The sequence below is a fragment of the Natrix helvetica genome (genome assembly GCF_964273705.1).
Source record: "Natrix helvetica genome assembly, chromosome: 3".
NCBI classification, from domain to species: Eukaryota; Metazoa; Chordata; class Lepidosauria; order Squamata; family Natricidae; genus Natrix; species Natrix helvetica.
The window spans coordinates 62412020-62470320 of NC_138549.1; the positions used below are offsets into that span (position 1 = coordinate 62412020).

Below are 58301 nucleotides of genomic sequence, written 5' to 3' on the forward strand. Positions count from 1 at the left end.
TACTTTTCTCAAGTCTATATTACTTATTTTGAAATGGCATGATTAGATTTAGATTCATGAGGCCATTTACTATACTGTACATTTTGATAAGGTTATTACGGCCTTGGAAGTTTTATCATGGGCAACTTGATATAGGGATCTGGCCCCAGGTTCCCCTGCTAATATCTTTATTGAGCTATCAAAATAACTTTTGTCCAGTTCACTTGCCAAAAATTCACGACAAAATTTCTCTTTTGTGATTTGAGAGCCTGGAGCTCTGGAGGCTGGGTGGAGGAGAGCTGATTCCCATTAGCTGGTACACCACCCGTTGCAGTTTCTCTCTGTTAGGTCCTCCTTTCTCCACAGAGCCCTTGTTTTAGGGGACAGGGTCAGGTAGCAAGTCTTGGGGCCTACCTATATAAGAAAACTCAAATCTCCCCTTAGCTGAGGTAAGGGATGCAGTTCTTTGGATCTTGATCTTTGTCTTGAATATGCAGAACATCAGTCTTACTGAGACAATTTTGTAGTCAAATCCCGAGAAATCGGCCCCATTGATTTAAATGAGAATATCATGTAAATATTATTTATTTGATGACATTTTATTATTTACTTAATCACATTTGCCCATCTCTCTCTGTCTCATACACACACACACACACACACACACACACACACACTCTGCAGGCTCCACTCTATCATGGGATCCCCAAACTAGTTGACAAAACCACATTTTAAAAGTCTTTAGGAACAAGAGGTGTGGTGCCAACCTCAGCTCAAAGGTAATTATTTTCTACAGGGTGGAAGCTACGGAAGATATACTATATATACAATTATGTATAATCTCTTCATTTCTAGGAAGTACAGGTATCATGTTTAATCTAGGCTGATAATACACATTTATCATCAATTTAAAAACAGTATTTTTAAAAAAATATGACTAATCATAATTGTATAGATTTTTTCTTTTATTCTCTGGAAAGTTCTATTTAATGGTTTTGCTATCAAATCATTGAATTGTGAACAAAACTGTTCCTTCTGTCCTGAATTCCATTTTGTTGTTGTTGTTCTTCTTCTGTTGATTAAAGAGAAGCTTTTTAAAAAGTTGTGTCTGACTTTTCTCCTCCATTGGAATAGGAGGAAGAGATTGCCCTTGAATGATAATCGCTAAGAGAAACCGCAGAGTTCAGGAGAACCAAGGCTGTGACTGGGGGAGTTAAAATAAAGAATTGCCTGCCATTCAAGGAATGCTGAGGGGAGCAGAATGGGTGAGATAGTGGCCACATGCTTCCCAAATGTCCTATAGCATTAACTAGATTGGAACCGAGAGATTTTTTTTCCTTTTAAAATGATATCACCCTGATATCTTAATGGAAAAAATAGTTCCTATTTCCTTCATATTTTGAAGCAGTAGGACAAAGTTTCTCTGGCAATGAGCATGCCCTTGCCTTCACGAATGTTGCAAAATAAATGCAGCACATGAACAAAATAAAGTAGTTATGACTGCTGCTTTTCCATTGCCATTCTCAAGCCACCTATTGAAATTATCAGTAGTCTCGAATGCCCGTGCATTTTATAAATATTTCGATTTTGTGAACTTATTCAACATTGATTTATTGAGCTTCTTAAGTTTGTTAATAGAATGGTAAAGTCAGGCATAATAAATCAATATTTGAGGTATATTTTTTGTGTAAGTCAAGTCAGTCTTGACTCAGAAGGCCAAAGACTTGCCACAAATTGGACAGAGATGCCTTATTCTACAGAGTGAACCAGGAAGGGCTTCTTCTTATTGATACCGGAGGAAGGGAGACCTATGTCCCAAAATAGCCAGCCTAACAGGTCAGAGGAGTGATCTTTTATTGTGTTTTATTGTAAACTGCACAGAGAATTTGGCAACTGGGCAGTCTAAAATGTTTAACAATCTTTGCAATTAGCTTTATTGCTGTCTGTGAAAAACTTCTACCTTTACTTTTATTTGCGCATCTTGTAAGTGGTATTTGGAGACAAGGCTATCTTTAACTGAGTGGTCTGCCTCGATGCATGAATTCCTTCGCCCCTTTTAAAGCTATCATCCAATTCCGTGAATTTCATTGAATTAAACGGTATTAATTTCTGAGTAGATATGTCTACTCGGGTCTGTATTTGAAGCCTTCTAAATTGATTGTCAAGATCTTATCAGCTCTTTCAATGGATCTGGGAAAAGCCGAAGTCTAGGAACAAGCAGGTAAGTTTCGACTTATTCTGCTCATTAATAGCTGCTACGCCTCAGCTTCATCCTTTACCTGAGCTGCCTTCGGTGCCTTCTTAGAGCAGAGCCATCGCTATTTGCACATTCCTTTTCATTGCCTCCAACCAATGACAAGCTCACAACGACGCCGTCCCAATGCCTCTGACTAACCTAAGTGGCTGAGTTTCCCCAGATCCCGCCTTTCCGTCGTCAGTCTACTGTCACGCCACCGCCCCGTTTGCTTCATGGGATGGAGAGGGGACGGGCCAGCGAGGAGTTAATGAGGGGCGGGGCCATGCTAGCTGGGATCGCCCGGAAAGAAGCCTCGCAGATTCTTGGAGGCGGCGCACAGCCCGATTTAAATAGCTGGTCCCGGCGTCTCCCCTTCATTTTCGATCGACCCGTTGCCGCTTGATTCTTCGTGCAGCTATGCAAAGAGTAGCTATAGTCACCGGCGCCACCAGGTGAGAGCGGATCGCTGGGAGAAAGCCTGGGAAAGGGGAGATGTAATCTGTTTATGCAGTTAATTTGAAAAGATGTGCCGGTTCCATAAGAAAACGGTCCAGCAGGAGTAGCATGCTTAGATCCGGTGGCATAATGAACCCTGTGGGTAAGAGCATAGGATCGGTGGGAACTTGAAAATATTTTACTCTGTTGAATTGTGCCCAGGCTACGTTTTTTACATTCTTTTAATATTTAAATTTTTGTTGACTGACTTTTAAGAACAAGCTGCTTTATGCTCAACATCCTCTTGAAAGCTCGGTAAAGTGAAGGGGCTCTGCAGGACAGGGATAAATGAGGTGAAACAGAATTACATTGTATATGCCAGTATAATAAATTAAAGGATGCCTTGCTAGTTCAACTTAAGACTCGACTTTCGTTCTTGTCAACTAGCCTAATGTCTTTGCATCCCTTAACGAAAAGCCCTTTCATTTGTGGGAAGGCAAGGAAGAGGAATATCCTGTTCTAGCTGTCAGTTATGAAAAATAAGTGAAGCTTGATAAATAACTGGATCTTAAAAGAAGGGATCAGATAGTTGCAATTTTGTGAAGAAATATTAAAGTATCTGGGTGTTTTTCTACATGATAACTTTTTTAAAGTGGGTAAAAAGAAACTTAATATTGTAACTTGGAGTCCTCAAATTAAATAGAGTAACAAAAGATTTAAGGCCAGTAAAATGAAATATTTTTTCAAAGTGCATAACTCAATTATCATATTTGCCACCACCTAGACAACTAGTAAAACTAAGCGTTCAGAGGAAGGCTTCTCTTTCCCAGGATGCACTTAAAAGTCTCACTGAGATATCTTGGGGGGGGGGTACAGTACATTACCTGTAAAAGAAATCTATTCCTGCTTTAGAGGGCAATATTTTGGAGCCTTTGCAATTTTAGTTTTGAAATTAGGCAAGGCAGAATGATCGCAAGTTATTCTATAAATGCAGGCTACTTTGGAGAAGGGAAAAATTTCTGAGTGCAGGTATGAGTCAGAGTGAAGAAGGTCGCTTATCTTGGACTATTTGGATTTTAGCATCCTCCTTACCAAACTTTTTTTTTTTGCTTCTGGAATGACATAGCTATGTTTCTTGAATATTACTGGTGCTAATTGTCAGTGTAGATTCTCAATCATCCAGGTTATTAGGTTCACTTCTAAAGTTAAAACTGAAGAAGCTAATTGGGTAAGAAGGAAATGTTTTCAAAGAAAAAGCCAAGAAAGACCAATTGCCTTTTGGAAAAAGCTATTTTGGGACTATTGATGATAATATGCCCCACAACTAGTTCCTTTCTAACCCTAACAACTATGCTTGTTACACTATTGCATCTATCTATATTTCTAATAATATCCAGTTGTTTGGATAATGAACCAATAGTCTTCTATCAAATATATAATGGCAGATTAATCTTTTGTGCAAGTCTGGTGGATCTGTACTCAAAGAATCAGGTGATTCCTTATCAATAATTCACTGGTAGACAGACACTTTCTGTCCACCAGTGAAGACATGTTTCAGGGTCTGCTGGATCACTGTTTTTATTCTAGTGCAGTGATAGCGAACCTATGGCATGTGGGCCAGAGGTGGCACGCAGAGCCCTCTCTGTGGGTACACATGCCATCGCCAGCTGCTCTTCCGGGTTCTGTCATGCACATGCACACTGGACAGCTGGTCCGGTTTGCATACACACCAGTCAGCTGCTCTCTTCTGTCTGCACTGGCCAGCTAGTCTTTGCATAAAGACCAGCTGGCCGGCGCACATGCACACGCCTGAACCCAGAAAAGAGCAGCTTCACATGCGCACCAGAACCCAGAAGTGCAGCTGGACACCCCGTGCATGTGCACCGGCCAGCTGCTCTCTTCTGGGTTCCAGTGCTCTGGCACATGCTCCAGTTTTGGCACCCAGTGCCAAAAAGGTTAACCATCACTTTTCTAGTGTATCTCAGAACAATTAATTTATGAAACCTCTTTTAACATCTATAGGAAAATCACTAGTATTTATGGAATGCATACATTTACAGAGAGATACTAGGGAATATATTTTCTCAACTGTTGAATAATGAACTTCATGGAGCGTTGACAGTGATACTCTATGGCAGACTTTAACTGTATGTTGTTACTCTTGCAGTGGGATTGGTTCTGCGCTGTGTGAACGTCTGCTCCAGGAAGATGAAAACATCCATATTTGTTTAGCCTGCAGAAACATGGACAAAGCCAATGCCACCCGTGACAACCTATTATCTTCCTTCCCCCGTGCACATATCAGCATTGTTAAAATAGATGTTGGCAAGCTGGAATCTGTCCTACATGCAGCTCAAGAAATAAAGATGAGGTATGGGGAAGAGAAGGGCAATTAGTTGAGTAGCTAGAAGCAGTCTATTGGAAATAATTGTTCCTATGTGTAGCTCAGGAAGTTCTGTTCAATCAGTTCTCCAGGAAGGATTTCTAAGTTATACCCCTATTGCATATTTCTACAATAAGTTAATCTTGAATAATTTTTCAAGAAGTAGCACTAATCTTTTTTTTCAAAGCAGACCAAAACATTTGATAGCCGAAACAAGCCAGAGGAGCAGCCACAGAACAACAGTGAAAGGAGGCAATGGAACCTTGTACTATTTCTTCTGCAAACAACTGAGAACCTTTGTCTGGCAAAAAAGCAATAGAAAGATGGGAGAAAGGCATTGTGAGGGGGGGCATAGCTACAAAGCATGCTTTTTGCTAGTCTCTGCAGTGGCAATTACTTCTAAATGTACTTTTATGGTCTAGGCCTGTGGTGGCGAACCTATGGCATGCGTGTCTGAAGTGGCACATGGAGCCATGTCACCTGGCACATGTGTCGTCACCCGTTCCTCTTCTGGGTTTCTGGCGTGCATTTGCGCACGATGATCAGCTGGTCTTCGTGCGTGCAGCAGTGACCGAAACTGGAAGAGCTGGTCTTCCATTTTCTGGTGTGAGGATGCCCACCAGCCAGCTGATCGTCATGCGTGCATGCGCGCTAGTAACTGGAAGACTACCTGGCTGGCGCGCATGTGTGCACTGGAAACCAGAAGATCATTTTCCAGTGCGCACATGCCCCCTGGGCAGCTCCTCTTCCAAGTTGCAGCACAGATGAGCATGCGCTCACACACGCACATGCACGCTCCCTTTTCAGCACTCAGTGATGGAAAGGTTCGCCATCACTGGTCTAGGCTTTAGCTGTAGTTTGTTCTAATGTAAAATGACTGGTGTTGATTTTTCTCCTCTACACTGACCTAGAATGTTTTTCTTGTGCGGTATGAATGATGGAATATTGACAAATTGGTGCCATAAAATAACTGCAGAGTTATTAATCCAAGCTTTTCTTAATTGTATTGGACCAATAACAAAGATCATTGTTTTTATGTAGTATGTGAGTAAATCGATCATTTCGGTATCTTTCATAAATGTTGAAGTTCATACCCATCAATGTCAATAAGAACATCTAATGGTAAGGTATTATAAGAATCGTAGTCCCACTGCTTAATGACTAAATGTGGCATTGTACAGTTGGTAGAATCAAGTAGTAAAACTTTTCCTGGAGTCTTCCTCTTCAGATAGACAGACACACAGACACACAGACAGACACACACACACACACTGTTAAGAGAAGAAAAGTAATTTTCCTAAATGTGAATACACGGCAATTTTTGGGGGGGTCTTCCTGCTCACTGAGAGGTCATTGTAAGACTTCTGGTTTCTCCATGAAACAATTCACTTAGGCATAAACATGAACATTTAGCCCAGAACTACCTCTTGGAGGAAGATAGAGTGTTATTAATTATTACATATTGATATATTACATTTTTAGATTAATTGTGCATTTAAAGCCTTTCAAGTTAAATTACCTGGCTAAGTGGGTTTTTGTTTTTGGCAAGGCATTTTGTATCTGTTTCTTCTTGCAATAACCAGATGTTACCTTCATTGTATAGATTTCAGAGATTGGATTATCTCTTCTTGAATGCTGGGATCATGGTCAATCCACGTGTCAGTTTCTGGGCATTTTTACGTGGCCTCTTCTCCAGGTATGTTATATAAGCTGGGGTAATTGTTCTTTTTCTGCATAACTCTGAAAAATGCCTTGCCACCATTTCAAAGATATTTCCTTACCTAAACAGAGAAACAGAATGATCATAGATGTTTTAAAAAAATCAGTGGGAGTGACTTCCAAATTCCCATTACATTTCCTTGTGGGAAATGGACAGTGAGTGTCAAAAATGTTCCTTCCTCCCTCCCTCCCTCCCTCCCTCCCTCCCTCCCTCCCTCCCTCCCTCCCTCCCTCCCTCCCTCGCTCCCTTCCTTCCTTCCTTCCTTTTCTATAGCCACCCATCTCAGCTTACAATTTAAAATATGTAAGTATTGTAAAATAACCCTAACCCTAACCAAGCATCGCACAATGGGGTGAGCTCATGTCTTCGCCCTAGCTCCTGCCAACATAAGAGATAAATAGGTATCACTTTGGTGGGAAAGTAACAGCACTCTCTGACATCAAGCTGGCTACATAACTGCAGAAAAGTCTTTGGACAGCGTTGGCTCAATGTCCTTTAAAATGGAGGTGAGTACCACCTCCTAAAACTATGATTAGCAAAGTAAAATCCTCAGGGACTCCTTTATCTAATCCCCACCAGCCAACACTGGCTGATGGGACCTGCAGCATGCCCATTCTGCTAGATTGAGTTGGAGGGCAGAGGCTCTTAGAAAAAAAACAATCCCTTAGGTACCCCAAGACATGTAGGGCTTTAAAGGTGACAACCAGCCCCTTGAATTGCAGCCAGAAGCATATCAGTAACCAATGCAGTTATGTGTGCCATATAAAATGGAGGAATGGATACAATGGATATTCCAGTAAAGCAGGGGTGTCCAAACTTGGGAACTTTAAGACTTCTGGCTGGGGAAGTCTGGGAGTTGAAGTCCACAAGTCTTAAAGTTCCCAAGTTTGGACACCCCTGAAGTAAAGGGTAGCAAATAGATAAGTTAACCAAGGTCGGAGCCTGGCTTTACTCTTCACCCCTCTTTCCAAGATTTAAAATTACTTGCTACCTTTCACACCTTAGACATAAAGTTTGCTTACATGCTGGTGGCAGAAATTTAAAAGCCTTGGCTTTATAAAAGCCCAAGACTGCAATCTGTTTTGTTCTTCACATCACACACCCTGTGGCTTCCTTCTAATTTCATTTGTCAGGTTGACCATTGTTGCGGGATAAATCTGGCTGAAGTTTGTCACATTCAGTCCAAACTAGGGTTTGGACAAAGAGGCTTCAAAAAGAAAACAAACACTGCATCTATGTGCCAGTGCCAAATATTTTCAACCAAATTAGCCGTGCTTCAGGAAAAAGAACTGGGAGGCTTGGATCACATTAAAGTTGAAAAATATATAGAAGCACTGCTTTTTACATAAGTTTAAGAGAAAGTGGCCAGGATCAACCATTTATATTGTCAAACAGAACATAATAAAGTGCTCCTTTTCAACAACAATTTCAATAGAGGACGCTAGCCAATTGTATGCTACAGAAAAATGCTAGAACTCGTGGCTTGCTTTTTGTTATTTTCACTGAGGTCTTAGAGAACATCTAAAACTTTACTGGAGATTGCTGATGGTCAAATTTAAGAATTCTAGAGTTCTATGGTTTCAAGCTAAGGATTCTGTCAATTCTCACAGTAACAGAAAAATCGGACGTCTATACAAATGCTTAATGGCAAGGAAATGATATTTTTGATAATAATTAAAGGTTCCAGTCCTTCCCTTGGTAAAATTAAATGTAATGTCTTATCTTCTTTTCAGAAAAGTATTTCGAATGCTCACCACAGCAGAGGGACTGATGACCCAGCAGGACAGGGTCAATGCAGAGGGCCTGCAGGAAGTCTTTGCAACCAACTTCTTTGGACATTTTGTATTGGTAGGGAAATTTTGAGCAAATGCATGTATGCCTTGTAGTTTTGACTTCTGAAAATAGGCATGTCATCATAGCATTGATATTGTAAAGCTGCTATGTTTCCCAGTTCAATAGGCTTGAAATCTTACAAAACCTTTTTACTTTACTGTTTACTTTCAGATCCGGCAGCTGGAGCCTCTGCTCTGCTGCCTTGAAAATCCTTCCCAGCTCATCTGGACTTCTTCAATCAGCGCCCATAAGTCCAACTTTAGCCTTGATGACATCCAACACAAGCAGGGCAAAGAGTCCTACAGTTCCTCTAAGTACTGCACTGACCTTACAAGTGTGGCTTTAAACAACCATTTCAACAAGCAGGTGAGGCTCAGCTCTTTTGGTTTTCAGGGGACTGCAGCAGAAACATCAAAGAACAAGTATGCTGTCCAGGTGGCTGGAAAGATACACTTCAAAGTTTGTAAATAATGCATAGCTGAGATTTCTAAAGCTTCAGAGACAGAGAAAGGGCAGCTTTATAGATTTCAATATCTTCTAAATTGACCTTCATAGCAAGTAATGGAATCAAGTAAGGCAGGGGTGTCAAACTTGCGTCGTCATGGCAGCGTCACGTGACGTATCAGGACTTTTTTCCCCCTTCACTAAATCAGATGCAAGGGGGGGCAGCATGTGAAGCATCCAGGCTGTGGGTTTGACAACCCTGATGTAAGGTATTGTAAATAAATTACCAAATGTGCTTATTTCAGATAAAGATACATTTCAGATAAAAATATATATTGATGCAGATTTAGAAGTTGCCATTGTTCTGACTGATTATTCAAGAAATAATTTACCTATATATTACATTGTCACTATCAAAGTGGAACATAGCCTTAACCTCTCCCATCCTGTCGTTTCTTCTACCTTTTGTCCTTCTGACTGCCATTTTTCCCTATATGGCCCAGGTGCCTGATTTAGAGAGAAGACAAACGAAAGGGCTGAGATTCAAGATTTGGGAGGCAACTGGCACGTTAAAGCCAGGCTACCATGTAGAAAAACAGCAAACATTCTCCTGACTACTTTGAACTCCATCATGTGATCTCTGGTTGCTGTAGATGCCCTAATCTTAAGAGATGGGGTTTGCTTTTGAGATAAAAGTTGCACCCAGTTTATTCTCTGCTTGTGCCATTATGCAGTTTAGGTTGTAATATTTAAATGACTTGTCTCTTAAATTTCAAAGATATAATTTTGAAAGACCCACTAGGACATGGGGAGAATTGTCTCATTTGGCCAACAACAACCAACTTCATTGCCAAAAGATCCCTAAGCCTGGAGAACAATTTCACTCTACAGAGGCCCCTTTCTATTGGCCTCAAGGCCAAATACCACAGTTTTAGTCCTCTGCTGTTTATATTCATAGAACGCAGAAGAGACCATTTTGGAAAAAGAAGCTTAGAAAAAACATTTATTTTCTTTTTTGAGTATGTATCAGTCAAGAGACATAGCTGAGCATGACTCTATGTGTAGTGTGATTATATGTTATATGATGAACTTTTCTCCACCTCCCATCACTCCCCTCTCTCCTTTTTCCTCAACTAGGGTTTATTTTCAAGTGTCATGTGTCCAGGTGTTGTAATGACCAATATGACATATGAAATGTTGTCCCCTCTTTTCTGGAAGCTGCTTTTCCCTTTATTGTGGCTGGTAAGTGCCTTTTGAAGCATTATTGTACCACAGATGTAAACTTGAGGGAGAAAAGGGTTGATTCCGTTTCATAAAGAATCGTAGGAAAAACTGAATTTGTACCTCAGGATTCAGCATAATGTGAAAAATACAAAATTGTCCTGAAAGTATCTCTTACTTTGTTACACAGGGATAAACCACTTCATACCTGTAGGTGCCAGTGTGTTCCTAAACACCAGTGCCCAACAGATTCTCTGCCCATTTGACTTTATAAAGGAATTCTTTGCAAAGCTATTAAATAGAAGCTGGCATATTTCCAAAGGAGCCACTTGTCCTTAGAATCATATTTATTAGCACGTCTACCTTTCTGCTTACCTTCCGATAAACTGTTGTTTTGCTATGGCTGTGTCCATTGTAGCAAGGTTCCTATGGTGACTATTTTGTGAATACATCCACTGTATGATGTTAAAGTTCAAGGTTCTTACCTCAGTAAGGTTGCCCATCCATTGTATCCTGTAGTACCCACAGTGCAAATCCTATTTGAGAATTTTCTGACAGGAATATTGCAATGGCTAATATTCAGTGAAATTGTAAAACTGATTCATTTGAAACAGATTTTTTTTAGTTCAATGTGTTTTCATGGGGGAAGCGAAAGCTAACTTTTTGCTTGTTTTGCTCTACCAGCTACGCCTGTGCACCCCTACATACACCCTGACACCGTACAACGGAGCAGAAGCACAGGTATAATACTCTTAGATATATCACATGGCTCAGAGCGGCCACACATCCATTTGGTTCTATCCTATCCTATATAGATCGCATGACTCAAGGCTGATAGCTATTTTATTGTGGTATAAGGCAAAACTCTTGTGGGCTTGATCTTCTATCCATGCTTGCCTAGCACATTCCTTTTAATGAAAAAAAATAGGCAGTAAAAATAGGCAAGTAGTCTATAGAAACAGTGTATGACAGGTACAAGATTTCTTTCCCTCACAGATGAGGGCGGCAGACTGATCTTGTAGAGTTAGAAATTGGAAGCAGAACTCAGCAGTGACCAGGAGAGATGGCTTTGCTTCTATGCACTCTGAAATCAGCCAGGTTCTCTTAAAACCTGAGCAATGTTTCCATCTCTTTTAACATATCGGTATTACTTGTGCTCTGGGCTGACCTGCTTATTATCTCCTTTAGGTGTTTCTCTCCTCCTGCCATCCCTTAGATAGATCCCCCTGTTCCTTGTTTTCTGTGAAGAGGCTCCCAGTGCTTGAGATGTTAAGTGTTCTCAGCACTGTCATGGAGTGTCTTGGAATAAGAAATGTTTGGGTTCCCTTCTAGATTTGGTTGTTTAAGCAGAAGCCAGAGTTGCTGGATCCCCTGGTGAAATATCACAGCTGTACTAACATTTTGGGGAAAAATTATAGTGACAGCCGCAAGGTAAGTCAATTCTTTTGAGGAAGTGATACAATAAGCACTCGTTATGTAGGGTGCTGTGCAATACATTTCTAGACAGTTCTGCAACCAGGCAGTGTAAATTAGGGTTCCCATCGAGGATTGCCAGAAAATCCTTTCCAGCACATCTTATAAACAGTCACATAGGCAACTGTTAATGAATCAGGAATTTTAGAAATTGGAGAGAGATTTCTGCCTAAGCCATACTCATTGCAATAATCCCATCTATCCCAATTTTCTTATGTTAGAGCCTAGGCACATACAGATAGTCCTCGAGTTATGATAGGACACTTAGCAGCAGTTCAAACATGACAGATACCCAAAAAGTACTTATCACCCAGTCCCGAAGTTACGTATGTTGCAGCACCTTTGTGGTCATTTGCCTTTATGACTGGATCGGGACTGACTGCAGAGATGCTGCAACATATCTCCCCCCCCCTCACCTATTTCCCCGCATCCTGTCCCAGTTCATCATAGGCACTGAGCCTGCAAGTTATATATACTACTGCCCATCCTCCCATCACTGATTGCTCACTTATCTTTCCAGAGCTCAGGATGTTGGGGTAGGAAAAGAGGAGAAACCACTCCATTATGGAGCCAAGCAGTAGAAAAGCAGAGTCTTTCTGAGATTTGGGTGTTATTAGCAAAACTATTCCCTTGCTACATGCTTCCTGCAAATGCACATTACCATATATTGCCTCTTTTTCCCAGTGAATGCAATCTCTTCCCGTGCATTCTCCCTTTCCTCCCTGCAAATGCATTCTACCCACCCTGCCTGCAGAAAAAGGGAGGGTCATAGCAAGAGAAGAGGTTGCACTTGCTGGGAGAAAGAGGCAGCATGTGGATGTGTGAGGGAGAGTGATAGCAAGGGGAGGGGGCTTGCTGCTGTTTTGCTGGGAGAAAGAGGCAGCATGGGACCATGGGACCATGTGTGTTTGCTGGAAGAGAGAGGCAGCATGTAGCAAGGAAAAAGTTTTGACAAAAACAAAGAGCTTTGGCAGCGTCTCAGAAAAAGCTGCTTTTCTGCCATGTGGCCCAGTAATGGAACAGCTTGTCCTCCTTTCCTACCCCGACATCCTGAGCTCTGGAGATCTTCGAAAGGTTTGTGAGTGATTGATCAGTGGTGGGTGCAAGGGCTGGGTACAGAGGAGGCCGAAGTGAAGCGGGACATGAGATATCTCAGTGGGAGAAGGCATTGGGAGGCCAGAGGCAGGTGGTCTTGTTCCTGCACTCCCCCCCCCCCCAATCATCTTCCCCACCCTTGATTCACCCCATGCTCACTTAACAACCCATGCATTTGACCCATGCACTTGTTTAACAAATGCACTGAGGAGAGCTGGAGTGGAGGCTCATTCACTTAACATGAATCACTTAATGTCCTCCTGACTTCTGACTTTAATGTGCAATTACAGTCGTAACTCAAGGACCACTTGTACACATTTTGTCATTCTAAATATTATATGTGAGTTGATTTTACTAATAACCACTTTGTCGAGACGTGCCAGACAGATGTGGGAGCAGGATTCTTTAGGCATATCCCAAACTGGATCTTAGCATTTTGAGTTTGTCTCTCCTCGTTCCAGTCTAGTTTCTGGGATTTTTCTATTCACACCTCTTTGGGAGAGGTTCAACTACTATAGCATGCAGGATCTCATTTAATCTTCTTGCCCTTCAGCTTTTCTGACATTGGATTTGCATTGCACATACTTTCAGCTTTAATTTGGCAACTACGTGGAGAGAAAGATCTTGCATAAGAGACAGAAACTGAGCTAACACTTTAACTCTCCCCACCCTTTATTTATTTATTTTATTTATTAAATGTATATGCATATTTAATTATTACCACTTTCTTTGATTTCCAGATGGATATTAATGAAGACATAGCAGAAAAACTGTACAAGAAGCTGTTGGAATTAGAAAAGCAAGTTTTAGGGAGCAACAATCACCCAGATAAAAAATAGCAAGACAGCTCTTCACAGGAAAATGTTTCTTCCACTTGGAACACTCTTTGTTATTATTGTTTGCCTTTGCAAACCAGATTTTCCTAGTGGACTGCTGTGGAGGATTGTATGACTAGAGTATGGACAGCCACTTGTCTGAAATGGTATAGGGTGTCCTGCTTGAACAGGAGGTTGGACCAACTCCATTTGTCAACTCTCAAAGCAATTTTAGCTGAAGCCATATTCTCTTTTTCTTACTTGCCATACATATGGGGGGAGGGGGACCAATGTACTTTGAAATGTTTTCTAGTGTGCCAACGGTGATAGGCTCATGGGAACCAAGGTCATCTCAGTGAGCGCTCATAACAGCCAGAGGGAGCAACTGAGAAGCCTGCCGCCTACCTGGTTGATCAAAATGATCTATGACACAGTGGGGTGGGGAATAGCTATTTTTAATTCTACCAAACCACAGGAAATATTAGAGTTGGATTTATACCTGAAGGTGCTGATATGTACCTAATAAAGGAAATCTTTGAAAAAAGCTACAGTTCTGAATTGATTGGGATCATTATTCGGAAGCATGACACCAATCTGATTGATTGATCGACATTGCTTCTCCTCCCAAAGGTATTTTCTAATGAATATTTTTGGCCAACACTCTAATGGTGATGCTTTTTCATTCAACATATGGCACCCCTAGTTGGGATCTCAAATAACCCTGCCTTGGGGCTCCAAGTACTTTGGCTAGGCCCCCCAAACACTGTCCTGGTATTAAATTGTATGAGAGAAAATCCAAGCCTCCCTTTCGGGGAGGCCAAATCTGTGGTGGGGGTGGGGGTGTTGATCCCATAGCTGAACTTCTCATCTTGACTTTGTTTTAACTTTTCCCCTCACTCTATGTATACCCTCACACTATGGCATCCTTTCTGTTTTTCAAAAGATTGTATAATCAAGGTAGTGGTGTTGAACATTTCTGTATCTAAAAATGCTCACATGATTATTTTTACATTAAAATTGTTCTTTTCTCTAACAAGATAGTGTTCCTTTCAACAAGTCATTCTATCTGCCCCCAATGGCAGAGCTAGATTTCTCACCACATAACTCAAGGTCCAAGGAAACACTAGCTTCAGCTTTTGTTTTAATTTCTACTATGAAAAAAACTAAGAATATTTACCGAGTATGTGGCTGGAATGAAGATCTTTGTCTTTTTGTTGGCAGACCTCTTGGAGTATGTTCCAATTTTGCAAATGGAATTTATTTCTGAATAACCATGTATGTGGTTGACATTATTTTGCTGTTGAGATACAACTTATTTTGGAATAAGTTGTATCTCAACAGCAAAATGATCTTAAAGTCTGACATCCTAGTTTTTTTACATCACTGTTTTTATTTGAAATACATTTTTCTTCTAATGATTGCAGGCAAGTTACAGTACAATCTTATTTATGTCTATACAGAAGTCATTGTAGCTTGAGCGAGTCTCTGATAAATATTAAGGATTTATTGAGGAAGATCCGAGCAACTTGGTACTTTCTATGGATCCTGGATACCAATACTCCTCAATTCCAGTCAAGAAAGCCAGTGGCAAGAGAATTAGGTCAAAGCACTGTAAAGAGTACCAGATTATCATACCTGTTTAAAAATGCCCCCTGCCAAAACAATCTACCAAATGTGTAATAACTGCAATGCATCAGCAAAGATAATCTTGCCAAGGTTTGCAAAGGCCCAAAAGTTCTCTTCTTTAGATTTCTGAAAACTTAAGGCACAAAAGATCCTTGGGAAGCCTAAAGTGTCTTTAGGATATATTTATTTAAATAGAGTTTGCAAATCAAATATGTTATTGGAGTATTTCTAAGTGGTTCCCCACCCAATCTTTGACCAGGTACAGAGTTTCTTGGTTTCAGAAAAGAGGATGTATCACATTGCTCAAACCCATAACCACATACATAGCTATATTCAATAAATAAAGTATAGCATACTGAATGAATCAATTAGTACCATCCATTTCCCAGAACATTTTAATAACAAATGCTAAATTTATATTTCCTAGATTATTAATATTTGGAAGCCCACACATACTAACACAAGTTTCCAAATGCTGATGAAAAGTAATTGTTGTATTACATAAAATTGAACTGGTAACCAGATTTAATTTAAGTAGCTCCAATTTTATCATTCCCAGTATGAGTTTGCACTAAATGAGCTGATGATTCTCCTAACCAAACATCATTAAATAAGGGGAATGGAAGTCTTAATTTCTGGGAAATAAGGTCATGTTGGCCGGATTGGTCAGAATTGTATCAAGGTAGAGGAGTGTATTTTCTCTTTTTAAAAAGAATTATATGGGAATCCAAATACATATATAGCTATAATTCAGACTAAAAGAGAGAGTTTTAGAAACTAGCACAAAATTCTAACCAAGGTTGGGGAAGATGTGGATTGTGCTACTTGATTAATGTCATGGTACTGATACCAAATAGTTATAACCATCATTCACAGGATTCTGTATTTCTAGTCCCAGAATGGAAGGGCTTTCCCTGCTGCTGGGATAGTGGGGTCTTGCCTCGTAGCTGGTCCTGCCATCACACTCAGGCATGCAGGAAACTAGAAGAGACTGTGCAGTTAGAGCCCATCAGAGTCCTGCCAGTTGAGCAGTCTATCACCAGTGGACAATTCTGATAAACCCCTTGTAGAGCTTTACTGTGTCCTCTGGATTGAAGCCCCATTTGAAAGAGACCTCTCAAAACAGGGAGCCATCTTCTGGTTTCTTCAAAACCTGAAAGCTTAATTACTAATTTATGACCTTGTAGGTGATAAAAGCACATTGGTATTTTGTTGGGGGGGGGGGTTAATGAAGCAATGCAATAAGTGCCTTTAATCTTTTTGAGACATGTTTTAAAGATAGGTTTTGAATTCTGAATTGGTTCTAGGGTGGGTTGCTGCCAGCATTACTGCCGGTTTGGCGCACAAAAAAAGTGTGCATTTGCATATAAAAAGGTCTGTGCATGTGCAAAATGTTAAAAAATGGGGGGGGGGGGGAAATCTGCAAAGAAAGTTGTTTTGCACGTGCACAGAGCCAAAAATCAAGATGGCGCTACCGTAGGACAACCGGTTCAGGGGCGTGGCAGGCCTAGGTCACAGCCTGTTCCAGCAACCCAGGCTGCCAAGTTACTACCGGTTCTCCCGAACCAGTCCAAACCGGTAGGAACCCACTTCTGCATTGGCTGCTATGAAGAACTGGACTGTCAATCATCTATAACCAGAAAGCAAACTTGTCAGGGAAAGAGACAAATTTATAGACTATTATATTGTTTACAAAAATGAGGAACTCATAATTTCTTTATCCTAGAATGTTAAATTTAACCTGATACCTGCAGATTTCATTGTCAGGCCTTTAATCTGATATCTGCAATCTGCATCTTATGTATTCAAATGAGGAACTCATAATTTCTTTATCCTAGAATGTTAAATTTAACCTGATACCTGCAGATTACAGTGTACAGGAATAAATGTAAAAACCATATAAACAGTCATATATATAGCTAAAAATCAAATTAAACAACCCCTGTACGAATTTATAAAAATTAAAAACAGACCCTAAAACCAATCCTAAAAATTTAGAGATAAAACTGAGGTGGGAAAGGTGGAATTAGGCCAAGCCAGCTAGCTGGAATAGGTGGGTTTTAAGTTTCTGACAGAAGGAGCGGAGATCCATAGTCATTCTAATGTCGGGGGGAAGGTCATTCCAGAGGGTCGGGCCCATCACAGAGAAGGCCCTTCCCCTAGGCGTCGCCCGCTGGCCCAGCCTAGTGGATGGCACCCGGAGGAGTCCCTCTCTGTGTGAGCGAATCGGCCGAAGGGATGTATGGGACAGGATACGATCCCGCAAATAACTAGGTCCTGTGCCATGGAGCGCCTTAAAGATGGGCACATATATGTCCTAATGTTTGGACTTTCTTGCTTTTTTTATTGTTCACTTTTTAGAAACAATTTTAGCCTAATAGGTTGCTCTGAAGGAAATGTATACATGTTTTTGTGCCATTCTGGCTGGAGGTATTACATAATGTTACTGGAAGAAGGCAATGCCAAATCACTTATGAAAACTTGCTAGGAAAATTGCAGGGGCTCATCTAGATAGACGCCAGGAGCTAAACTGAATTGAAGATTCACTCTAGCTATTTTCTCCCCCTCCCTCATTTAAAACTAAAAGGCAAGCTGGGGGGGGGGGATTTGCATACCAAAATGCTAAAATGGTTATCAGTTCAAATGATGTCAAAATATGCTAACCAAGACCTGAAAGACCCAGCTTTAAAAAAACATCCTGCTGTGTTACCTATTTTGATTTACTTTGAATTTCTAGTACAGTATTGGAATCTAATGCACCAATTGAAATCTAATGCACAAAATGTACTTAGAATTACCAATTTCTTCTGGGGGAAAAAATTGGAATAGGAACTGTCACAGTCCATTCATCATGAGCCTTTCCCTCCCCTCCTTCCCCACCTTGTCCTTGTGCACAGCAGCCCACCAGAGCTCAATAAAAGATCTGTTTTTGCTACCTGCTTTTGAGACCTGGCTGCATTTAGCTTGCCTGTTGCAAGTAGTGAAATGATCTTGTCTCTGCAGCCTTTTTCAACAGAAGCCTCTTGGGGCTTTACTTTGCTAGATCTGCCCATTCTGCCTGCTTAGGGCTTAGCTTTGGCAGCAACCATTTTCTGGGAGGAATGTCCCATGGTTTTTTTGTGCCCAAATATATCTTGAAGGTTGAGCTCCTTTTCCCAGGCTGGAATACCCTTGTGCCGAATATAGCGGGCTTTCCTAACTTCACCATAAGACTTGAGGAAATCAGGCCTGTTGTACATAGTTCTGAGGCGTCCATCAGCAGCATATGCCTCAGGATCCATGATCAGCCTCTCATGATCAAGAGAAGATCTTCGATTCTCAGGGAGACTCATGGGTTTGGTGATGGTCATGGTACCTTTGGCTTGAGAATCCCTTGGCTCTTCTTTCATTGAGTCTTTTCCTTGTTCTTCTATGATATCAGTCTGGTCCACAGACTCTGCTGAAATATTTAACTGTTTAGCCATGGAGTCTTTAAGGCTGCTCATATCTCTGTCATCAGCAACATTTGGGTCTTTGGCCTCCAAGGGTGGCAAATGTCCCTTTCTCTTTCCTTCACAACCGGAGACATCTCCACTGAACTTCCATGGATGGATGGGAGAATGCTTTGTCCATTCAACATCTCCAGTCTTAGGCAATGTTTTTCTTTGAGATCTAGAAAAGGAGAAGAGAAATGCTATTCTTCTTTCATTAGGATTCTTTTCACAAGTAATCAATGGATTGTAGTCTCTAATGTAAGCATGGAAAACTCACATATCTAATCCATCCTACTGGAGATCATTATCTTGCCTTGCACTGTTTCTCTTCAGGAGAGAAAAGAGAATTAATAGGAAACAAATCCTTTTCTCACCTGCATGTCTTTAAAATAGTTCCTGTTAATATCACTGGTGATAAAGGAATGTAGCCCACTGCTTCTCACCTCCAACTTTCTTCTCGTCACAGGTAGTCCTTGGCTTACAACCACTATTTATTTATTTGCAAAATTTATTCCCCATCCATCTTACCATAGGGTAATTCTGGGTAGATTACAAACATAATTACAATTGGGAGTAGAATTTCCATTGTAAGGCAATGCAATTGCACAATTAGGTTAGCTCATTCATGACAATTGTAAGAGGCTTTTCTCTCTGTAACCTCTCCCTCCACCATGTTTTCTGGTGGCTTATTCCAATTTTTTCTTCTCTTAGTAGAAATACTGTTAGATATTCACTCTAGCTACCAGAGTTTCCACTCTGGTCCTCTGTTCCGGCGGGAACAGAGGTTTAATCCTATTGGCTAAGAGGTCTAACAGCTCCCTATAAAAGGGCTGCTGTCAGACCAAGCAATTGCTGGATTGTACATACTTGTCATGCTATAATAAAGAGCTGTTGTTACGTTAAGCCTGTGTCTGTCCTCTCATTACCCAATCTAACACTGGCAACGAAGGTGGGATTGAGAGGCAGATAGGTGAAGAAATGAACAGCGAGACATACAGCAAGTAGATCCAGCCCGGAGCTTCGGCGCGGCATCAAGCTACCATTTTGAGTGGCAAAATCGAATCGCCTCAAAACAAGAATGGCCATGCATGCCCCGCCAACTCCATATGACCCGGTGGCCGAACACTGGGAATTGTACATGTTACGGTTCGAATGCTTCCTCGAGGCAAACAACGTCATGGACGTCCCAGACACCTGACAAAAGAACCTCTTTTGGGGTACTGTGGCAGAGAGGTCTTTGAAACCGCAAAAGACTTATCGGAGCCAACTCTGCTCCAAGCGGTTCCCTGGGCGGCGTTGCAGCAGACCCTGAAGACCCACTATGCCCCCAAACCATTGAGGCACGTTCGCCGCCACAAATTCAACATTAGAAATCAGAGGGAAGGCGAATCCATCAACCAGTACGTGGTGGCACTGAGAAAGGCGGCGATGTATTGCGAATTCCATGACCTGGACGACTTAATACTAGACCGCATAATCTGTGTCGTGCGGGACATTAATCTCCAGAGACGTCTGCTTGCCAGATCAAACATGTCTCTGCAGATCGCACTTGATGAGGCCAGAGTGTCCAAATCCACAGACAAGTCCACGGAAGCCTTGCAGCGTCAACATAACATGCCACAAACCGCGCAGAAGCAAACACGCATCCATCACGAGGCCACAGAACAAGAACCCTCCGACAGCGAAGATGACAGCTACTGCATGCGCAGTAGCCACACAAAGCCGGCGTGAAAATTCAATTCGCGTTTGCCGCCTTGCACTAGCTGAGGAGGAGACCATGCCTGGTCTACCTGTCGTTTCCGAGACGCAACGTGCCAGTGTTGCGATAAGAAGGGGCACATTGCCAAGGTGTGCTGGAGCGAATTCCCTGCCACAGCTTGGCAGCCAAAAACCACTCCAAACCGCCAACAGAGGGCCAACCCAGGGGCCTGGCAAAAACCACAAGGGCACCCAGAGAGAGAACCAAAAGTTACCTATCAAACCACGATAGGGCAAGTCTGCACTAGGCGGCCAAAAAAGCTAAAGGTCACGGTCCTCATTGAGGGCGCTCCCTGTGAGCTTGAAATTGACACAGGATCGTCTTTATCATCTCCTGGTCGACCCTGAAGCAAGCCATCCCGAGCCTGAAAAAACAGCACCTTCACACCCCAGACATCAGCCTGCGCGACTACCAGGGGAACTAAGTCCCCATCGTGGGCCAAGGCACTTTCCAAGTACGCTTCAAGGAGTTCTGCGCCAAGCTTCCTGTGACTGTGGCCAAAGCACCCCTGCAGAGCCTCCTGGGGCTCGATTGGTTTGAAGCCCTAGGGTTAGAGGTGACCGGAGTCAACTCCGTGAAAGACGACGGTGCCGAGGCCATCTTTAAGGAGTTTGAGGACGTTTTCAGTCCCGGCCTTGGTAAGTATGTGGGGACGCCAATCTCTTTTAACTTGGACTCCAACATAGCGCCTATCAGGCTTAAACCCAGGAAAGTACCTTTCGCTCTCCGCCCTAAAATCGATAGGGAAATTGACAAACTCGTGAGCCAGGGAATCCTAGAGCCAGTCGATCATGCACGCTGGGAGACCCCTATAGTGACCCCGGTCAAGCCCGATGGGTCAGTGCGCATCTATAAATGCACAATTAACAACGGACTACAACAAAGCGCATGCCCTGTACCCATTGTACAGCACTTACTACATTCACTAGGCCCAGGAATTCTTTTTGCCAAATTGGACATGGAGCAGGCATACCAGCAGTTGCCTGTAGATAGTGCCACAGCAGAGGCTCAAACTATCATGACGCACAGGGGTGTATTCAAATGCCACCGGCTGCAATTTGGAGTTAGTATCGCCCCTGGATTGTTCCAAAGCGTCATGGAATGGCTTTTGTAGGGGATACCAGGAGTCGTCCCCTATTTTGACGACATCTTGGTATCGGTTGCAAACGAGGCGCAACTTTTGAAACAGGTAAGAATGGTTTTGACCAGAATTCGCAAAAAAGGCCTCCAGCTCAAAAAAGAAAAATGCAAAATTAATGTACCAAGGGTTGAATTCCTAGGGTACATGATAGATGGCTCTGGGATTCACCCAACATCACAAAAATAAAAGCCATTCAGGAAGCCCCCACACCCTGCACTCAAGCCAAGCTGCAGGCGTTCCTCGGGCTCCTTAATTTCTACAGCGCCTTTCTCAAACAGAAAGCAACCATCGCTGAACCGTTACATTGCCTCCTGGCCAAGAACGCCAAGTGGTCCTGGAGCCGAGCCGAGGCCTCCGCATTCACCGCGGTCAAACGCCTTCTGACTGCTGACTCCCTGCTGTTCCAGTACAGCCAGACCCTGCCGTTGGTGCTAACCTGCGACGCATCCCCTTTCGGTGTTGGCGCTGTTGTTAGCCACCGCATGCCAAATGGCACAGAAGCCCCCATTGCCTTTTACTCAAGAACCTTATCTTCCGTGGAAAGAAACTACAGCCAAATGGACCGAGAGGTTTTGGCTGCAGTAGTGGGGGTTAAAAGGTTCCACGAGTACCTTTATGGTCGGGATTTCAAGCTTGTGATGGACCACAAGCCTTTGTTGGGGCTACTGGCTGGGACTGCCCTACCCCGGTGTCGCTGTCACCTTGCATGACACAACAAGACTGTGTTCCTGGCTGCTTACTCCTACAAACTGATCCACCACCCTGGTTCCACATTGGGACATGCAGACGCGTTGAGTCGCTGTCCCCTACCTCAGCTGCTCACTGACCCCACTCCCGAGACACCGGTGCTACTTATTGACTGCCTGGACACTGGACCTGTCTTGTCCAATGACGTTGCCCGTCATTCTGCGAAGGACTCCATCATCAAGCAAAACTTGAACTGGGTGTGGAGGGGGTGGCCCAAGGGGCCTGTTGGGGCCGATTTTAAAATGTTTTTTACGAAACGTGATGAGTTGTCGGTAATCAAAGGCTGTTTACTGTGGGGGGACCGGGTGGTTGTTCCAAACAAACTGCGCAAGGCAGTATTGGAAGCGTTACATGTGGGGCATCCTGAAATTGTCAGGATGAAGTCTTTGGCTAGGAGCTATGTATGGTGGCCTAACATGGACAGGGAGATAGAAGAATGGCTGGCTACCTGCACTCCGTGCCAGGAATCCAGACCAGCTCCCCCAGAGGCGCCCGCTAAGGAGTGGGAGCACCCTCAAGCACCCTGGTCTAGGGTGCACATTGACTTTGCTGGCCCCGTTCATGGCCAAATGTTCCTTGTAGTTGTGGACGCATACTCGAAGTGGTTAGAGGTAGCCCTGATGACCTCCACCACGGCAGAGGCGGTTATCAAGGTGCTACGGAGACTTTTCTCCATCCACAGCCTGCCCGACATCCTGGTCTCTGACAATGGGCCCCAATTCACGGCCATGCAATTCGAGACTTACTTAGCAAATCAGGGAATCAGGCATGCCCTGGTCGCGCCATTCCATCCGGCTTCCAATGGTCAGGCAGAGAGAATGGTGCAATCCGCAAAAGAGGCCCTTGCTAGGATGGGCCCGGGTGATTGGCAAACACGGGTTGATCACTATTTGTTAATCCAACATATCATGCCAAGTGCAACTACCAGGAGAAGCCCCTCAGAGCTTCTCATGGGTCGCCGGCTTAGATCCCACTTAGACCGGCTACACCCAAACTACTCTGCCGCATCGCCCCCTGACTCCACAAACAAAATTCGAAACTTTAGCATAGGGGACTCAGTATATGCCCACAACTACGCCCGGAGAACTCTGTGGATCCCTGCCACGGTGACAGGCATCACCGGGCCTCGCTCTTATCTGCTAGAGCTAGAGGATGGTAGAAATTGGAGGAGGCATATTGACCAACTTCAAGGTCGCCTCTCCCACTCCAATCTCAGAACACCAGACAAAACTCCTGAACAAATCAGCCAAAGCTCTACCCAAAAGGAGCAAACGCTCACTCCTTCTACAGCCAGCTCAAACCTGAGGGTACCGGGAAACTTACCTGAATTTGTTGCCGGCCTGTGTCTGCCCTCTCATTACCCGATCTAACAAATACTACTGAAAAAACTGAAGAGTCACACAATAGCTGTTGATCAGGAATACCAGGGGCTCACTAAATTCAATACGGCCTGGTCCTTCTGAAACCTGGACCACTTGCATCTTAGTTTCTTACTGTTACACTGACAGCTTATCATCCCTGGGGGATCTCATTTTTCCCTTTCAATTTAAAGCTACAAGGCCCACGGCAGCCAACTACTGTAATAAGAAAATGGAACTTGCTGATGTAGACAGCCAAAGCTCCTATACAACTGAGCAACTTCAAATGAGACAATTTTTTTTACCGTAATCCTGTATAATGGAAGTCACCAGAATTCTGTGCCACCAGAGAAGGAGGTAGAGGAAATGTTGCTTTAAAGTGAATATGTCCAGGGCCCAATGAGAATTTCTGCTTGGAGCAGCCTAAGAAAGGGGAAAAGAAATAATTGCTATCCAGTTTAATTCTCTAAAGGCAAACTAGACAATAATAAGAGAACACATGAACTGTCTGAGAGTGTTGATTTTTCTCCTGCGTTATTTCCAGTGAAAAGCCATCAAGGAGTGCCAATTTGAGAATAGAGGAAGGGCCTCTTAAATCTGTCCACGTTCATGTTTATTGTTCAACAGTCTTGTATCCTTCTCAAAGGAGAATTTCTGTTTTCTCTTTTCCTCAGCTGGAACAGCGCATCATGCATTTATTGAGGTTAATTTGAGCCCATTATAATGGCTTTTAAGGTGCAACAAGACTTTTTTTCTGAGTAAGATCATTTTTTTAAATTGATATATTCCTTGAACTGTGTGATGAGCAGAAGATCAACACAATCTTCAGAAGGGAAGCTTGATTTTCCATCAGCAGATCAGCTAAGAGAGAGCAAGTATGAAGTAAGCTACTTAACTGGGCTCTGGAACTGGCTAGATATTTGGAATATCTTTAATCTCTTTGAAGTCTAAAATGGATGTGGCAAAAGGAGAACAGAAAGACATGGAGAGTTCTATAGCATATGCTCTTCTTCTGTATCATGCAGAGGTGGATTGCTCCCTGTTTGGATTGGATCGTGCAAACCAGTAGTAGCGGCGGTGGGAGGCTCCGCCCACCCACCCTGGACACTTCTGCTATGAGCAGAAGAATCTTGCGAGTATGAAAGTGCGCCCGAACTGGTAGTAAAACAATTGGCAACCCACCACTGGTATAATGGTAAAACTATATCTACTAATTAACTGCAATGTGGCTACAAACATATTCTTTGTAAACTTAGACTAGCTCAAAGGGCACATTGCTGGACAGTACTTTCCAGAGGTCAAACAATGCAAATCATCCTCTCTGTTTATTAAGATAATCCAAAGAGATTTTCCCCAAATTACTGCAGGATGTTTTACAGCAAACTGAGGTTGTAACTTCTCTTTACCTGCTCCAGGAATGCACGCCAGGTTGAATTCTTGATCAGCTCTTAAAGATTCAAATTAAAGCAGGATTTTACTTGTTGATCTTTCTATTTTTGATCTTAGCATATATGAAGTCATCTTATTATTATTCTCATATTATTTATTGTTCTCATACAGTAATGAGTGGTATAACAAGAAATAAAATAATCACTATAGTGAATCAGAGCCTCAACCTTCTATAATTCAACAAGTAAAACATAGCCACCAGTCAGTTGAAGCAAATATATAATAATAGAAGATATACATAATCACAATGACTTGTCTAATCCTCTTAAATCACCTTTAACTCATCCTACATTGTGTTTTTACTCTTCCAGTTGCTCATTATATGTTAATTATTCACACGTAACACTTGCTTATACTGTACGACATTTGACATTTTCATATCCTTTTGTTCCAATTGGATAATATTCCTGCAATTTTTCGCACTTTTTAAAATTATATCTTTTATGGACTTAGAATAACTTACTGTGTATTTTACCAAGTACTTTCAGATGATTTAAATTAAAACCAGTGGTCTTATCACAGATTGTTGGGAGTGTTTATATTTCTCTATTAGATGAACTGTTTCTTCTGGCTATCTAATTGCTTTTTCACTATTGCTATTCCATAATAAGGTATCTTATTATATCTTAGGACTTGAGTTAAGTTTCCACAGATATTCTTGCAAAGGCCCTTAACAATAGACTTAAAAACTTTAAAAATATGAAATTTCATATCTGAAATATTTTTATTGTGTTATTTGTGCCTTCAAGTCAATTTTTTGATTCCTGGAGACCACCTGAACTAGTCCCTGCAGATTTCTTGGCAAGGTTTTTCAGAAATGGTTCGCCATTGCCATTGCCTTTTCACTGGTGCTGAAGAAAACTGATTGGTCCAAAGTCACCCAGCTAGCTTTTGGGATTAGAACTCACAATCTCCTAGTTTTTAAGCCTGATGCCCTAATCTGGCACCAAACTGGCTCCTAGAAAAATTAGCAAACTTAAACATCTTTGTTTAAATTGGCATTCAAATTATATGTAACTAGTAAACCCTAAATGTATTTGATTAGGGCAAGTATATTGGTATAGGTGGAATTTTCTTCCCAAGCTGAATTACACGATTTCTAACCATGGACAACTTTGGCAACATTTCTCAACTCCTGCAAATCAATTCTACTCTGTTGTTTCTAAGCAACTAGAAAATAGAGATTTCATGTCAAAATGTTGGGTGAAAAGAGGCAAAGGCACTCTCACCTTTCTGTAACCTTAGAAGTTCCTGCTGGAGTCGCTGCTGTTCCCTGCTCATGGTGTTCAGATAGTAGAGCCGGGCTTCTTCTAAGCTGCGCAGCCCCAGGGTAAGCCTGGCCTCTGCCCTCTTGACATCACGTCTCTTTGCCTCCCAGTGCCTTGAAGCTCCTCCCTCTGCCATGCTTATTTGAAAAGGCTGCAGAAAAACCTATCGATGTTTATCCTAAAAAGAAAGAAGAAACACCTGTAATTGACCATCCTGGGGACTTCACTTCCAGTCACTCTTTACCTTGGGATAATGTTATCCTGAAATAGAAAAATGTATTATTTAACCCTCTTTCCAAACATTTTTCTGACCTGTGGCACTAGAACATTTCTGTCTATCAACTTTCAAATCTTCCAGAATAATAATAATAATAATAATAATAATAATAATAATAATAATAATAATAATAATAATTTTAATTTGTTAGCCGCTCCCTCTCCACAAAGGACTCAGGGCGGCGTACAATAAAACATATAAAAACATAAAAACATATGTGCAAACACATAAACATCCAAATACACACATATACAGAGACATACATGCACGGAGGAGGTAACAATTACATCACATTAAGAATATTAAAAAATCAACCATTAAAATACCCCTTAATAATAACACAATTTAAAATTTAAAAGGACTGTCAGGAGGAATAAGAAAAACTACAGTTGAGCCAGGCCAGATAATTGAAAAAGGTGGGTCTTAAGCTTTAGACGGAAGGAGCGGAGATCGGAAGTAATCCTGATGTCACGGGGGAGGTCATTCCACAGGGCTGGGCCCATCACAGAGAAGGCTCTGCTCCTGGGTGTCGCCCCCCGACGACACCCAGAAGTAAGACTCCATGTCAGGGTCAACAGTGAGTTGGCATTGCTAGTTGGCTAATTTTCTACAGGAAAGCAATTGTCAGACGCTGCCATCCCCCTATGACAGTTGCTCGTAGTTTTGTCTGCATGAATGGAAAGCTTCTTCTGTAGCTCATTCAGATTCACTTTGAAGAAAAGTGGGAGCAAAATATAACCCTGTCTTCCTTCTCTTTAGCTGTTCTCAAAGTGCCCCTCAAGACCCTCTCAGGGGTCCACAGAATCAAAATCATTTGCCAACCTACCTTGAAAAATAAAAATATTAAAATCCCACCAAACATCAAATCATGAGAAGTGACAGTAGTAAGTCAATTTTTATTTTTAATTATGGTAAATACAGATAAATATAACTCATGCAAAGAAAACCACTTCTGGGGTCTTCCATAATTTTTAAAAGTGGGAAGGTGTTCTGAGAGAGAAAAAATAAAGAAATGCTACTCTAGAAGATATATGCCTTTCCAAATGTCATAGGATACAGGATGCAAAAACTGCAGCTTTGTATTTTCCTCCAATGTAAGCAAAATTTGAATCTGAGGGATAGAGGCTTTATTATTATTATTTATTTAAATTCTTTAAACAATTAACACATTTTAAATGAAGTAATTTTAGAGTCTAGGACTTCATGGCCCAGAATACACTCACTCTACTGCATCACAGAAAGGCTAAGATTTATCTATGTCAGCAGACTCAAGACTTGAGTGGCATCCCATCCCAAGGAATGGCATCCCACCTTTTTCTAGGTTTTTTGTTTATATGCACTTATCTGTATGTGTGTATATGCTACAGCTTCTAATATACATATAATATAGACCTCATTTGAGCACAGTCCCCTTGTGCATGTGGTGAAACTGACTTTAACCAAAGATCAACTCAGTAAATTCCCTTCTGAGTTAATAGATTTACAAATCTGCTTGTAGTAAAATTGACTTTAGCCAAAGATTTGAAAAGAAAATAAGGAAATAACCTTGGGGTAATGGAACTCAGAATAGAGAACAGGTTTCTGTTATGTTAATGGGATTGAGTTGCTATGTGTTAATACATTCTGTTAATTCAGTTGTGTAATCTTCAAAGACAAACATTTGTGTTGACTTGCCACCTTTAAAGCTCAAATGAATCTATTATGCAAGTGCTGTCTTAAATTATTTATTTCTATGTCCTCTCTCCAACTTATGAGAGCAGCAACAAGGAACTTGAAGGGTGCTTTTCAAACTATGCAAGTATTGTCCTGAAGTCCCTCCCACCCCTAGATGTACCATGTTTGTTAAGAGAGTAAAACGGAGAAGGGATAGGGTGGAATGCAGAGAGCTCTAGGATTCTGGCACATGTAGCAAAGGCATCAGAAACATGATCAGAGTGTTTCAGGCCAGTAAATCGGAACTCATTTGTCTGTGTTAGAATTAGAAGGACACAATCTCAGGTTTGGATGGTACGTTTTTTTAACTGCATGACAAGGTTAATGTAGACTTAAAAATCATTATGTTAGAAATGCCATACTATGAATAAGGAATAGATACAGACCAGCTGTGCCCAGAAATGACTTTACTGATTTCAGCCCAAACATTTTACAAACTTTTGCTAAGACTTAAAATGGAGGAAGAACAAGTTAAAGATGATAAAATGGGCTAAAAATTTGGTTATAGTGTTCAGATGGACCAATGAGAGAAAATGTGGTTAAAGGACTAAAATTCACATTATTACAATTTAAGAAAGAACTCTTACAAAATGATGTACTATGCCAGAGAAATTATCCAAGGTGTACAAAGGTATTCTAATCAGTGTTGAAAATGTGGAATTAGTCATTTCATGTCAAGTGGTCTGATTTCAGAAAAGTGCTTTAAAAAAATCATACTGTAGAAGGCTGTGGTATGGGGTCAAACAAATGACTATATCTCCACAAGTATTGCATCGGCACACATAATACTTTACCAATGTTCATTGGGGACATGTGTGCATGATCACACAAAATTTCATCAAAATCTGTGTCGAGCAGGGACCCCCAGACCACTTGACATGGAATGACTATTTTACCACGCATGGTAGACTTGAGGGAAAAAAAGGGGGGGGAAGTGACCCATGCATAATAATGATACAAAGAATTTTAAAAACCACTATTCAGGTGAGCCCAGAACTTTCTTTACTGAAATTTATTGATAATAACCAAGCAGAAAAGACCTATGGAAGATTGGTTTTGAAATGATAACTTCAGTGAGACTATTGAACAAAAATGGAAAAATATTCAAATATCCATTCTATCAGTAGTACATCACTGCCTCAAATGCACACAGGAAGAATACTGACAAACAGCAATAGCACTTACAGTTGTAGAATTCTTGCTGAAGTGAAGAATGCTCTTTTGCACAAGATGAATGTGGAGCTGGGTGAGATTATAATCCTAGCATGATCCAAAGGGACAAGAAAGGCTGCCATTAGCCTGTCTCCTGTCCCCTTCGGAAAAAGAGCAAACGGAGGAAGTGCCAGCAGCAAGGAAAGCAAAAGCAAAATCTTTCAGCAGCTCTGGCTGCCCAGACAGCAAGTGAAATCAGTGCATTCTCAGCCTTTCATGAAAATCCCTTTGTAGCTATTGTTGCTTGTTGCCTGGAAGGCAGAGATTATGGAACTTCAGCTGCTGCTTGTGACTCAGATGAGCAGCCCAGAAGAAAGAAGTCTTTAGACAGAACACAATTAGAAAATGTGCCAATGTCACAGTTCTCTCCCTCCCTCCCTCCCTCCCTCCCTCCCTCCCTCCCTCCCTCTTTCTTTCACACACACAATTAAGTCAATCCTGTCAAAAGTTTCTCTCCATACAATGCAATTGAAATCTATACATTTGCTGAGAAATCATTATGAAAAGTGGGTTTTCTTCCTTTCCCCTCCCTTCCTTCTTCCCATTAGAACCATCCTCATTTCTTCCAGAAACTCAGAAAAGGCTCACAAAGCAGCCTGTCAAATGCTGTCTTACTGAGAACAGACTTGTCGAGTGTGCCAGTTTCTCAGGGAAAAACTTCGCAAACACCAAATAAACTCTCTTATGGTACAGTAGCAAAACTTTAGACTGTTAAAAATCAATACACATAACAACAAATGGCAAAGAAAGTGGAGACCTTTTCTTAAACCCTAAGATTCTACTCTCTAGAGCAGGGGTGTCCAAACTTGGCAACTTTAAGACTTGTGGACTTCAACTCCCAGAATTCCCCAGCCAGCTCTGCTGGCTGGGGAATTCTGGGAGTTGAAGTCCACAAGTCTTAAAATTGCCAAGTTTGGACACCCCTGCTCTAGAGCCTTAGTTAGTTTCAGAGTTGGGAAATTTGTTTCAGGCTGAGGGCTGCACTCATGTTTTAATGTCTGGCCAGAGGCACACTCCAAAAATATGTGGGGAAGGCCATATATATGATTTCACTTGAACGATATCTAAGTTAGTTCACATGATTGCTTTCCAAGCCTATATTTAAACATGTCCCCTATTTCTTATGTTATACTCTAGTAATGTAGTAACAATGTGTTGGGGAGATCATCCAAGGCTTTCAGGGGCAGTTTTGTATTAGGTAATCTTTCTCTACAATCTTTAGTTTCTGCATGCAAAAAAACCCAAGAAGGGGACTTAAAGAGCCACTGGACAACTTCTTTTCAATCTTTGTGGAGTTTATCTGATATGTATAATCAAGCAAAAGACAAATATGAACAGTGCCACAAAGGCTGTTGTTGTGTCAAAATCCTAGCAACAAGAAACCAAGAGATTTGTTGGCTCTCGGGCTGTGTGTCTGTGTTTCCCCCTGAGCATATGTTGCACCTCTTGAGTACGCCTAGAAAAGCGTCCCAAAGCCCCCAGCCATACAACAGAATGAAATATTGGTTTTGGATGGCATCATTGGTCAGGGAAGAATACCAGATATTCTGAATGGTGCAGCATGCTTTTTCCCCAGTGTTGGCTGTAGCCAAGGGTGATATTAGTATGGTTCAGATAGCAACATATTGATGAAGAAGACTAAACACTTCTGAATGAATATTGTTAACAGTATGAGTACTTTAGAAGCATGGAAGGACGCTAGCTCTGTAAATACCCCTTCAGCATGCAGAAAATCCTATTACAGGTCCTGGCAACTCTAAAAAAAGGCCAGGAAAGGATCCAAACTGAAACAGGTAGCTATTGTAGAAATAGAAAGGATATGGGTTTCTACAGCCTCAATTCTTACCTTCCTAGCTTCTAGGGAGTGCTAGAAATAGTGGAAATGTTGAGAAGAGATAATAATATGAACATGCAACATGTTTGTGTACTCTGGAACAATGCCAGCCTTCTCCACCCCATGTCCACTGTATTACCTGTCACGATGTTAAAAAGTTTGCTAGGCCTGAACTGCCTAAACTGACATTCAAGAGTTAAACTAAGAAAGCTTTATTGCGCAGGTCATAAAACAAAATGTTATCTGAAAGTGATTTATTGCGCACGCGTTACACATTCCAAAAAAATTTTTTCTTTGTTCGGCTGCCAGCTTGGCAGACGTAGCTTTCATTATCAAAATGTAACCATTAGTTATTTCTGTTTCATTTACTTTTTATTTTATTATTAAAGTTTGTTTATTAATTAGAATACTTTTAAAGACTTTTATTTTTCTCAATATCTCAAAAGATATGCGGAAGGGAATCAGCCACGGTCCATTGATCTCAGATTTCCCCAGGGCATTTTTTTTCCCTGACAACTTGGTAGCAGAGGATGGTTGTAGCTGAGATGGCTACAATTTATGGCTGTATTTTCCCTTCATGCTATCTAAAGATAACCGACTAAGGCTAATTAGCCATGTCAAAGAAGAGAAAGAAAAGAAAAAAACACGGACATGGAAAGCGCTCGAAAGAATCCATTCCCTCAGACACAGAGGAGCAAGATTCTTCAGGTGCCGAGCCAGATGTGGGGGAAGGAGCTACAGAAGGCAAGATCTACGGACTGAGGTCAGTAAACCTTCCTCATTATCAAGATACAATTAACGAACGGCAAAAGTCTAAACGGCAACTGCCGGCAGAGAAAAAATCCTCCCACGCAGAAAGCAAAGTTTATGAAATCTCCCCAGATGATGAGCAAGAAATGCAAAGCTATCTTGATCAAATAAAGCTGTTTGAAAAATATACTAGGGAGGTGAGAGAGTGCTTTAACGAAATAAAGCGAAGTAGGAGGAGCTCCCCCACTCCCAAAATGTCTGAGGACGCCATCTTGTCTTCAAAACAACAGCCTAAGACACACCCCACAGAGTTCATTGGTCAATCAGAACAAAGAGACATGTACACGTCACCGAGGTCACGTGGTCCCTTTGAGCCCATTGAACTTCCGCATACGTATAGAAAGGTGAGGCAGCCAAAAAGTGAAGCTGCACTGCCATCTGCTGGCGGAGAAAAATTATTACAGCAAAAGATGATGCAGTTTCATCAAAGCTCTAGAGATTTACCTATGAGTTTTACAGAAGCCCAAACTTTGCCCTCAAAGGATAAGTCTTCAACACCCCCTGGCGGTGCTGAATCCTCCCTAGATGGAAAAGGGCAAAGCCAAAGGCGAATTCGAGGAAGTCAATTTGATGTTGCCACGCAAAGGCCAATGATGCAACCCCAGCATCCCCTGGTTCAACAACCAGATTTGCAACCAGAGCAACAAATTGTTCCTCAGCAGGTATTCACAGTCACCCCCTTGACTGGTGAGTCCAAATTAAAGGAGTCAGGAGAGAATTATAAAGCCTGGGTCAGTGAAATTGTGCTCTTGCTTCGAAGAGAAGGCACATATTCCATGGTTTTTAATCCTCCCCGTCAACCCTGGACACCTGCGATAAGAGACCTCGAAAACAGAGCAATCACGACTTTACTCATGTCAATGGAAATTGAGATCCAAGGTATCTTTCCACCTGATGCAACTGCCCAAGAAATATGGGCTATTTTGGAAGATTGCTACAGGCCCGTTTCAATTGAATCCTCATGTTTGCTCATGTCTGAGTTCCATGGTTCGAAGTTGAAACCTGGTGAACGAATTGGTGGACATTTGACCAAACTGAAAAGAATGAGAAGTGAATTGAGACAAAATGGCCATGTAATCGATGATATCCAAATGATTAGCATCATCATTAACTCATTGAATTATGAATGGAAAGATGCTGTTGCAAAGATTAACTACGTGCCTATTGCTCAACGCACAGTTAACCACGTTTGCAGACTTTTAGTGGAAGACGAAGCTATCAGGTTAGCTACACCACATCTGCAACGGCCTCCAGCGTTAAAGGCTCCAGCCAGACGTCCCTTCCGAGGAAGAGGCTACGCTCCAAGGATGCCAAAATGCTACACCTGCAACCGTGTGGGACATGACACCCGGGATTGTCCCCAATGAGTTCCAGCTCCCGTCACGTACCAGCCCAGAGGAACAGATTCCAGAGGCAGAGGTAGAGGCGGAAGACAAGGCCGTCGTGGTCCAAGGCGTGATTCACAAGCTCCACTTGTGACACTGGCCATAACCAACGTTCCACAACCTGATCCAAAGTTCGACAGACGTCTTTTGTGGACTTTAGACAGTGGAGCAGCTGTGCACGTTACCCACAGAAGGGAACTTTTCACAGAGATGGGCGAACCAGAGCCCGAGTATCGAGAACTGTATTCCTTCACCAACCACACTTGCAAGGTTATGGGAAAAGGAACTGTTTACATTGAAGAACTCGATACACACATCCCTGATGTTTATTACATACCTTCAGCAACCAGTAATTTGCTTAGTCAAAGTCACTTGTCTAGAGATTTAAAGTTCCAGGTTCACCACCTCGAAAAAGCAAGTTACTTAGTTAAAGATGGAGATATTGTTGCTGAAACTATGCTGATTGGTGGTGTTTATTACTTAAAGCCAAAGCCTAAAGGGCAAGCACAGGCAAGTATGCAAACTCCAAAAAGGCACAACGTGAACCCAGAGAGAGTTGTCCCAGAGAGAGAAAACGTTACTGTGCCAAAGGCTCCTAAAGCCAACAAACAAAGAAAACAGAAACAGATTGCTCAGAGCAAGCCTGAGGGTCCTCATGAAACTGTAAATGTTGAGAATTCACTAACTGGTAAACTTTTGCATTCCAGGTGTATTCACAAGTGGCACAGAAGATTGGGGCATGCCAGTTTCCGTGTTCTTAGAAAGATGCCGGAGTTCGCAAAAGGTTTGGATCTAAAGGGGTGTAAGGTGTTTTTGGATTGTGCGTTTTGCAAAAAGGCTAAATCCAAGGCGGCTGCAATTCCCAAACACGCTACACGCCGGTCAACACGCATTTTTGATTTGGTACACACTGACATAGTGGGTCCTTTCCCACCAACACTTGGTGGCAGAAAGAATTTTTTAACAATTGTAGATAATCATTCTAGATATGGATTTGTATATCCTATGAGAGAGAAATCTGAGACCTTTCAGATCTTTAAAGACTTTGCAGCGTTTGTTTCTACACAATACCAAGTTCGCATCGCCAGAATCCAGAGTGACCGTGGTGCAGAATTCATGTCTCAGCGTTTCCAGGACTGGATGCGTAAGAATGGAATTCTTCATCAGACATCTGCTCCATATACACCGGCTCATAACGGAGTCGTAGAAAGAAGACAAGGGGTTCTACAAACCATGATGCATTGTCTTCTAGAAGATGCCAATCTCAGTAACGCATACTGGGGTGAAGCAATCAAGTATGCAAATTACATTGTCAACCGTAAGGGGTGTCACGATGTTAAAAAGTTTGCTAGGCCTGAACTGCCTAAACTGACATTCAAGAGTTAAACTAAGAAAGCTTTATTGCGCAGGTCATAAAACAAAATGTTATCTGAAAGTGATTTATTGCGCACGCGTTACACATTCCAAAAAAATTTTTTCTTTGTTCGGCTGCCAGCTTGGCAGACGTAGCTTTCATTATCAAAATGTAACCATTAGTTATTTCTGTTTCATTTACTTTTTATTTTATTATTAAAGTTTGTTTATTAATTAGAATACTTTTAAAGACTTTTATTTTTCTCAATATCTCAAAAGATATGCGGAAGGGAATCAGCCACGGTCCATTGATCTCAGATTTCCCCAGGGCATTTTTTTTCCCCTGACATTACCAACACTTGACAATGAACTATTAAATTACAGAAGTGCAATGTTTGGGTTTTAAACAAAATGCAGTAGGAATCTGAAGAAGACCCCCAGCACTGACATATCTTCTGCACTGATTTTCCAAATTAGGTCTGATTCCTCCCCAGTTCTGGTTCCATAGTCTGAATTCACGGGCCGAATAAGTCAGAAAAGATTACATCAAATTGTTTCTTCTTATGGAAGTATTGGGCAACCCTTGTGTGGCTGCGAGGCACAGCCAACATTTTGTAAAAGCATCAAATTCATAGGGTTATGTGCATTGCAGGAAAGGAATAGCTTGAGAAAAAAAATAGGTAGATGAACTGTAATATGCCTTCTCTGAGGTTTTATGTCGCAGTTTTCATCTATTTATTTTAAAATAAATAAATAAACTAGAGGCTTTCACAAAGAGACAAATGGACAACCATTTGCCTGAAATGGCATAGTGCCATGATGGACAACCTATGCATGTGGAGCCATATTTGGTGGCACACCAGCCATCTGCTCCGGCGCACATGCGTGCACCAGCCAGCTGGTTTTTTGCCCTTCCATAGGGCCGGCGGAGGCCGCTTTTGCCCTCCTCAGGCTTCAGGAAAGCATCCGGAGCCTGGGGGGGGGGTCACACATGCATGCGCAGATGGGCGGGGAGGATTGAGTGGCCACGGGTGCACGTGCAATAGCACACACGCGCAATTTTGGCATGCCGTAAGAAAAAGGTCCGCCATCACTGGTATAGTGTCTCCTGCTTGAGCAGGGAGTTGGTCTAGAAGATCCCATCCAACTCTATTGTTCTAAATAGTAGGCAGGTTCCAACAGTTTTCAGCAATCATAATCACAATAAGCTCTTAACGGCTAAAAAAAGGAGAGGCAGTGGGTGCCTGTGGTCCTGGGACTATAGGTTGCTTCCCCTGACACTGTGGGAGGCCACATTAGCGGAGGGTATGATTTTTCCATTATCACTACTGAAGCAAGAGACACACTGTCACTTCTGCAACAACATTTTTCAAAAGATTGTTTTCAGAAGTAGAATTCTCCAAATAGCAAGAAAGATGAAGTTCCTACCTTTCCAGGCTTTGATGTTCTATTTTCAGTATTATATTTAAGTAAGACAAGCAGGATAAAAAGAAATGCATCTGCTAGAAGGCTAGTTCCAGGAGGAGCAATGAAAGATTACTGCCGTCAATGCAGAACGTGGAAGACTTTTGATCGTTTCCTCAGTCTATAGGAATAAAATGGTGCTCTATATCTACCACAAGGTGTCACTGTATTCCCACCTAAATTTTTAGGAGTTAAGCCTGGGAGCCAAGTCAGGAAGAGAACCTCTCAAGAGACGCCTCAGACTTATTTCCACATTGGAAATCTGAACATCTTGTGCCTTTGATTAAGGCACCTTTAAATAGTGAGAACAGAACTGTAATTTGCCTTTGTAGCTATGAGCATAGATTTTTTCTGCACTTCTCAAACAAAATAACTGTGTCAAATATGTTAGAAAATGTTAGTGTACAAAAGATACACGTTTGTTCATTTACAAGATGGAACTAGTGTTTCAGGAGACTTTTTAAATATGCTTTTATATGTTCAGAAAGTGTTATTGGTAACAATGTGCCTGAACAAATAGTAACTGAGTTAAATAAAATCCGTACTGGCATTTGTCATGTTGATCCATGACCATAGTAAGGAATAAATTAAAATGTGTGTTCCCAAATTAGATATTCCTATTTTTTTTCTTTTCCTTCTACCTCCTCCTTCTTCTTTTTTTTTTACTTCCTAATTGTTTATTTTTTGGTCTTTTCTGTTGCATATTATTTGCTTCTCCATTATGTCATAGAATACTAGGGATGACATGGAAAAAATACCAACCCAGAAAGGTAATGAAAACAAAATCAAATTGTTTATAATTTTGCCAATTAAAAGGAAAAATAGAAATTAGTCCATATTGAAAACAATTTCTAGAAAAAAATCATACATGATTTTAGGTAACACTGAGTAAATATTTTTAAACCAAAAAATTATTAAATGTGACAGAAGATCTAGTGCATTTTTAAAGTGAAAAACAGAAATAGCCACAGAATGGCTAAGACAGCAGAGAGAGATTTCCACACCAACCTGTTTCCTCAGTCTGTAATGATAGTTATTACTTGCCTTCCATATGTACTTGCTGCATTTGTGATCTGAAATTCCATGTAGGCTATGTTTTTCTCTTTCATTTCATTCATTAATTTATCTACTTTCTTTATTCCAAGTTGCAATCTTTCCTATGTCATCATTGTTAAAGCTTGGCTTGTAGTTATTAACTTCTGCTTCAATAGAGGAGGAGGAGGAGGAGGAGGAGGAGGAGGAGGAGGAGGAGGAGGAGGAGGAGGAGGAGGAGGAGGAGGAGGAGGAGGAGGAGGAAGAAGAAGAAGAAGAAGAAGAAGAAGAAGAAGAAGAAGAAGAAGAAGAAGAAGAAGAAGAAGAAGAAGAAGAAGAAGAAGAAGACCTTCTTTCTACTTAAAATGTAATAGGCAGGTAGGGAAGGAAGAATTATATCAACAAGGAGTTTACACCTATAACATGCATGTTTCTTTTATTTTTTTCTTTTGAAAAAAGTCTTTTAGAGTTTGTTGAATAACTTCAGGAAAACTTATTTCAACAACATAGCTCTCATTGGGATATCTTTTTATTGCATTAGGCATGCCCCTGCTGTTGCTGACACATGGAAAACCCCTCTCACTTAATAACCTGCATGTCTTGGGGTTACAGTGACAACCAGGACTGCCATGATTGTCATTGATAAGTGGTGCAATCATGCACTATCGCACTTTAAAATTGCATTGCTTAGTGATGGCAATCTTGATACCAATTGCTGTCATAAAACGAGGGCTACCTATAGTGTTATTTTGGCATAATAAGGGCAGAGTAACTTATTTAACTTTTTCATTTAATTTAATGAATTTAGTGGGAACATTTCCAAAAAAAAAACCCCACAGACTTTTCTGTATCCTTCAGGTACAGCAATCAGTGAGATGGTATATTGTTTGCCACTGTACTCTATTGCCCAGCCAGGAATGCTGCTACTTTTTTTGCTCTGCTTTTCTTCTTATTATCCAACTTGCTCCCTAGTTTCAAGATCTGAAGTAAAGGAAAAGGCTATTCCCTTCTGCTATTTGAAATCATAAAAAAGGAGTGGAGGCTTAAAGTGATGGAAGAGCATACTTCAAGAATCAGTCCACTACTAGACAAAGGTCCTTGTCCTCTGCATCCAACCATATGCTAGCATTTTCTCTTAATAATAATGATTTGATAGCAGTTAAATTGGGCACATTTTTGTCACTATGCCATAACTGTAACCCAAGATCAAATTTATCATTCTTACTTGGTGTCCAGCAGCTCTCAGATCCCATCCTCTCTTAAACCTCTGTTGGTTCCTAAGCTCAGGTACCAGGTCTAAGGTAAGCAGACTTCCCCCAGTCAAGGGAGACAAGGGCAGAATGTTTGCAGTGCATTTCCTTAAGGGAGTGCTAAGTGTGGCTGAAAAGTCATTAGTACTGCAATCTGAAATAAACGTTCCAGAAAAATAGTCCCAATCTTAGTTTCTGATTCAGTGATGCTGATGCCCTCTGGTGTGGCTGAGAGCCCCCCCCCCTTTTTTTTTTTTGCTCAGGATCTTAGACTACATTTGCAAACATACAATTAAAGAAAATCAGATGGTTATGGCAGTAGATTTAGCACCTGTAAGGTTCAAAGTGCCTATAGAAAGTTGTCAAATTTCATGAGATATTTGGAATGCTATTGTTACTGGCCATCTGCCAGCAGCCCAAGGCACTTTCCACTCTCTTGCAATTCAAGTTCTCAATATCAATTATTTTCTCCTTCATGGATATTATCTCAGTATGAATGCTATTCTGACTGAAGCATGGAATCTGGAGTTTAATCTATAACTGACAACCTCAGCTTCTCGTTTGTTTGCTTTTTTGGAGAATTAAAAAAAAGATCTTCTACAGCTTTGCACTATGGTTTGCCTTTGCTTCTTTCTTACAACTAAGAGAAAGTGACTAGTCCAAGGTTTGCATGTTGGCTTTGTCCTTAAGGTGGAACTAAAGCTCAGCCTCCCAGTTTCTAACTTGATGCCTTAACCTCTAGACCAAACCAGAACTCCTATTTTTATTTTATTTATTTGTTCAGTTTCTATAGCCACCTAACTCAACTAGGTGACTCTGGGTCAGAGGTGGTTGCTGCCGGTTCAAGCCAGATCGGGCAAACCAGTAGTAGCGGTGGTGGGAAGCTCCACTCACCTGCCCAGACACTTGCGCGAGCACACGCATATCAATGAGCAAAACAGTAGTATAAATGATAGAAAACCACCACTGCTCTGAGAGGCTAATTTATATAGTTAGTTCCAAAATCTTATAGTAAAATTTCAATATTCTAAACTTGCCTGTACCCTTCATTTATAACTAACTTGGCAAAAATGTATTTCATTTTTTGCCATTTATTTCAAATTCTTTAAATACCTATACATGGTTAATTTTCCTTTTGTTCAGAAATGAAAATAGACTCATTCTGTTCATTAAGCCTCATGGGGATGTAGAACAAAACACCTGCAAACAAACCTGATGAATACCTTGACACTGATCTCTCAATGACAGGAGAATGCAACCATTATGTATCTTGAACTAGACATACAGGTGCGTTTTTAAGACTCTTCCCTATTTTCTCCCTTCACCTTGATTTTTATCCTTTGTTGATTTTTATGTACTGTACTGGTTTTCTAATACTTTTTTATTATTTTGCAAAAGGCAAGGGAATGTGATGTTGGGAGCAGTGGAAACGCGATTCTTGTGGAGTAATTGGCTATGAAGCTTTTGGGTGAAAAAAGTTTCATTTGAGATCTAAATTAAGACACACATCTATGGTGAAGGAGTGGGATGATTAATTATATCTAAGAAGCTGCTGAGAAGTAATTTACTATTTTAGAGCTGATGGGAAGGGAACCTGTAATTTACTACTGTACTCAGTTGTAAAAGCTGTATTTAGCCAGTGGGCAAAATACATGATGGAATTTCCACTCTCTCAGCAAAATCATCTACCTCAAATCTCCCAATGAATGCATGGGCTAATCTCTGGGAAAATAAATATAGTTACCAAAGGAGTGTCATTCCCAGTTTGGTGTTTAGACAAATAATGCAGCCAAAGAGGACTGAAATGAAATATCCAGCTGCCCCTGATATGTACGCTAGAATTCTACTGTATCTGTATAAAACAGACACACATCTGAACTATATTGTGTTGTTTCTTTGTGTCATATAATATATGTGGGTACACCAATAATTTTGTATTTATTTATTTATTTATTTTGTTATGTTTGTTTATATTAGAGGTGGAGACCCTTTGAGAGCTGTATGCAACGTCATTTCATTTTAATGTATGCTGATTAGTGTACATTCAAAGTGACAATAAAGTTATTCTAAGTCTAAGAAGCCTTCCCACAAACATCACTGAAATATGGTGCTTCATTGGCAAATTAATTTATAAATTTTAGTATAAATCCAAGGCCACAGGATTATATTCAGGCGAATCAAGTCTTCCCTGATATCCCTGATAATATGATATGATATCATATTCAGTAGAAGAAAAGGAGTCACACTGTGTCACTGTAACAAGTTATCCAGATACCAAATTACACAAAAAGTGTTATCAATGCCTCCCCCCCCCAACCAACAACCACTGGGCATTATGCTATGATGTAAACCTTGCTCAGGAACAGCTAGGGCAGTGCTTCTCAATTATTTTCTGTCATGCCCCCCCTAGGAAGAAGAAAACATTTCGCGCCCCCCGCGCGACTGTAAATAGTATCATTTGTCTATAAAATTGTTATAAGTACACCTCTGCATAACACTGTATCCTTATTAACGTATAAGAGAATAAAAAAAGAAAGAAATGTGGATCAATTTACAACAAAAAATAGCTTTATTAACTGTAGCAGAAAAGATTTAAAGGAGCACAGGATTTAAAGGAACACAATGTTAAAAAAAAACTTTAACCTGCAAAACAAAAATATATAAAATAATTTGAGCTGAGCCCCCCTTTACGGAGCCTCGCGCCCCCCCTGGGGGGCCCGCCCCACTATTTGAGAAGCACTGAGCTAGGGAGAGATTTTCAGATTTTCTTATAAGTCTTTTGAATGTTCCAAGGAAATAATGTCTTCTGGAATATGCTATCCACATATTGAAATTGTAGTGATCATGTATTCAACACAATCATTTGCAATTTGTCTCTCTGGGACAAGAGGCGTGCAAAAGGCCCTAAAACTCCAGTGTCTCAAGCAGAAACCATTCTATCTATCCATATTGATCAGATATCTGCTAAACCTCGGTGGCATGAAAGAGCTGTAGTAAACAGTTTATATAATATCCCTATCCTATCCCCAAACCCATCGGGTTTATATAATATCCCCACCCTATCCCAACCCATCCTGAGTTTCCTTCTGCTTACCTTCAATTTGTCATATTGTACAAACACAAACAGTATTGACATCTTTTTTTAATGGCTATCAATCAAACCACAAACTTTTTCCTGCTATTTTTACAACTTCCATCCAAGAGCCATTCTGTCACTAAGCAATTATCTTCTTAGATAGATGATTTCCCCTCCCCACTTCTGTTCGATCCTCAGAGATTGCCTGAACAAATCTTTGCAGTTTTCCTGGCAAGGTTTTTCTGAAGTGGTTTGTTCTTGCCTCCTTCCTAGGATTGAGAAAGTGATTGACTTTGTACTTAAGACAGGACGAGAACTTAGGGTTTCTCAGTTTCTAGCCTGATGCCTTAACCACTACACCAGACTGGCTCTCTGTTAGATGATTCCTGCAATCAAAGCTACATGTCTATATGAAATGAGATTAGGGTATGACAAATTTCATTTAATGCAGGTTCAAAGGCACAAGCCCAACCACTCCATCTGCTCTGTATGACAACTAGTGTTCTAACATAGCAGTACAGGAGAAACTGCATGTGGTCAGAGCAATAGTTTTCTTTCACTGCTGCTTCTTTACAGCTTGTATTTAAGACATGCCACTCATGGTGGCACAAATAGCAAACTGTCATCTAGATTAGTAGTCATTGATCATGTGATCCTTGATTGTGGCCTTCCTCCTCTCAAAATCATATACATTGATGGTAATCTGATAAAGGTTATCACTACAGTTTACCTTGTTCACTTTAACATATGATGACAATTAGAAATGTTTGACCTTCACTTCATCAAAGTTGTCGGCAGACTATTAATCAAATGTAACAATCAGTTGTCCCAGAGGTGGAGGAGCCCTTTGCTATTTTGCCCAAAGAGCTCAACAGATAATTAGAACTGCAGAAAAAAACAATTGCTGCCAACCTGCCTTCCACTGCACACCAGAACAACTAGACACAAGGACAGTTTTTCCCCGAATGCCATCACTCTGCTAAACAACTAATTCCCACAACACTGTCAAATTATTTACTAAGACTGTTAGATATTAACACAGGCTACTGTGGTTTCCACTCCAGTCCTCTGTTTAGGCGGGAACAGAGGTTCAATCTGATTGGTTAAGAGGTCTGACAGCTCCCTATAAAAGGAGAGCTGTCAGACCTAACTGCTGCTGGATTGTACAGACTTGACTGTTGTAATAAAGAGCTGTTGTTGCGTTAAACCTGAGTCTGCCTTCTCATTGCCCTATCTAACACTGGTGACGAAGGTGGGATCAAGAGGCAGATAAGGCGAAGAATGAGCAACAAGTCAATCCAGCAAGTGAATCCAGCCTGGAGCATCGGCGTGGCATCGAGCAGCCATTTTAAGTGGCAAATTCAAATCGCTTCAAGGCAAAATGGCCATGCACGCCCCGCCAACTCCGTACGACTCAGTGGCCGAACACTGGAATCCTACATGCTGAGGTTCGAATGCTTCCTTGAGGCAAACAACCTCATGGGGGTTCCAGACTCCCGCAAAAAAAACCTCTTCCTGGGCTACTGCGGCCAAGAGGTCTTTGAAACGGCAAAAGACCTATCGGAGCCAACTCCGATCCAAGCGGTTACATGGGCGGCCTTGCAACAGACTCTAAGAACGCATTATGCACCCAAGCCTCTAGACACGTTTGCTGCCACGAATTCAACGTGCGGAACCAGAAGGAGGGAGAGTCCATCAACCAGTACGTTGCGGCTCAGCGAAAGGCAGCAACGTACTGTGACTTCCGTGACCTGGACAACCAAATCTTAGATTGCCTGATCTGCGGAGTGTGGGACATCCATCTGCAGAGACGCCTGCTCACAAAATCAAACATGTCTCTGCAGATCGCACTCGACGAAGCCAGAGCGTTGGAATCGGCCGACAAGTCCACGGAAGCCTTGCAGCGCCAGCACAACATGCCACAAACCACTCAGAAGCAGGCGCGCATCCACCACGAGGCCGCAGACCGAGAAACCTCTGACAGCGAAGGCGATGACAGCTACTGCATGCGCAGTAGTCGCACAAAGCCGGAGCGAAAATTTGACTCACATTTGCTGCCCTGCACAAGCTGCGGAGGGAACCATGCCTGGTCTACTTGCAGATTCCGAGACGCAATCTGCCAGCGTTGTGATAAAAAGGAGCACATTGCAAAGGTGTGCCGGAGCGAAGTCCTTGCCACCACATGGCAGCCAAACTCAAACCACCAACAGAGGCCCAACCCAGGGGCCTGGCGGAAATACCAAGGGTGCCCAGAGAGAGAACCCAGGGAGAGAGCCCAGAGAGAGTACACACAGAGAGAACCAAGGGTAACCTATCAAACCACGATAGGGCAAGTCCGCACAAGGCGGCCAAAAAAGCTGAAAGTCACGGTCCTCATTGAGGACGCTCCCTGCGAGCTTGAAGGTGACACTGGATCGTCACTCATGCTCATTTCCTGGTCGACCCTGAAGCAAGCCATTCCAAGCCTGAACAAACGGCAGCTTCGCACACCAGACATCGTGCTGCATGACTGCCAGGGGAACTGAGTCCCCATCGTGGGCCAGGGCACCTTCCGAGTCCAGTTCAAGGGCATCAGCACCAAGCTGCCCGTGACTGTTCCCAGCACACCGCTACAGAGCCTCCTGGGGCTAGACTGGTTCGAAGCCCTGGGCTTGGAAGTCACCGGCATCAACGGCATCGTGAACGGCGGCGCCGAGGTGATATTTAAGGAGTTCAAGGACGTCTTCAGCTCCGGCCTCGGTAAGTATGTGGGGACACCAATTACTTTTAATTTGGACCCCAACGTCGCACCTATCAGGCTAAAACCCAGGAGAGCGCCTTTTGCTCTCCGCCCTAAAATCGATAGGGAAATTGACAAACTGGTGAGCCAGGGGATCCTAGAACCAGTCGACCATGCTCACTGGGAGACCCCTATAGTGACCCCGGTCAAGCCGGATGGGTCAGTCCACATCTGCGTGGACTATAAATGTACAATTAATAACGCTCTGCAACAAAGCGCCTACCCTGTGCCCATTGTACAGCACCTACTACATTTGCTAGGGCCAGGAAAATTTTTTGCGAAATTAGATATGGTGCAGGCATACCAGCAGTTGCCTGTAGATGGCGCAACAGCAGAGGCCCAAACCATTGTGACACACAGGGGTGCATTCAAATGCAACCACCTGCAATTTGGTGTTAGTATCGCCCGGGACTGTTCCAAAGCATCATGGAATGGCTTTTGCAGGGGATACCAGGAGTCGTCCCCTATTTCGACGACATATTGGTATCGGCTGCAAACGAGGCGCAACTTTTAAAAAGAGTTAGGGCTGTTTTGACCAGAATCCGCGAAAAGGGCCTCCGACTTAAAAAAGAAAAATGCAAAATTAATGTGCCCAGGGTAGAATTCCTAGGGTACATAATTGATGGTTCTGGGATCCACCCGACATCCCAAAAAGTAAAAACAATCCAGGACGCCCCTACACCTCGCAATCAGACCAAGCTGCAAGCTTTCCTTGGGCTACTTAACTTCTACAGCGTTTTTCTCAAGCAGAAAGCTACCGTCGCTGAGCCCTTGCATCGCCTCCTGGCTAAAAATGCCAAATGGTTCTGGGGCTGAGCCGAGGCTGCCGCATTCACCAGGGTGAAGCACCTGCTCACGGCCGACTCCCTGCTGGTCCAGTACAGCCAGACCCTGCCGCTGATTCTAACATGTGACGCTTCTCCTTTTGGCGTCGGCGCTGTCCTCAGCCACTGCATGCCCAATGGCGCGGAAGCCCCCATTGCCTTCTACTCACGAACCTTGTCTCCCGCTGAATGGAACTATAGCCAGCTGGACAGAGAGGCTTTGGCTGCAGTAGCGGGAGTCAAGTGTTTTCACGAGTACCTCTACAGCCATTATTTTGAACTTGTGATGGACCACAAACCATTGTTGGGGCTGCTGGCTGGGGACCGACCTACCCCGGTTTCCCTGTCTCCGTGCATGACCAGGTGGACTGTTTTCCTAGCTGCCTACTCGTACAAGCTCATCCACTGCCCTGGCTCTATGTTGGGACACGCCGACGTGTTAAGCTGTTGTCCCCTTCCAGAACTGTTGGCTGACCCCACTCCTGAGACACCGGTCCTTCTTATAGACTGCCTGGACTCTGGACCTGTCTCTTCCACTGACGTTGCCCACTTTTCTGCCAAGGACACTATTATTAAGCAGGTGCTTAACTGGGTGTGGAGGGGCTGGCCCAAGGGGCCTGTTGGGGCCGATTTTAAAATGTTTTTCACTAAACATGATGAGCTGTCGGTTATCAAGGGTTGTTTACTGTGGGGGGACCGGGTGGTTGTTCCAAACAAACTGCGAAAGGCAGTATTGGATGCATTACATGTGGGGCATCCTGGCATCGTCAGGATGAAGTCATTGGCTAGGAGCTACGTCTGGTGGCCTAACATGGACAGGGAGATAGAAGAGTGGGTGGCGACCTGCATTCTGTGTCAGGAATCCAGACCAACTCTCCCAGAGGCGCCCGCTAAGGAGTGGGAGTGCCCTCAGGCACCCTGGTCTAGGGTGCACATAGATTTTGCAGGCCCCGTTCATGGCCAAACATTCCTCATAATTGTGGACGCATATTCGAAATGGCTAGAGGTAGCCCTGATGACCTCTACCATGGCAGAGGCGGTCATCAAGGTGCTACGGAGACTTTTCTCCACGCATGGCCTGCCCAACGTCTTGGTCTCTGACAACAGGCCCCAATTCACGGCCATGCAATTCGAGACCTATTTAGCTAGCCAGGGAATTCGGCATGCCCTAGTCGCGCCATTCCATCCGGCCTCGAATGGACAGGTGGAACGAATGGTGTGATCAGCAAAAGAGGCCCTCGCCAGAATGGGCCCGGGTGATTGGCAAACACGGGTGATCACTATTTGCTAATCCAACATATTACACCAAGCGCCACCACCGGGAGAAGCCCCTCCGAGCTTCTCATGGATCGCCGTCTAAGGTCCCACTTAGACCAGCTACACCCAAACTACTCTGCCACATCGCCCCCAGACTCCACAAGCAAGATTCGGAACTTTAGCATAGGGGATTCAGTATACGCCCACAACTATGCCGGGGGAACTCTGTGGATTCCTGCTATGGTGATAGGCATCACTGGGCCTCGCTCTTACTTACTAGAACTAGAGGATGATAGAAATTGGAGGAGGCACATTGACCAACTCCGCAGTAGCCTCTCCCACTCCAATCTTAGGGTACCAGACGAAACTCTGAAACCAAACGGCCAAGGCCCTAACCAAAAGGAGCAAACATTCACTCCATTCACAGACTACTCAAACCCAAAATATCCGGCAGACTTATCTGAGTTTGTTGCAGGCCCACAGCGAGCTCCGAGCGAGCAAGCTCAAGGAACTCCAGCCGCAGCCTAGGGTAAGTTCCAGCAGGTTCCACAAAGCAGAGCTGGAGAGCACACAGGTTCATCCAACCTGCCTGAAGAGCCGGTTCCAAATGAACTGCGCAGGTCTGCCAGAGTTAAACAAAGACCCGCCTATCTCATGGACTATGTAACCAATTGGAACACTCTGACCAAGAGGGGAGGGGTGTTAGATATTAACACTGGCTACTGTGGTTTCCACTCCAGTCCTCTGTTTAGGCAGGAACAGAGGTTCAATCTGATTGGTTAAGAGGTCTGACATCTCCCTATAAAAGGAGAGCTGTCAGACCTAACTGCGGCTGGATTGTACAGACTTGACTGTTGTAATAAAGAGCTGTTGTTGCGTTAAACCTGAGTCTGCCTTCTCATTGCCCTATCTAACAAAGACTGTATTGCTATTCTTCTTCTCATCCTTCCTATTACCTATCTCCTCCCACTTATGACTTATAACCATGTTGCTTGTATTTTGTTACAATTTATATTGTTCTGTTGTTTCCCAGTATGATTTGATTGCTTATTAGTAACCTATGACTATCATGAAGTGTTGTATCTTATGATTCTTGGTGTATTTCCCCCCCTTTTTTTCTTTATTTTTTCCTTTTATGTACACTGAGACCATATGCACCAAAGACAAATTTCTTGTGTGTCCAATCACACTTGGCCAATAAAGAATTCAATTCTATTCTATTCTATTCTATTCTATTCTATTCTATTCTATTCCTATCAAAAGTTATCCACCCATTCAGCTGAATAGGATTTGAATGAATTCTGAAGTGAGGCATAAATACTGTTTTGGGTCTCTTAATATAGAAAGTACTCTGCTTAGATTTAATGATGGGTGGTGTTCTTGGTTCCAGTTTTCACACAGCTTTAATGCATCTGATGCAGATATAAATGTCATTTTCTCAATCCATATCAGCTATCTGCAGAAGTAAGCTGTTCTTTGTAAAATCCCATGCTGGAATAGATAAGGCACTTTCAGGCAATATATTTTTCCAGTAAAAGTGCAATTGTTAATTGCTTGCAGCAAACATCTAAAAACTTTTAAGTTGAAGAGATGTTTTTATAGGAGACATCAGGTTTCCCCAGCACTCAAAATGTGGTACTGATTGTATTGAAAAAAGTTTCCCCCCTCCTCCATGCCTGATGTCCTTTGCAGTTGTGAATGTGATAATGTGTCAGGGATATCTCAGCATGATCTAAACTGGAGCCTCTTTTGGGTGTGAAACACAGCAATGGTATGGTTTTCCAAATACAGTTTTGGCTTAGTAAGCATATGATAAATTACATAGCAGATATCTGCTGTACTGAGAATATGAGCACTAGATATACATTGGTTAACTATGGCTAAGTGAAGGAGAAGGTGCCACATGTCTTGTGTGATTTACATTATTGCACCTGAAGGTATAAGTTATTATTAAGATTGCCTGTTTATATAGTTAAGTTCAGTTTTTTTTTTACATATAAATGGAGAAAGGAAGAGAGAGGAATGGATTCATATTGCTAGCAATCCATTTGGAAATCAGCAAATTAAGAGCTCCCTCTTTGCCTTAATAATTAATAATCCCCTTTGCCTTTTGTCCAGGTGCTAGTCAATTTCATACTCTGGGAACACAATATAATCATTTTAATAAGGATAAATCAACAATTTTATAAATAAAAATGGAAAATTTCCTGGTGTGATTTTTTTCTAAGTTGCATGAACATTCCCATAGACATAAGCTCTGCATTAAACTGATATTATTATACTCTGAAGCACACAGTGCATTTTTGATTGAACAGCCTCTTAAGGAAAAATTGATTTAAAATAAAAGAATGTTGACACATCATGTATTCCACAAGCAAATTTAACAAACTGGTAACCATCATCAAGTTCCAACTTTATATTGAAAAGGCTCCAATGCTTATCTCTTTCCTTAAATTTATTTATTTATAAAATGTATTGGCCAATTTTACCATAGGATAATTCTGGGCAGTTTACAGTTGCATATAAGCTAAAACACAAAAATAAACATTAAAACCAAAGAAACATGGAGAGGTCTGGGGCAGAGTGGGGGGAAGGTGGGATCTGTTATCACTCAATCAACCACCTCCATTGCACTGGTCCCCTCCTGGAGCCCCAGGCTGTCTGGCAAATCCACATCTTTAGGTCCTTATGAAAGGCTAGGAGGGTTGTGGCCAACCTCACATGTGGGCGGGGGGGGGGGCAGGATATTCCAGAGGGTAGGAGCAACAGCAGAGAGGGGTCTCCTCCTGAACCCTGCCAGCCAGAATACTTGGGTTCATGGGACCCGTAGCATATCTCCTCTGCTGGCACAAGTGGTACTGGCTAATCCCAGTGGGGTGAAATGGTCTCTCAAGTAACATGGACTCATGCCATGAAGGGCTTTAAAGGTGATCACCAACACCTTGAATTGCACCCAGAAGCAGACTGGTAAACAATGCAACTTGAGGAGCAGTGGTGTTACAGGGGCCATTTTTGCCACCAGCTGTAGCTTCTGAATGCTCTTCAAGGGTAGCACCATGCAGAGTGCATTACAGTAGTAAGGGTCTATATACAGTAAATATTCAGATCCTTGGCTATTTTAACTGTTCTGTATTTTCTTTGTTTATAACATCTGCTCTGCAGGTTTCAATATATATATTCAAGACAGAGAAAGAATATTATTTCAAATATTATAAATTCATTCTTTTTTTCCTCCATATACAGAGACTTCATAGGTATGAGAATTACCCCAGAAACAGTTGTTAATTTGCTATTTGTCAACTTGCAAAGCTGTTTATTTTACATGTTTTTCCACACATATGTAAACTATTCTGGTAATAGTGATTGTTTAATACGCAAAATGTTGAATTCCCCCCCCCCCATTTTTCCCCATGAAGATAAAGATATTTTGTCCTTCTGCTTCCATACTAGAACATTTTTATCATCACAATCAACTGTACAGTAACTTTTGTCTTTTAATTTTTACACTTAAATCTTTTCCAATGTAATTTTTAATATTTCTAAGGAACTCACAGATTTTTAAAGCAGAAGTTGACAAATATTTGAAGTAGATTATTGATGCCTTGTGGTAAAGTTTTCAAAAAATTCTCCAAAAAATTCTCCAAAAAATTTAATGTCTAGTATTTTCATCATATTATTTGATGCATAGTTTTAGCTGGGTATCTTTGCATGTAGCCTCTTAATGTTTCCTTTTTTCTCTTTCCAAGCTGCCTTCTGGATATTTGTTTTTAATTGGCACAGAAATCTAATGCCAAAAGAGTTCATTCCGCTTATGCCTTGGATACAGGCAGTTAAGGACGTCTGATTTATGTACAACTCATACTTACAGATGGGCTGCCATTTTTCTTCCTTGAGCCAATGGTCTGTTAGCCATGTGATGTTTTGTGAACCTCAGAAGCCATGTGTTTTTCATATAAAATCTGTTTACAATGGTTTTCAATGATTCACAAAAACATTGGGTGGCTTCAGCACTTTGTCAGCTGGAGTTAAGGAGAATGCTACCTGCCATTTTTAGTAATAAGTAGCTCAATCCTAAGTATAACTTCCAACTTATATACAAAGTTAACAAAGTTAAAGACAGATGGAATTCATTCTTAACCCATTATTAGTTTGTCTTGGCTGTAAAAGAAGGAATGGCCTACTGCTGGAAAGTGAAATAAGTAATACTGTGTTGAGTTTTTTCCCTATTTCCCCATATTTTTACACTCGATGCTTCATCCCATTCTTTGATGTTTATATATTTGGCAGAAATAGAGAACTATGTCATGATAATGTCCTAGGAAGTGTCAGCTCTGTTTGAATTTTGCCTAAATTCAGATATTTTAACCAATTAAAATCACAGTGTTTTTGCACATTGGATATGCCCACATCCTTATTTGTTCGTTTGTTCACCAGATTTATAAAGCTGCCCATCTCAAAATGTAACTCTGGGCAACTTACAATAACAGTCAATTAAAACATAGTTTAAAACAACAATTAAAAACTGTTAAGCACAATCACAAATAAATATAGAAATAAAACTGCAGGAAAACAGATTGACATTCAACATACAAAATAAATCATCATACAGGCTCCCCATTTCTCTGGGATCCCCAAGCCTGCCCAAGCCTGCCCCCACCCCAATTCATGGATTTTCTAAGTGCCAGTGGGATCAGGTCTAATCGCACCTTGGGGGAACCATGTTCCAAAGGGTGGGTGCCATGCAGAAAAGGCTCGCCTCCTGAGTCCCACCCAATTAAGTTCTTTAACAGCTGGGATCCATAACATGCCCCTCCTGCCAGTTCTGATGGGATGAGTAGGTGTAACTGGGAAGACGTAGTCCTTCAAAAAACTTGATTCCTTGCCATGAAGGGATTTAAAGGTCAAAACCAACACCTTGAATTGAACCTGGAAGGCAATAGGCAACTGATGCAGCTCATGGCACAGAGGTGTAATGTGTGTTGTTCTAGGAGCATGTGTAACTGTGTGCACTACCACATTTGGCACCATGCTTTTCCTTATTTCTCTTCTTTGCACTTGTTCTCCATTAATATTCAACATAATCTGACATATAATTATCTTAGTAGCTCTATATTGGATAGGAATAAAGGCAGGTAATTATGACAATGAAGTGTTGCTTAAAATTTAAGCAAAATAACATTTTCCTTAAGTGTTAACAGCAAAATATGGATAAAACTGTTTAAGTCGAAAGGTGTCATATCTAAGATATGGAAGTCCAGTTGGAATGTGGTGGTTAAGCTATTATATTGGCTGCCTCTGAGTTTTGCCCACTTCACTTCTTGAAGCGCAGACATCAGAAATATGCCTTCCTAGGCTGAATGGACTAGATGGTCAAATAAATTGTCCCAGACATAATCTGTCTGTTTCTTTCTCCAACACTAATATGCTCTGCATTGTTTGAGATAGCAAGCAGGTTGGGGTGTACCTGCCTGCAGCTCTTTAAAATAGCTGCATCTTTTCTTGGGCCTGCACAACCAGCCATTTCTCTCAGATCTGCCTATAAGGCTGCATAGTGTAATTAAAACAGAAGATAGTTGCTTCATAATTAAAATGCTAGAAAAAAAACCTAAAGAAGAAACAACACAGTAGGCATAGATACTTTCCCAATTGACACTTAACCATGGCACAAATATGCTTTGGCAAAGTCTTTTTTCTGCTCTCTTTCCTGACATCGTCTTCATCTTTTTTTAAAAAAGAATTTTATTGGTTTTTAAACATTTATAGGGAAAGGTAAGAAAGGTACATAGAAAATTTTGGCAGCTTCCGTGCCGGTGGTATAAATCCCCCCAAATCTCACAATTTTTACAATGTTAAAAATAACGTATAAAAGATAAGCATAAACAGAATCTTGTTTTACATTATATGTTCAATCATCTCTTTCTTTGTCACTTTCTAGTATATCAACAATTACATGTATTTCAAATACATTTATTTTTGTGACCTGAGCCTTTTCGATATTGCTCCTTCCTCCCTGTCCCCAGATGGAGCCACAGCCCCCCCCCCCTCCTTCATATCTTGCACATTACTACCTTTTTCACCACCTCCCCTATTTTCGTCCTCTAGGAGGGAACTATGTTTTTTAATGAAGGCTTCTGCCTCCTCCACTGTATTAATTCTAATTCTATTTCCCTCCCAAAAAATCAACATTCCCTCTGGCAATAATCATCTAAACCAAACTCTTTTATTGTATAATTTCTTTGATAAGGAGGAATACTCCCTCCTTTTTTCCCTTATTTTCTTCGGAATTTGCTTAAGAATGGTAATTTCTTTATCTTTATATTTTAATGGTCCCTCCCTTTGGGCCCCTAGCACCTCATCCCTCGTGGTCCTCCTAAGAAACTTAACATGTACCTCCCTTGGAACATTGTGTGTTCTAGCATATGCTGAATTAATCCTGTAAACCAGATCCATATCTCACCACAACTGTTCTCTATTTCTCTTAATATATTCTGCTAAAATTGTACTCATAATATCCTTAAGATCTTCATTTTCTGTCTCTGGTAGGTTCTGGAATCTGAGAAAAAAAAGACATTCTTTCAAGTTCTATTTTTGCCATAAAGTTTTCCAGTTCTAAATTTCCCTTCCAGACTGCCTTAACCTCCTCCCCCAATCCATCTGCCCCCTCCTCCAACACCCCAATTCTTTGTTTGTTTTCTGTTATATAATGTTGTATAGCTCTGAGTTCATCTTTGAGATCTGTCACCTCTTTTTTCAACTCATTTTGACCCCTAATAATTTCCTGAAACATTTGGTTAACAGATAGTTCTTTTGAGCTCTCTCCAGTCCCTTCTTGTTGTAACAATGAAGTAATTTTCGTCTGCTGCATACTTGGACTGGAGGTGGCAGATGCTGGAGCAGAGAATGACTTGCCCGTTGGTGGTTTTTTGGGCTCCATTTATCTGCGTTCAGGGATGATAAGTCTTTTGCAAAGAAAATGGCATCAGAGGAGCCTGTAGCTGTGCCGGTCCAAGGCGGCAGGCAAATCCAAAAGTGAAAAGTTAGTTCTCCTTCACAGTTCCAAGGCATGAAGGTACACCAGAAAGAGGAAAAGTTAAATAGTCAAAATTAATCAGGAAACCCACATAACAGGAGAGATCCAGAGCACCTTCAGAGGGGGTATTAAAACAATTACCAGAGATTTTTTTCCCCCAAAGGTAGTTTCAAAAGGCAGGCTTCATTTATAAGTACAAAGACGAAGACAGAGGGGCGCCATCTTGGCTCCTCCTTTTGCAGGGAGAAGAACAAGGAGTTCCATAAAGTTTTTTCCTTTTAAGAAAACAGCTCAGCGATCACCTCTTGCAGCTGTGATATCAATCTTTCTCACATCGCTAGTACAAGTGGCAAGTCAGCCTTTATTCTCTCTCCATTCTGATATAGAGAGAGATAGTTCAAATGCCGCTTAGTCCGAGAGGGGGGATAAAGAGAAAGAAACACCCCCTCTAATCTTCCAGTTTCAAATGGATTGAACAAAAACTTACAATAGTCTGCTGCTTATCTGTTAACGATGATCCAGGAGGTTAAGGCGGGTCGCTCCCCACCGGCACTTCAGCCGCTCTTTTTTCGCTTAACTCTTTCCTCCCGGAGCCCATTCGGCGAAAGGGCAGACAGCCGGCAGCTGTTTCATGCCCCCCCCTCCGCTCCCCGGTTCCTGGGGCGAGGCTGGAAACACCCCTGCTGGCTGCCGCCGAGTCTCGGGGATTCCAGCAAGCCGCCCTATGGCAGGAGACCCATCCAGGGGCCCCTGTGCTCCTGAAAGGAGCCCACCAGGGAGATGAGCAGTGGACAACACGTCTGTCACCTACAGGAACCGGAAGTGATCGACATTGTCTTCATCTTATTCCCAGTCAATGGGTGAGACATGCTGACATCATCCTGCAGGATTTAGTTTCCTCCTTCTGTCACTTGCAGGAGTGCCAAACTGGTGGCCCAAGGGCTGGATGCACAGGCCATGCCCACCCCACCTCAGTGAAGGGAAAAAACATACATGACATGATGGCAACGTGATACCTTGAGTTTGACACCCATGGTCAATAGCTTCCAACACCAGTACAAGGTTTGTAAACTCTAATGCCTGTTCCTTCCCCTTCCATCAGTAGTGAGATTAGATGACCTGGAGAGAAGATCAGCTACTTGGCCATTTCAGGCCAATACAGGCATGTTTCTGTCTTTGATTCCCAGATCACCTGCTTCTTCTTTTTTTTAATTGTTCAAATTTTATTAGTTTTAAAAATTTTACAAGGAAAAGGGGTTATAGGGATATAAAACATTTTGACAGCTACATCGTGCGGGGGGGAGAAGCCCCCCCAGGTCTTGCAACTTTTACAAACAAAGATAGAAAAATATCAACATTTACATAAGTATTAGCAGTTTTAAGTTTAACACAAAATCATCAGTATGTTTCAATCATTTGTTTTGTATCACTTCCATGAAAGTACATTGTAGCAACAATTGCAATAGTGTTCCAAATCACTTTTGTGATCTGAGTCTTCTAGCTGTTGCGTCCTCCCTCCCGTCCACCGGCTGAGCCTCAGCCCCTCCCTCCTTTGTTTCTTGTGTAACATCCCCCATTCCACCTAAGAGAGCGCTGTGTTTTTTAGTGAAAGTCTCTGCTTCCACTACTGTGTTGATTCTAATTCTGCTGCCCTCCCAAAAAATCAACATGCCTTCTGGAAACAGCCACCTGAACCAAACCCCATTATTATATATTTTTTTGCTAAGAAGGAATATTTCCTTCTATTATCTCTTACTTTCTTTGGGATCTGTTTAAGAATGGTTATTTCTTTATCTTTATCTTTTAATGATCCTCCCCTTTGAGCTCCTAGAACCTCATCTCTTATAGTTTTTCTAAGAAATTTGACATGAACTTCCCTTGGAACATTGTGTGTTCTTGCATAGGCTGAATTAACCCTATAGATCAGATCAATGTCCCACCAAAGCTGTTGTTTATCTCTATTAATATATTCTGCTAGTATTGTGGTCATAATCTCCTTAAGATCTTCAATCTCAACTTCTGGCAAGTTTTGGAACCTAAGAAAAAAAGACATCCTTTCAAATTCCATTTTTAACATCTGATTCCCAAATTCTGCATTCCCCCTTTGGATTGTCTTCATCTCGTCTCTCATCCCAACCACCCCCTCCTCCAGCACACCTATCCTCTGTTCATTCTGTGTGGTTTGCTGGTTCGTCTCTCTGAGCTGTTCATTTAAGTCCTGCAGTTGTTTTTTAATTTCGTTCTGTCCCTTTAAGATGATTTGAAGCAGCTGTTGAGTAGACAAGTCCTTTGCATTTTCTTCAGAGGCTTTAGGTTGTAGAAAAGATCCCAGTTGTGACTGGTGTGGGCTGGACGTGGAAGATGTTGGGGCCGATGAGGTCTTACCAGGCGGTAATTTCTTTGGACCCATCATGAGGCTCAGAGATAGTTGTTATTCTGTACAAAGAGATGGCGTCTGTGGGGGAGCACAGCCGGTAGGGATCACCAAACAAACAAGTCCAAAGGAGAATAAGTCCTCTAGTAGAAAACCAAAGCAAATAGGTGGGTCAAAATATTCCAAATCCAGGGGAATAACATACTTGAAGAGGCTCCTGGAGGTTTCTGGGGTGGAAATTAGTTGAAAGCTATAAAGTTTTCCAAGGGAGGAGTCTCATTCATAAAGACAAAGAAGGAGGAGGAAGTTGCCATATTGGCTCAGCCAGTACAGGTGGTCAGGAAACAACAAAGTCAAAGTTCCCATAAATAGTTTAGAGAAGAATCAGTTCAGCCATCCTTTCCCTCGCAATTGTAGCCAAGAAAAAAAATCCCCCCCCCCATTATTTAAGGGAAGTGAAAGTAGTTTTCAAACTTTCTCTCTCCCCCATAAAAGGGAGAGATTTTTCAAGTGCCGCTTTTCCAAGGGGGGTGGAATTTTTCCCCCCTCCAATCTAAGCTCCTCCAGAAGTTGAAACAAACAAAACAGGAAAACTGCAAAACAGTCAAAAGTGTAAGAATAGTAAAAGAGCTGGGGAGACCCCTCGGCTCATCGCTCTTCAGCTGTTTCGTTCCAATTAATTATTTCCTTCCAGGCTGCGTTCGGAGAAGCGCGCGGTGGCATTCCGCGCGCTCCCTACGCTCCCTGGCTCCTGGGGCAAAGCTGGAGACCCCCCCCACGGCCGCCGCTGTTCCAGGGGGTCCCAGCAAGCCGCCCCTATGGCAGGGCACCCCTCCAAGGCACCCTGTGCTCCCCCTAGACTTCAGGGGAGCCCACCGGAGCAGCGAAAAGGTGGACGCGCGTGTCCGTCTCCTTCGGCTGCCGGAAGTCGTCTCCCAGATCACCTGCTTCTTTACCACCATTCTCTTGGTCTCTCTGAAAGAATAGAGCTCAGCCTGGTATGTAAAATATATTCCAGACACAGTGGTGTATAATTGCAAAGTGGCATGGATTTCTCTCAGGAAGAGATAACGTGGATTTGCCCAATTGTGAAAGTGCACAAGAGTACTAGACCTGTTTTCTCCTTTTACTTTAGCATGGTCTCATGTGTTTAAGCACAGTATTATGTCTCTGTATGACTCAAATCTTTTCATGATCCCATTCACTTCCCAGTGCTTAGTTTTTATTTATCAAGAGAAAGAGTGCAAATGTTCACAATCAGATCCTGCCCAATTCCAAGATTACTGCGAGTACACCCACATTTGCAAACCAGTAGGGAAGGTAAGTGAATCCCACTTAATATCTCTCTCTTCCATGTGGTCAGCTACCCAAGACTTCAAACGCATGTGGTCCTGTTCACCATTAAACCATCCTTCCAAGCAGTCTCCATGTTTCCAGTGTTTCTTCCCACTTAGAACTGAACCCAGATGGACATTTCTTCCAACACTAGAAAATGGGAGGAAGTGAATGCAAGTCCCTCCTTATGCACACAGCCAGCTGGATGACTTTGGGACAGCCCTAGGACAGGGGTCAGCAAATTTAAACACTCAAAGAGCCATTTGGACCCGTTTCCCACAGAAAAGAAAATACTGGGAGCCACAAAGGTCCTAACTGGAAGCCCCCTGTTCAATTCTGGAGCTGACTGGAAGTTCAGTTCCCCCACCATAGAGTCTCCTCCTAGCGCAGCGTACTTGTTCCTCTACCTGTCATAACCGAAAGCCCTATCAATTGTGGAGATAACTGGAGAACCCTCCCCTTGCCATAGAGTCTTCTCCTGGTGCACTGTGCTTCTCCCCTCTCCCACCAGAAGCTCCTCTCAAAATTGTGGCGCTGACCGTTGACAGAGCCGCAGCAGAGGGAAGAAAGAGCCACATGCAGCTCCAGAGCCGCAGTTTGCTGACCCCTGCCCTAGGACAATGGAAAATCTCTTCTGGAAAAACCTTGTCCAAGCAGTTGCCAGGAGTCAATATGTACTGACATACAAAAATGTGTGTGTGTGTGTGTGTGTGTGTGTGTGTGTGTGTGTTTGATAAGATTCATCTTCTCAAATTAAAGTGCCAGTTTAGATATTAAAAACAGAAAAAAGTGTGCTTCTCCAAGGAGGGAATTCCAGTCTTCGTGTCATGGATTAGGTCAG

At 42.1% G+C, this 58301-nt stretch overlaps 2 protein-coding genes across 3 annotated transcripts; one reads left to right on the forward strand and one right to left on the reverse strand.

The window, feature by feature from the left end:
* Nucleotides 1–2484: 2484 nt before the first annotated feature.
* On the forward strand, nt 2485–14827 carry HSD17B7 (hydroxysteroid 17-beta dehydrogenase 7). Its single transcript, XM_081946034.1, has 9 exons — nt 2485–2667; nt 4818–5021; nt 6637–6729; nt 8487–8601; nt 8758–8952; nt 10168–10272; nt 10936–10992; nt 11584–11682; nt 13560–14827. Exons 1-9 carry the CDS (start codon nt 2633–2635, stop codon nt 13656–13658), a joined length of 1002 nt encoding a protein of 333 aa, XP_081802160.1. The 5' UTR covers nt 2485–2632; the 3' UTR covers nt 13659–14827.
* A 2636-nt stretch (nt 14828–17463) lies between these two features.
* CCDC190 (coiled-coil domain containing 190) lies at nt 17464–36584 on the reverse strand. 2 transcript variants are annotated; one of them, XM_081948248.1, is made up of 4 exons: nt 36468–36584; nt 26417–26633; nt 24044–24161; nt 17464–18911 (listed from the first exon to the last, which is right to left on the reverse strand). In XM_081948248.1, exons 2-4 carry the CDS (start codon nt 26589–26591, stop codon nt 18323–18325), a joined length of 882 nt encoding a protein of 293 aa, XP_081804374.1. In that variant the 5' UTR covers nt 26592–26633; nt 36468–36584; the 3' UTR covers nt 17464–18322. The 2 variants fall into 2 exon arrangements, with proteins under 2 accessions (XP_081804374.1, XP_081804373.1); XM_081948247.1 differs by lacking the exon at nt 36468–36584 and adding an exon at nt 29631–29770.
* Nucleotides 36585–58301: the final 21717 nt, after the last annotated feature.

Excerpts from the sequence above, each read along its gene's own strand:
- HSD17B7 (XM_081946034.1), top strand. The coding sequence starts at position 2,633 with ATGCAAAGAGTAGCTATAGTCACCGGCGCCACCAG. Across the intron at positions 8,602-8,757 it reads TCTTTGGACATTTTGTATTG|ATCCGGCAGCTGGAGCCTCT; the intron begins GTAGGGAAATTT and ends GTTTACTTTCAG. Across the intron at positions 8,953-10,167 it reads ACAACCATTTCAACAAGCAG|GGTTTATTTTCAAGTGTCAT; the intron begins GTGAGGCTCAGC and ends TTCCTCAACTAG.
- CCDC190 (XM_081948248.1), bottom strand. The coding sequence starts at position 26,591 with ATGGCAGAGGGAGGAGCTTCAAGGCACTGGGAGGCAAAGAGACGTGAT. Across the intron at positions 24,162-26,416 it reads ACTTCTAAGGTTACAGAAAG|GCTGCTCCAAGCAGAAATTC; the intron begins GTGAGAGTGCCT and ends CCCCTTTCTTAG. Across the intron at positions 18,912-24,043 it reads TTCCATTATACAGGATTACG|ATCTCAAAGAAAAACATTGC; the intron begins GTAAAAAAAATT and ends CTCCTTTTCTAG.